General features: G+C 45.3%; 1 protein-coding gene across 2 annotated transcripts; it reads right to left on the reverse strand.

The window, feature by feature from the left end:
- Positions 1-7,580: 7,580 nt before the first annotated feature.
- On the reverse strand, positions 7,581-32,014 carry LOC140459028 (uncharacterized). 2 transcript variants are annotated; one of them, XM_072553744.1, is made up of 8 exons: positions 31,463-32,014; positions 30,997-31,308; positions 24,506-24,820; positions 22,595-22,909; positions 15,653-15,781; positions 13,470-13,598; positions 9,519-9,551; positions 7,581-7,767 (listed from the first exon to the last, which is right to left on the reverse strand). In XM_072553744.1, exons 1-7 carry the CDS (start codon positions 31,512-31,514, stop codon positions 9,529-9,531), a joined length of 1,275 nt encoding a protein of 424 aa, XP_072409845.1. In that variant the 5' UTR covers positions 31,515-32,014; the 3' UTR covers positions 7,581-7,767; positions 9,519-9,528. The 2 variants fall into 2 exon arrangements, with proteins under 2 accessions (XP_072409845.1, XP_072409844.1); XM_072553743.1 differs by having other exon boundaries at positions 9,503-9,551; positions 31,463-32,013.
- Positions 32,015-72,089: the final 40,075 nt, after the last annotated feature.

The following is a 72,089-nucleotide window of genomic DNA, read 5'->3' on the forward strand; positions in this document are numbered from 1 at the left end:
CATGTGCGCAGAGACATGAGTTCATGTCTTCTCTTGAACAGCAGTTTCTCAATGAACTATATAGTCATGGTACAGGGAGGAGCGTTCAGATAAGGAAACATACATATCAGCTGGGTGCCTGTTACAATCAATGAGTATCAATAGCAGAGACCAAGACCTTTAAGGTCGATGGAGTTGTGGATAGTGACGAAGGATGTTGTAGGCTCCAGAGAGACATAGATAAGCTGCAGAGCTGGGCTGAGAGGTGGCAAATGGAGTTTAATGTGGATAAGTGTGAGGTGATTCACTTTGGTCGGAGTAACCGGAATGCAAAGTACTGGGTTAATGGTAAGATTCTTGGTAGTGTAGATGAGCAGAGAGATCTCGGTGTCCAGGTACACAGATCCTTGAAAGTTGCCACCCAGGTTGACAGGGTTGTTAAGAAGGCATACATTGTTTTAGCTTTTATTAATAGAGGGATCGAGTTCCGGAACCATGAGGTTATGCTACAGCTGTACAAACCTTTGGTGTGGCCACACTTGGAGTATTGTGTACAGTTCTGGTCACAGCATTATAAGAAGGATGTGGAAGCTTTGGAAAGGGTGCAGAGGAGATTTACTAGGATGTTGCCTGGTATGGAGGGAAGGTCTTACGAGGAAAGGCTGAGGGACTTGAGGCTGTTTTCGTTGGAGAGAAGAAGGCTGAGAGGTGACTTAATAGAGACACATAAAATAATCAGAGGGTTAGATTGGGTGGACAGGGAGAGCCTTTTTCCAAGTATGGTGACAGCGAGCACAAGGGGGCATAGCTTTAAATTGAGGGGTGATAGATATAGGACAGATGTCAGAGGTAGTTTCTTTACTCAGAGATTGGTAAGGATATTGAATGCTTTGCCTGCAATGGTAGTAGATTCGCCAACTTTAAGTACATTTAAGTCGTCATTGGACAAGCATATGGACGTACATTGAATAGTGTAGGTTAGATAGGCTTCAGATTGACAATAGACAATAGACAATAGGTGCAGGAGTAGGCCATTCAGCCCTTCGAGCCTGCACCGCCATTCAATATGATCATGGCTGATCATTCCTAATCAGTATCCTCTTCCTGCCTTATCTCCATAACCCTTGATTCCACTATCTTTGAGAGCTCTATTCAACTCTTTCTTAAACGAATCCAGAGACTGGGCCTCCACTGCCCTCTGGGGCAGAGCATTCCACACAGCCACCACTCTCTGGGTGAAGAAGTTTCTCCTCATCTCTGTCCTAAATGGTCTACCCCGTATTTTTAAGCTGTGTCCTCTGGTTCAGCACTCACCCATCAGCGGAAACATGTTTCCTGCTGCCAGAGTGTCCAATCCTTTCATAATCTTACTGGTGTGACAGGTCGGCGCAACATCGAGGGCTGAAGGGTCTGTACTGCGCTGTAATGTTCTATGTACTGTTCTACAATGAATGCTCTTAACATTGTTAACTGGATTCATACAGTGGATAGTTTTCCCATTGTTAGCTGACCTTGCATACTGAATGCTTCCAATATTGCTAAACAGCTATACATAGTGACTGCTTTTCCACCTTGTTAACCCATTACCCTTGCCTCCAGCATCCTATTGTTAACCGTAAGTTCTTATCTGATCTGAGTCATGCTCAGCTGAACCCCTTGCTTCACAAAACTCAGAACTTAACTCTTTCCCTGCCTGCTTATACCCGATACACAATCTCACACCCAATCCTCTATCCTATATTTACCACTGACTAATGCACCTGCACACTATGGGACAATTTAGCATGGCCAATCCACCCTAACCTACACATCCCTGGACATTATGGGACAATATGGGACAATTTCCCATGACCAATCCACCCGAACATGCATTTCCCTGGACACTATGGGACAATTTTGCATGGCCAATCCACCCTAACCTGCACATCCCTGGGCACTATGGGACAATTTAGCATGGCCAATCCACCTTAACCTGCACATCCCTGGGCACTATGGGACAATTTTGCATGGCCAATCCACCCTAACCTGCACATCCCTGGACACTATGGGACAATTTTGCATGGCCAATCCACCCTAACCTACACAACTTTGGATTGTGGGAAAAAAACAGGGCATCCAGATGAAACCCACAGAGACACTGGGAGGATGTGCAAAATCTACACTGACAGTTGCCCAAGGCAGGAATTGAGCCCAGATCCCTGGTGATGTGAGGCAGCAGTGCTAACCACTGAGCCACTACCCAATCACTCACCTGGTCAGTGGGGGATTGAACACATGACCTTAGTGTGAGTGGCACCATGCTCTAGCCATCTGAGCTAGCCAACCTACATACTTTGAGAAGCAGGGAAGGGGAGATAGAGAGAGAAAATACAATAAACCCCTGCTCCTGTTCTCTTCTCAAAGTTGTACCATTGAGCTTGTATTATCTCACCATGTTTCTTCTGCCATGTTTCGCTGCAATCCCGATGCCAGCTATAAGTCCATGGGGCCAACTTGTCAATGCCCCTCAGTGTCATCCTCCCATTTTACCTTTCTCCCTCGCTTAGTATCATCTGCAAATTTAGAGATCCTGCCCTCAACACCCATCTCCAATTCATTGATATCAGTCAGGGTCCCAATACCAATCCCTGCAGAGCCCCAATTTCAACTCATTTTTAATTTGGGAAGCGCATTAGAGAACATCTCCAGGACACCCGCACCAACCAACCCCACTGCCCCGTGGCTGAACATTTCAACTCCCCCCCCCCCTCACTCTGCCGAAGAAATGCAGGTCCTGGGCCTCCTCCATCACCACTCCCTCACCACCCGACGCCTGGAGGAAGAACGCCTCATCTTCTATCCCGGGACCCTCCAACCCCATGGCATCAATGTGGACTTCACCAGTTTCCTCTTTTCCCCTCCCCGCTACCTTACCCCAGTTCCAAACTTCCAGCTCAGCACCGCCCTCATGACCTGTCCCATCTTTCAATCTTCCTTCCCACCTATCAGCTTCACCCTCCTCTCCGATCTATCGCCTTCATCCCCACCTCCATCCACCTATTGCACTCTCAACTACCTTCCCCCCAGTCCCAACCCCTCCCATTTATCTCTCCACCCTGCAGGCTCCCAGCCTCATTCCTGATGAAGGGCTTCTGCCCAAAAACATCGATTTTTCCTGTCCCTCGGATGCTGCCTGACGTGCTGTGATTTTCCAGCACCACTCTAATCTTGACTCTGACCTCCAGCGTCTGCCTAGTCCAGTTTGGGAAGTGCCCCTCTTTACATTCTTTCTAGCTTTTAGCCAAGTTTCCACCCGTGCTCCTGATGAAGGCCTTAAGCCCGAAACGTCGACTCTCCTGCTCCTCGGATGCTGCCTGACCGGCTGTGCTTTTCCAGCGCCATTTTCGACTCTTTGACTCACTTTCATCCATGCTGCCAAGGACCCATCAATCCCAAACATTTCTAAGTTTGCGAACCAACCAGCCCATCTGGCTCCATATCAAACGCTTTCCAAAAGTCCAAGTTACAGGGCATACAGCAGGTGGTAAAGAAGGCAAATGTTATGTCAGCTTTCATTGCGAGAGGTTTCGAGTACAGGAGCAGGGATGTGTTGTTACAGTTATACAGAGTCCTGGTGAGGCCACACTGAGATTGTCATGTGCAGTTTTAGTCTCCTGTTCTGAGGAAGGACGCTCTTGCTCTCGAGAAAGTGAACGAAGGTTTACCAGGCTGATTCCGGGGATGGCGGTGGAGAAGAGATTGACTAAGTTAGGATTGTTTTTGCTGGAGGTCAGACCCATGGAGGGGACTTATACAATTTGAAATAGGCAACACGGTGGCTCAGTCGTTAGCACTGCTGCCTCACAAGAACAGGAACCTGGATTCGATTCTAGCCTCATGACAGTCTGTGTGGAGCTTGCCTGTTGTGTGTGTGGGTTTCCTCCGGGTGCTCTGGTTTCCTCCTGAAGATGTGTAGGTTAAGGTGGATTGGCCATGGTAAATTGTCCCATAGTGTTCAGGGATGTGTCGGTTTGGTGCATTAGTCAGGGGTAAATGTAGAGTAATAGGGTAGGGGAGTGGGTCACTCTTCGGAAGGTTGATGTGGACCTATTGGGACAAATGGCCTGTTTTCACACTTGTAGGGGTTCTATGAAACAGGGGATAGATGCAGGGAGGATGTTCCTGATGGTGGGTAGCATCAAGAAACAGAGGGTCATGGTCTGAGGATTCAGGGTGGAACATTTAGGATGGAGATGAGGAGTCATTTCTTCAACCAAAGACAGGAGTTCATTACCATAGGAAATAGTTTATGCCAAAACATTGAGTGTATTCAAGAGGCAGCTCAATATAGCACTTGGGATCAAAGGTTATGGGGAGAAAGCAGGATTGGGCAATTGAGTTGGACGATCAGCCGTGATCGTGATGAAGGGCTGAATGGCCTCTCCCTGCTCCTATTTTCAATGTTTCTGTGGTCATTCACTGCCTGCTACACTTCTTCAAGCAAATTTCAATGGGGAGTGAGGCACCCGACTTTGATGACCAGCGGGTAAGGTTGACTACTCAACTCATGGAGTCCCTACAACGTGGAAGCAAGTCATTCGGCCCATCGAGTCCACACCACCCTATCCCTGTAACCCTGCATTCCCCATGGCCAATCCACCTGGCCTGCACACCTTTGGATTGCAGTAGGAAACCCACAGCAGACATGGGGAGAATTGTGCAAACTCCACACAGTCACCCAAGGCTGGAATCGAACCTGGGTCCCTGGCACTGGGGGTAAGCGGTGCTAACCACAGTGCCCCCCCTAATCCAGTTCCTGGATTATTTCCTGAAGTTGATACAGAAGGGTTCGTTGAGATGGTTTGAGATGGCAGGAGAATTTGACCCTGTTGAACACTCCTCCTGTGATAGGTGGGAAATCAGGGACACGTCCAGGCTCCATGCAGGAATTGTGTTTGCCTGCAGTTCCCTAATTTGCTGCATGGAGCTACGATGGACTCACTGTGGAGCATCTAGGAACCTGGGAATGTCACAGATACCACAATGACTGAGCTGGGTCACACCACCAGTCAGGGCTAAACAGTTAGCGAAGAGTTGAGTAAGCACCAGGAAGACGGATAAGTGAGGGCAGGCCATCTGTTTTGACCATTCTCCTCTCACAAGAGGCGAATGCTGGAAATACAAAGCTGAAGGAGAAATAGCTGGGAAAACATAGCAATTCCGACAGCATCCATAGGGCGAAAGCCCAGCCAGCACATGGGGCCCATTTTAAAGAAGTGACACTGGACCCAAAATGTCAACTCCAGCACCAATCCCCCCCACCTCCAACACCCCACACAGATGCTGCCACACCCACTGAGGTTTCCGGCCAGTTTCTGTTTTGGATAGTATCGGAGGTAATGGCCACTCAGGGAAAAGCAGCAATAGTCACCTGGTCAATGGCACTCATGACTGGCACAGTTAGTACACCCATGACTGGCACTGTGGTGCGCCAGGGAGGGGTGAAGTGTAGGTGAGTAGTACTAGTAGTGGACTCTACACTCAGAATCATCACTGAACCCCGACAGTGTGGAAACAGGCCCTTTGGTCCAACAAGTCCACACCGACCCTCCGAAGAGTGACCCACCCAGACTCAACCCCCTCTCCTATTGCCCATACATTTATCTCTAACTATTGCATCTAACCCGCATGTCCCTGAACACGACTGTCAATTTAGCATGGCCAATCCACCCTAACCTGCACATCCCTGGGCACTATGGGACAATTTAGCATGGCCAATCCACCCTAACCTGCACATCCCTGAACACGACTGTCAATTTAGCAAGGCCAGTCCACCCTAACCTGCACATTCCTGGGCACTATGGGACAATTTAGCATGGCCAATCCACCCTAACCTGCACACCCCTGGACACTATGGGACAATTTAGCATGGCCAATCCACCCTAACCTGCACATCCCTGGGCACTATGGGACAATTTAGCATGGCCAATCCACCCTAACCTGCACATCCCTGGGCACTATGGGACAATTTAGCATGGCCAATCCACCCTAGCCTGCACATCCCTGGACACTATGGGACAATTTAGTATGGCCAATCCACCTTAACCTGCACATCCCTGGGCACTCTGGGACACTTTAGCAAGGCCAATCCACCCTAACCTGCACATCTTTGGCGAGTGGGAGGAAACCGGAGCACCCAGAGGAAACCCACGCAGACATGGGGAGAATGTGCAAACTCCTGAGGTTGGAATCAATCCCAGGTCTCTGGCGCTGTGAGGCAGCAGTGCTAACCACTGTCCATCCCAAGGTGGGGGCTCACAGAGGCAAGTGAGACTCCAGGATAGTGTGTTGCCTCCCTGGTGCCAGGGTGAAGCATGTCTCTCAGCCGGAGCAGGATATTCTGAATTGGGAGGGTGCGCAGCCAAATTAGTTGCTCATAAAGTCATAGGCAGAAAGCGAAATGAGGTCCTACAAAGGGAGTTCAAGGAGTTAGGTAGGAACGCAGGATCTCTGCAGTTATAAAGAAGAACAAAGACCAGTACAGTACAGGAACAGGCCCTTTGACTCTCTAAGCCTGTGCTGACACGTTTTGGCCCTCCAAATGAAAACTGCCTTCACTGACAGGATCCCGATCCCTCTATTTCCTTCACATTGATGTAGTCATCCAGGAGCCTCTTGAGTGCTGATTCCAACACCTCCAACACTCACTACCCTTTGTCTGCAAAACTTGCCTCACACATCTCTTTTAAACATCCCCCCCCCCCACCTCAAACCCGTGTCCCCTAGTAATTGACCCCTCCGCCCTGGGAAAAAGCCACACAGTTTCCACATGACATCCACAACCTTATAAACTTCTATCAGGTCACCCCTCAACCTCCTGCGTTCCGGTGAAAATGAACCCAGTCTACCATAGCTAAAATCCCCATAACCAGGCAATGTCCTGTTAAACATGGTGGCACAGTGGTTAGCACTGCTGCCTCACAGCGCGAGAGACCTGGGTTCAATTCCTGCCTCAGGCAACTGTCTGTGTGGAGTTTGCACAGCCTCCCCGTGTCTGCGTGGGTTTCCTCATACAGTCCAAAGATGTGCAGGTTAGGTGAATTGGCCATGCTAAATTGCCCAAAGTGCTCAGAGATGTGTAGGTTAAGTGCACTCGTCAGAGGTAAATGGGGAATTGGTTCGGGGTGGGATACTCCTTGGAGGGTCAGTGTGGACTTGTTGAGCTGAAGGGCCCGTTTCCACACTGTAGGGATTCTATGAACCTCTATGCTGGCCCAACGAACGGTGCCACGCCCTGGGAATAAATCAGGAGAAAGAGAGGACTGGAGATCAGAGTCAAGATTGTGGTGCTGGAAAAGCACAGCCAGTCAGGCAGCATCCAAAGAACAGGAGAGTCGACCTTTCAGGTATAAGCCCTCGATCAGGAATCAAGACTGATGAAGGGCTTATGCCCGAAACGTTGATTCTCCTGCTCCTCAGACGCTGCATGACCGGCTGCACTTTTCGCATCGCCTTTGACGCCGGGAATGAATTGTGAATTTAGATGAAAAGAACCCGGAAAATCTCGTTTGCACCAACTCTTTTCCGAACAGACATTCCAGCGTAATTAACAGGTCGCGGCTGTAACTCCATGAAACTTTAATGAGCAAGTGGACCCCACAAGTTTGTAATAAAGTGAAATCTGAATTATGCTTTAAGACATCCTCTGGGAGGGAGTTAATATTGTTCATTTTCCATCTGTTTCCCTGTGGTTCCTGGCTTGTTTGGGCTGCACAGCATTATTGGTATTGGACTGCACAGCATTGGTATCTGAAAACACAATGGAAACAAATTGGAGTGATGCTTGGTATGAAATGTAATGTATTGTCGTTACACCAACCCGATAGTTACAGTGCACTGCAAGCACTCAAATAAAGAAAACTTTAAAAAACATACACGTTATCTCATGCACTGGTATAAAATAGAGAGAGGCTGGATCGGCTCGGGCTATTTTCCCTGGAGTGTCGGAGGTTCAGGGGTGACCTTCTCGAGGTTTATAAAATCACGAGGAGCATGGATAATGTGAATAGCCAAGGTCTTTTTCCCAGGATAGGGGAGTCCAAAAATAGATGGCATAGGTTTAAGGTGCGAGGAGAAAGATTTAAAAAGGACCTGAGGGGTGACTATTTCACGCAGAGGGTGGCACGTGTATGGAATGAGCTGCCAGAGGAAGTGGTGGAGGTTGGTACAATTATAACATTTAAAAGCATCTGGATGGGTTTATGAATGGGAAGGGTTTAAGAGGGATATGGGCCAAATGCTGGCAAATGGGACTAGATTAATTTCGGATATCTGGTTGGCATGGACGAGGTGGAGTGAAGTGTCTAATGCCATGCTGTACAACTCTTATGATACGAAGATGCACTGTAGAAGTCCACTAAGGCTCCTATTGGAGCACCTTCCAAACACATGACGACTTCCATCTTGAAGGACAAAGGGCAGCCGATACATGGGAAGACCACTGTCTCCAAGTTCCCCTCCAAGCCCCTGACCATCCTTATCACAATTCCTTCAGAGTCACTAGTTCAAATCCTATGGGCCAATGGGCTGTGAAGTGGCATATGGAGTTTAATTCAAATAAATGTGAGGTGCTGCATTTTGGGAAAGCAAGTCTTAGCAGGACTTAGACATTTAATGGTAAGGTCCTAGGGAGTGTTGCTGAACAAAGAGACCTTGGAGTGCAGGTTCATAGCTCCTTGAAAGTGGAGTTACAGATAGGTTAGTGAAGAAGGCATTTGGTAATCTTTCCTTTATAGGTCAGAGTATTGAGTACAGGAGTTGGGAGATCATTTTGCGGCTGTACAGGGCATTGGTTAGGCCACTTTTGGAATATTGTGTGCAATTCTGGTCTCCTTCCTATTGGAAGGATGTTCTGAAACTTGAAAGGGTTCAGAAAAGACTTACAAGGATGTTGCCAGGGTTGGAGAATTTGAGCTATAGGGAGAGGTTGAATAGGCTGGGGCTGTTTTCGCTGGAGCGTCAGAGGCTGAGGGGTGACCTTGTAGAGGTTTATAAAATCATGAGGGGCATGGATATGGTAAATATCTTTTCCCTGGTGTGTGGGAGTCTAGCACTAGAGACCATAGGTTTAGGGTGAGAGGGGAAAGATATAAAAGAGACCTAAGGGGCAACATTTTCATGCAAAGGGTGGTCCGTGTACGGAATGGGCTGCCAGAGGATGTGGTGGAGGCTGGTTCAATTACAACATTTAAAAGGCATCTGGATGGTTATGTAAATAGGAAGGGTTTCGAGGGATATGGGCCAAGTGTTGGCAAATGGGAATAGATTAAATTGGGATATCTGGTTGGCATGGACGAGTTGGACTGAAGGGTCTGTTTCTGTGTTGTACATCTCTATGACTCCATGAGGGACAAGTAAATTGGAAACTTTTTAAACGTTTGTGATAACTTAAGGAATCAAAGGACTCGATTTCCAGTGTATTACCCCAGCAAGTTATCATTACTTAAAGACTTGTCTTACCTCTTGATATACTGCAAAAACTCACCTATTAACTGTCTCACCTGGATAGGGTTACTCAGCAACAAAGTCCAGAACTGCAACAAGACAGAGGAGAACATAATCAATTGACTTAATCAATTTGATGAGGCTTAAGCATCCTTAAATGATCTATACTGAGTAATGTACATCCGCTCCAAAACAAATGCTTGCATGTTTACCATCTCAAAAATATTACTGTCTATTGCTTTGTTACATGACTGTGTCACTTATAAATTTCAATGTCCATGTGTCGATGTAAACTATAGGGTAGTGAAGAAGGCGTGTGGTATGCTTGCCTTTATTGGTCAGTGCATTGAGTACAGGAGTTGAGAGGTCATGGTGCGGCTGTACAGGACATTGGTTAGGCCACTTTTGGAATCCTGCATTCAATTCTGGTCTCCTTCCTATCGGAAGGATCTTGTGAAACTTGAATGGTTCAGAAAGGAATTACAAGTATGTTGCCAGGGTTGGAGGGTTTGAGCTATCGGGCGAGGCTAAATAGGGTGGGGCTAAATAGGGTGGGGCTGTTTCCCTGAGTGTAGGAAGCTGAGATGTGATCTTACAGAAGTTTATAAAATCATGACGGGCATGGACAGGGTGAATGGACAAGGTCTTTTCCCTGGGCCGTGGGAGTCCAGATCTAGAGGGCACAGGCTTAGGGTGAGATGGGAAAGATGAGAAAGATAAGAAAGGGACCTAAGAGGCACCATAATCGCGCAAAGGGTGGTGCATGTATGGAATGAGCTGCCAGAGGAAGTGGTGGAGGCATTTAATAGGCATATGGATGGGTACATGAATAGGAAGGGTTCAGAAGGATATGGGCCAAGTGCTGGCAAATGGGACGGGATGAGTTTAGGATATCTGGTCGGCATGGGTGAGTTGGACCGAAGGGTCTGTTTTCAAGCTGCACATCTCTATGACTCGATGTGCTGACACCCTTAGATAGGGACAGGAAGTTGCTTCATGTCCACATGCCAGTTTCCTCATTCTATGGCACTCAGAATAACATATACTCTAAACTCTCTGTGTCCGACTTGGCTTCCTCTCCTGACATATACTGGACTGGACCGGCAAAGAGTGTTCAGTCTTTCGTGCTTTGAGTTCTCATAAAAGTGCTGGAAAGTGGGACTACTGGAGATAAAAAGCAGTTTCTGTCAGCGATGAGCTGAAGGGCTTCTTCTGGATTGTATGAGTCTACGATTATTAATGGAGTTACTACCTTCTGAGGATGAAGTTGCCATATACCTGCCACTCTTTATGTGAAGGTGTGTTTCTCCAGACCCGGAGGTTTGGGGTAACTCTGACATGAGGGTTACACCCTTCCAACTAATCTCTCTCACCAGCACTAAATCTGGTGGCTCAGTGGGTTCAGTACATTAGTCAGGGTTCGATCCCAGCCTTGGGCGACTGTCTGTGTGGAGTTTGCATGTTCTCCCCGTGTCTGCATGGATATCATCTGGGTGCTCCAGTTTCCTCCCACAGTCCACAAATCTGCAGGTTAGGGTGAATTGGCCATGCTAAATTGTCCCATAGTGTCCAGGGATGTGCAGGTGAGGGTGGATTGGCCATGCTAAATTGTCCCATAGTGCCCAGGGATGTGCAGGTTAGGGTGGATTGGCCATGCTAAATTGTCCCATAGTGTCCAGGGATGTGCAGGTTAGGGTGGATTGGCCGTGCTAAATTGTCCCATAGTGTCCAGGGATGTGCAGGTTAGGGTGGATTGGCCGTGCTAAATTGTCCCATAGTGTCCAGGGATGTGCAGGTTAGGGTGGATTGGCTGTGCTAAATTGTCCCATAGTGTCCAGGGATTTGCAGGTTAGGGTGGATTGGCTGTGCTAAATTGTCCCATAGTGTCCAGGGATTTGCAGGTTAGGGTGAATTGGCCATGCTAAATTGTCCCATAGTGTCCAGGGATGTGCAGGTTCGGGTGGATTGGCTGTGCTAAATTGTCCCAGAGTGCCCAGGGATGTGCAGGTTAGGGTGGATTGGCCATGCTACATTGTCCCATAGTGTTCAGGCTTGTGTGAGTTCAGTGCTTAGTCAGGAGTAAATGTGGAGTAGTAGGGGAATTGGTCTGGGTGGGATACTCTTTGGAGGTTTGGTGTGGACTTGGGCCAAAATGCCTGTTTTCATGCTGTAGGGATTTAATGAAATCTGTGTCTATCCACTGTCTTATCTCCTATGAAATGTTCTCCTGCATTTTTTTGAACAGCTTCTATCAATTCCATGCAGATTGCACTGATTGGTGGGCTAGGGACTTCAGGCCATACTGAGCAATCTGATTGGTCTGTGAGTAGTAGGACCCTGGATGTACAAAGCAGCAGAGGGACTGTGGTATACTTGTACGTTAAGATAGCAGGACAGTTGGATTCAAATGGCTAAGTCGGCACATGTGATATTTGCCTTCATTAGACGAGGCTTACAGTTTACGAGCAGGGAGCTGTATAAAACATCAGTTAGGTCTCAGCTAGAGTACTGCATGCAATTCTAGAATCCACATTATAGGAGCAAATGGGATAGCATGGGGGGGGTGATGCAGAGGGAGATTTACCAGGGGATTGCCTGGGCTGGAGGGTTTCAGTGATGAAGAAAGATTGGACAGAATGGGGTTGTTTTCCTCAGAGCTGAGGAGACTGAGGAGGAGGTGCAGAACATGGTTGAGATTCTGGATGTAGGTTTGCTCACTGAGCTGGAAGGTTCATTTTCAGATGTTTCGCCACCATACTAGGTAACATCGTCGGTGAGCCTCCAGATGAAGAACTAGTGGCATGGCCCGCTTTCTATTTATGTGTTTTCCTTGGGTTGGTGGTGTCATTTCCTGTGGTGACGTTGTTTCCGGTGGTGATGTTATTTCCTGTTCTTTTTCTCAGGAAGTGATATTGAGATATATAAAATGATGTGGAGCTTAGACAGGAACAAACGTTTCACCTTGTTGGAAGGATCAGTGACCGGGGACATAGATTAAAGGTAAGGGGTAGGAGGTTTAGAGGGGGATGTGAGGACAAGACCTTTCACCTGGAGGGTGGTGGGGAATGTGGGATCACTGCCTGTCAGGGTGGGAAAGACGGAGACCCTCATTACGCTGAAGAAGTTTCGAGATGTGCACTTGTGGTACCAAGGCTTTCGGCCAAGCCGATTTCTCTGTTTGATAGAATCAAAAGCAGAAGTTGCTGGAAAAGCTCAGCAGATCTGGCAGCATCTGTGAAGAGAAATCCGAGTTAACGTTTCAGGGTCCGGTGACGCCTCCTCAGAGCTGACGTTGGCTCGGAAAATGTGGGTATTTATGCAGAGGATAGAATGGGGGCTGGAGGGACGGTGTAAGGAGTAAATGATGAGTGGGGATAAAGCCCAAGGAGCGAAAAGAACATTTGGACTGACCAAGGAGTGGACAGCCATTTAGCTAGCAGGGTGGAGAGCTGTTAATGGAGACTGTTAGTGGCTATCAATGGGTTATGTGTTCCCGCCTATGTGCTCCACCTTTCCCTCCGACCTATCACTGTCAGCTCCCACCTGCATCTACCTATCGCCTTCCCAGCTATCTTCCCCCCTGCCCCACCCTCCGACCTTTCCCTGAGACCCCTTACACACACACACACACCTCCCCCCTCCCCCTCCACCACGTTCCTGATGAAGGGCTTATGCCCGAAATGTCAACTCTCCTGCTCCTCGGATGCTGCTTGACCTGTTGTGCCTTCTCCAGCACCAACCCGTGACTCTCCAGCATCTGCCTTCCCCACTTTCTCCCCGTGGCAGCGGGCTGTGTGGTAACAAGGCCTGGTGGGTGCAGAGGCTGGGGTAAGGACACTGGAGAGTTCAAGCCTTAAAGCTGAAATTGCGTCCAAATGGGCTGCGGGGACCCCAAGTGGAAAACAAGGTGCTGTTCTTCGAGCTTAGACTGAGCTTTGCTGGACCACTCTCGGTGTGTTGTAAACCTCAATGATTCTGTGAAAGTGATGTTGAATCAAGCAACTTACCTGGCCGGGTACGGGGGGTGCACCAATACTTGTTTATGATGACAGAAAAGGCAATTATAAAGCAGAAGGTCAGGATCATGACTAAGGTCAGGGCAGCCCGATATCCTTTACAGAAGATAGTCAGGAGATCTGGAAGATGGAAATCAAACACTCAAATGGTGGTCAGCTCAGTGAAAGACACGCTTGCCGGAAATTTACTGGTACTCGAGTGCAAGAAATTGTCCTTGATTGAGAGTTGCAGACCGGTATGTTCTAAAATCCAACAGGACTACTAACCAAGCAATGCATTAAAAGTCTAAGGGTAATTGCTGCAGAGGTACAATGGGAAACACCACTGTTTTAACGCTCCCAATTTTTCCAGCACACTGCAAAAACTTAGTTTCATGGTACCCCCTCACTTTTCTCAACTGGATCTTTTGCTCATAAACATCACATCTACTCACATTTACAGACTTATTGGAGGAGTTTGCAGCATAATTCAGGCTTTAATAAACGCATTAGCACGCTAACAAGTATCTGATAGAATATTTTTTAAGATTGGACTGGTGAGGGAGTGGGAAGGGTGTGAATAGTCTCAGAATAAAGTGGCACAAACTTAAGACTGTGATGAGGAAGAAATTCTTCTCTCAGTGGGTTGTGAGTCTTTGGAACCCCTTATCACAGATTCATAGATTCCCTACCGTGTGGAAACAGGCCCTTCAGCTCAACAAGTCCACACTGATCCTCCGAAGAGTAACCCACCCAGACCCATTCTCCATCTACTCTACATTTACCCAGAATAATGCACCTAACCTGCACATCCCTGAACACTATGGGCAATTTAGCACAGCCAATTCACCCTAACCTGCACATCCCTGATCACTATGGGCAATTTAGCATAGCCAATCCACCCTAACCTACACATCCCTGATCACTATGGGCAATTTAGCATAGCCAATCCACCCTAACCTACACATCCCTGGGCACTATGGGACAATTTAGTATGGCCAATCCACCCTAACCTGCACATCCCTGAACACTATGGGACAATTTAGCATGGCCAATCCACCCTAACCTACACATCCCTGGGCACTATGGGACAATTTAGTATGGCCAATCCACCCTAACCTGCACATCCCTGAACACTATGGGACAATTTAGCATGGCCAATCCACCCTAACCTGCACATCCCTGATCACTATGGGCAATTTAGCATAGCCAATCCACCCTAACCTACACATCCCTGAACACTATGGGACAATTTAGTATGGCCAATCCACCCTAACCTGCACATCCCTGGACACTATGGGACAATTTAGCATGGCCAATCCACTCTAACCTGCACATCCCTGAACACTATGGGACAACTTAACATGGCCAATCCACCCTAACCTGCACATACCTGGAGATAAGGCAGGAAGAGGATACTGATTAGGAATGATCATATTGAATGGCGGTGCAGGCTAGAAGGGCTGAATGGCCTATTCCTGCACCTATTGTCTATTGTCTATTATCTTTGGATTGTCGGAGGAAATCGGAGCACCTGGAGGAAACCCATGCAGACACGGGGAGAATGTGCAAACTCCACACAGACAGTTGCCCCGAGGCAGGAATTGAACCTGGGTCCCTGGTGCGAACCCACTGAGCCACCGTGCCACTCCCAGGCAGAGTCCCTGTGTATGTTTCAGGCTGGGGTGGAGGGATTCTTGATCAGTCGGGGAATCAAGGCTCACCGAGAAAGGACAGGGAGGTGCAGCTGAGGAACGTGGGATCAACCATGATCCTTTTCTTCTCGTCGTAAGATTCAACAACATACTCTTGGCAATGGATTTTATTACCATTGTACAAAATCTCACGGAGCACATGAGCAGTTCACAGGGGCACACCAGTTTGTGCTATAGCACACCAGTTGAAAACCACTGGTTTATTATGATCTTTCAACCTTTGGGGCGGAAGAAGAACATGTCTACCTGATGGAGCGGGCCTGAGGGGCTGAATGGCGTACTGCTGTCCCTGTTTTTTATGGCCTTACAGCTTTAAAAGCTGAGGGGTGTCAAAGGGGACAGGGAGAGATCAGGAGTACGGCACAGAGATGGAGGATCAATCCCACTCCTGTCGAGTGATGGCAGAGGCTTGATCGGCTGAATGGCCTACTCCTGTTCCTATTTTGTACACTTGGATGAGATGCAGGGTTTGACACTTACCGTGAATTTCGCCCATCGCTCTGTGCTGCTTCACATAGATGTGCTTACCAATGAAGAAAATGCAAACTGAAACCAGAAGAACCGCAATGACCAGGCCAACGTTGTAGATTGCGCAATTTATAGAGAAGTCTGTCAGGAACAGAATTCGTGGATCAGGTCAGCAAAACGATGAGAGTCTTCAACCCAACTTGCTTGACAAGGCAAATCTTGGCATACTGCTCCTCTCCCCCCCCACCATTCTACACTGTTTGGTGCACAAGACATTGGTAAGGCCAATTGTAGATGACCTGCTGCTGTTCAAGTTGCCCTATTGTATAAAGCACGTTATCAAACTGGAAAGAGTGCAGGAAAGTTTTACCGGGCTGTTAGCTGGACTGAAAGGTTCAAGTTGTAGGGGGAGGTTGGATAGACTGAGACTTCTTTTCCCTGGAGCGCAGGAATCAGAAAGGTGACAAGTATGTCAGTTAACTCGCTGAGCTGGAAGGTTTGTTTTCAGACGTTTCGTCACCACACTACAGGAGTCCACAACCACCTGACGGAAGAGCGTCGCTCCGAAAGCTAGTGTGCTTTCAATTAAACCTATTGGACTATAACCTGGTGTTGTGTGATTTTTAATATTGATGAGGTGGATAGCCAACAGATTTTCCCCATGGGCAGGACAGTCGACAACTAAAGGGAATAGGTGAGAGTGGAGAGACACAAAAGGGTCCAGAGGGGCAATCTTTTCACACAGAGGGTGGTGAATGTCTGGAATGGGTTTCCAAATGCAGTGGTGGAGGTGAGTACAATTTTGTCATTTAAGAAACGTTTCGACATGGATGGGATACGTATGGAGGGATATGGACCAAATATGGGATGAGCTTAATTGTGAAAGCTGGGCGGCATGGACAAGTTGGGCCGAATGGCCTGTTTCCATGCTGTAAACCTCGATGACTGACCATTCCGTCAACACAGGTGGGACTTTGCAGGACATAAAGCAGTTATACCAATTCATACATTACAACAGTGCACTGATTAAAACATGTTGAAATTGTACAAGACATTGGTTCGGCATTTAGAATACTATGTACAGTTCTGGTCGCCACATTACCAAAAGGATGTGGACGCTTTGGAGGGTGCAGAGAAGATTTACGAGGATGTTGCCTGGTATGGAAGGTGCTAGCTATGAAAAGAGGTTGAGTAGGTTGGGTTTATTTTCACTAGAAAAAAGGAGATTGAGGGGGGAACCTGATTGAGGTTTACAAAATCATGAAGGGTATAGACAGGGTGGATAGAGACAAGCTTTTTCCCAGGGTGAAGGATTCAATAACGAGAGGTGGAAAGTTTAAGGGGGAGACACGGGGCAAGGGCTTCACACAGAAGGTGGTGGGTGTTTGGAACACGTTGCCAGCAGAGGTGGTAGAGGCAGGCACGGTAGATTCATTTAAGATGCGTCTGCATAGATGCAGGAGTAGGAGAGGGATACAAATTAGATTATTTACAGTGTGGAAACAGGCCCTTTGGGCCAACAAGCCCACACCAACCCGCCACCCACCCGGACCCATTCCCCTACATATACCCCATCACCTAACACTACAGACAATTTAACATGGCCAATTCACCTAACCTGCATATTTTTTGGACTGTGGGAGGAAACCAGAGCACTCAGACGAAACCCATGCAGACACAGGGAGAACATGCAAACTACACACAGTCAGTCGTCTGAGGCGGGAATTGAACCCAGGTCTCTGGCGCTGTGAGGCAGTAGTGTTAACCACTGTGCCATCATGCCACCCACTTTAGGAATTGGGCCAACAGGTTTAGACAGTAGATTTGAATTGGCACAGGCTTGGAGGGCCGAAGGGCCTGTTCCTGGGCTGTAAATTTTCTTTGTTTTTCTTTGTTCTATTCCAGAACAAGCTGAAGCTGTGAAAAGGATGTCGAACTATAAACACCTTATGCCTCAAATTGGGTGGGCAGTGGAGGGGGGGGGAGGTATTGCAATATTACAGGTTAGCAGATCTATCTCCACTATCGATGAAACAAGGGAACGTGAATTGACTTCTACTTCCAGTGCGAAAATTAGGAATGTTGCTTGTTGCAAGTGGAATGCAATATAAAAGTTGGGGAAAGGGCAGGTCAGTAGGTATGAGGTGAGACGGATCAGTCTTAATCTTATGGAACGCAGGCTGGAAGGGCTAAATGGCCTCCTCCTGTAGCTGTTCCTTATCCTCTCAGGGAGGCTTTACTGTAGTTGTACAGTGCGTTTTGCAGCCTTATCAGTAATATTGTGCACAGTTTAGGTCTCCTAATTATATAGTTGTGTTGGAAATAGTTCCAGGCGGAGGGGGGTACTGCAGATGCTGGAGATTAGAGTCAAGATTAGAGTGGTGCTGGAAAAACGCAGCAGGTCAGGTAGCATCTACGGAGCAGGAAAACCGACGTTTCGGGCATTCCCGATGAAGGTCTTTTGACCGAAACATCGACTTTCCTGCTCCCTGGATGCCGCCTGACCTGCTGTGCTTTTCCAGCACCACTCTAATCTGGAAATAGTTCCACTCAACTGATTCCTGGGATGAGGAAGAAATATAGAGACACACGAAAACATGAGACATAGATAAGCTGCAGAGCTGGGCTGAGAGGTGGCAAATGGAGTTTAATGTGGACAAGTGTGAGGTGATTCACTTTGGTGGGAGTAACCGGAATGCAAAGTACTGGGCTAATGGTAAGATTCTTGGGAGTGTAGATGAGCAGAGAGATCTCGGTGTCCATGTATACAGATCCTTGAAAGTTGCCACCCAGGTTGACAGGGTTGTTAAGAAGGCATACAGTGTTTTAGCTTTTATTAATAGAGGGATCGAGTTCCGGAACCATGAGGTTATGCTACAGCTGTACAAAGCTCTGGTGCAGCCGCACTTGGAGTATTGTGTACAGTTCTGGTCACAGCATTATAAGAAGGATGTGGAAAGGGTGCAGAGGAGATTTACTAGGATGTTGCCTGGTATGGAGGGAAGGTCTTACGAGGAAAGGCTGAGGGACTTGAGGCTGTTTTCGTTGGAGAGAAGAAGGCTGAGAGGTGACTTAATAGAGACATATAAGATAATTAGAGGGTTCGATAGGGTGGACAGGGAGAGCCTTTTTCCAAGTATGGTGACAGCGAGCACGAGGGGGCATAGCTTTAAATTGAGGGGTGATAGATATAAGACAGATGTCAGAGGTAGTTTCTTTAAGGGTATTGAATGCTTTGCCTGCAACGGTAGTAGATTCACCAACTTTAAGTACATTTAAGTCATCATTGGACAAGCATATGGACATACATGGAATAGTGTAGGTTAGATGGGCTTCAGATTGGTATGACAGGTCGGCGCAACATCGAGGGCCGAAGGGCCTGTACTGCGCTGTAATGTTCTATGTTCTAAAACCCTTCGGTCCAACTTATCCATGCTGACCGAGTTGCCCCAACTAAACTCAGACTACTTTCCTGCATTTGACCCATATCCCGCAAAACGTTTCCTATCCCCCGTAACTTTTATGTACAAAAAAATGTCTTTTAAATGTTGCAACTGTAGCTGCATGTATCACTTTCTCTGGCAGCTTCTTCCGCATACAAACCATCCACTGTGTACAAAAGTTGTCCCTTTGGTTCCTTTTAAATCTTTCTCCTCTCACCTTAAAAATACACGCCCTAGTTTTGAATTACTTCAGCCTAGGCAAAAGACCTTTGTATTCACCTTATCTATAAAAGTGCACCCTCAACCTCTCGTGCTCCAGCGAAAAAAAGCCCAGCCTATCCAACCTCTCCTTATAGCTCAAATTCTCCAGTCCTGGTAAGGTCCTTGTCATGCTTTTTTCTGATCAGCCATGACGTCATTGAACATAGGCTCAAAGAGATGAATGGCCTCCTATTCCTTATGGTCTTAGGGAGGCTTTATTGCAGTTGTCCAGGGCATTTTGGGGTCTTATCAGTAATAATATGCACAGTTTAGGTCTCCTTGTTTGAGAAATTATCTAGTAATGTTAAACTCCATTTGCCACCTCTCAGCCCAGCTCTGCAGCTTATCTATGTCTCATGTTTTCCCTTGAACGAGGGAACAGAAGTAAATAAATAAGAGGTTTCCCTTTTAAGATGGAATACAAAGAGTTTTTGTTTCATCTCTTCGAGGGTTGTGAGTCTGTGGAAATAGCTTCGCTGGAAAGGAGTAGACGCTTGGTCATTGAATCTACTCAAGGCTGAGTTTGATTTTTGACAGAGGAGGAAACTCAAGGTTGATGGAGGGAGGCAAGGATCTAAATTTAAGACCAGAACCAGATCTGTTTTGATCTATTAGAATGACAAATTGTTACCGACCACAGTCGAGAGTGTGTTGCTGGAAAAGCACAGCAGGTCAGGCAGCATTCGAGGAGCAGGAGAGTCGACGTTTCGGGCAAAAGCCCTTCATCAGGAATGAGGCTTGTGGGCCGGGGGTGGGGAGGGGGCGAGGTGCTGAGAGAGGAAGGGGGGTGGGGCTGGGGAGGAAGGTAGCTGACAGCGCGATAGGTGGATGGAGGTGGGGGTAAAAGTGATAGGTCAGAGGGGAGGGTGGAGCGGATAGGTGGGAAGGAAGATGGACAGGTGGGACAGGACATGAGGGGGGTGCTGAGCTGGAAGGTTGGATCTGGGATAAGGCGAGGGAAGAGGAAAATGAGGAAACTGGTGAGATCCACATTGATGCCGTGGGGTTGGAGGGTCCCGAGGTGGAAGATAAGGCGTTATTCCTCCAGGGTGGTTAGGGAGTGGTGATGGGGGAGGCCCAGGACCTGCATGAACCTGGTGGAGTGGGAGGGGGAGTTGAAATGTTATGGACCAGATCAGACCCCCTGAAAATATTTTAACGTAGCCTCGACCCTAAATTTTACTTCTTTTTTGAACTCAAAGGTGAAGTGCCTCTTTCAGATGCAAATTAACGGGTCAAACCATTCGGTGTTAAGCAAAACACAATTTATTTAAATCGCTGTAGTTAAAGTCCAATCAAAGAAAGAGGAATTTCGGATAACAGCTGTGCTGGAAGGCCTAGCACAATAACAGATACCGTAACAGATATTACTAATTAACTTCCAATATAGTAACATTCCATAAACATTACCTTTGGCAAAAAAAAAGGTAAGTTCAGTCACGGATTCTCACATCCAGGAGGCGAAAAACATCAAGAGGGAATTCAGAGAGAGTTGGAGCCAGGAGGGCATTCGCTGAAGTTTCCAACTCTGTTGACATCGCAGTAGCTTCTGATGTTAGTGAGGAACTAAAATCTAGAAACCCCAATCTGTGACAGTTGGCCACACCCATTCAGGCTGTGAAATAAAAAACCCAAGGCCTCCCAAGCTGATTATGCAAGTGCTCTTATCTAACCAGTTCTGCACCTCTGCTTTACAACCTCTCCTCAAAAAAGAAACAGGACAAAATAACCTCAAAAAAGTGACAGCACTGGTGCAAACGCAAGTTCAGAAGGCCAACTCCTATGTCCCAAATTTATACCCTCTCCCCATTTTCTTTTGATTGAGTTCAGTGGCACAGAAAAGCCAGCTGCTTTAAGTTTGGAATAATTTTCTGTTCGACAAAGGAAGTCCTCTACATTTAAACTCAGACTATACAGACCTACACTGAGTCATACAGCAGACCCTTCCTTTCAATTTGTCCATGCCAATTAAGTTTCCCAAACTGAACTAGCCCCATTTGCCTGCGTTTGGTCTATTTCCCTCTAAACCTATCCTATTAACATACCCGCCAAAATACCTATTGAGTGTTGTAACTGTACCTGCATCCACCAGTTCGCCTGTAGTTCATTCCACATATGAACCACCTTCTAGAACATAGAACATTACAGCACAGTACAGGCCCTTCGGCCCTCGATGTTGCGCCAACCTGTGAAATCAATCTGAAGCCCATCTAACCTATGCTATTCCATTCATATACCTATCCAACGATCATTTAAATGCCAGTAAAGTTGGCAAGTCTACTACTGTTGCAGGCACTGCGTTCCATGCCCCTACTATTCTCTGAGTAAAGAAACTACCTCTGACATCTGTCCTATACCTCAGTGTGAAACAACTGCCCCTCAGATCCCTTTTAAATCTTTCTCCTCTCACCTTTAACTATGACCCCTAGTTGTGCAAATCCCCACTCTTGGCAGTTCAACAGTGCAAAGAAAACAGTCATCATTCCCAGACCCATTGCAAATTCTTTCACACTAATCTAACCAAACTAGGAACAGGAACCTCAGCAGAGGGACAAGATGTTCTAGATAATTCAATTAGCAATCAAATAGGCAAAATAAGATTAGATACCCTACAGTGTGGAAACAGGCCCTTCGGCCCTAAGAGTCCACACTGACCTTCTGAAGAGAAGCCCACCCAGACCCATTGTCCATATTTACCCCTGACAGGGCGGCACAGTGGCTCAGTGGTTAGCAGTGCTGCCTCACAGCACCAGTGTCCCAGGTACGATTCCAGCCTCGGGGTGATTGTCTGTGTGGAGTTTGCACATTCTCCCCGAGTCTGCGTGGGTTTCCTCCTACAGTCCAAAGATGTGCAGGTCAGGGAGGATTGGCCATGCTAAACGGTTCATAGTGTTCGATACATTAGTCAGAGGGTAATGGGTCTGGGTGGGTTACTCTTCTGACGGTCACTGTGGACTGGTTAGGCCGAAGGGCCTGTTTCCACACTGTAGGGAATCTAATACACCTAACACTAGGAGCAGTTTAGCTCAGCCAATTCACTGAACCTGCACATCTTAGGACTGTGGGAGGCAACCCACACAGACATTGGGAGAATATGTAAACTCTACACAGACAGTCACCCGAGGTGGGAACCAAACCCAGGTCCTTGGTGCTATGAGGCAACAGTGCTAACCACTGAGCCACCATGCTGCCCTAAGTGCAAGTTTTCAACAAGTAACTCTTTAATCCAACAATTGTAGCAGGTACTCACTGAATACTTGAAGGGTGATACTAGCTGATGCTGAGATACCGGTGGGGGACTCCAGAGTGATCGTAAACTCTGTGAAGCTGTAAGGATGCACAGACAGTAGAAGGAGGGATGCATTTGGTAAGAGTTCTATCCAGAAGAACTCGTGCTGTGTTGTATTCTGAATGGTGCCGTACCACTGGAAAAGCGTTTCCTCATTGGCAACCCAGCTTCCATTCTTCACTTCCCCGGATATATGAACAGACAGGATGACACGGGCTCCAGACTCTGCTTTGATGCTGCTGAGCTCTGGGGAGACGCTGAGAGGCTGTGGTTGTGCTGGGGGACAGGACAATAGGTCAGTAAACTACATTAAGCTTATTGTAACTGATCACTCCTAGAGAGGGCCAACTTGCTCTTTCTACATGAGGCTGCGAGAGACGTATTTAAGTCTAATGACCAACATAACTGTCCTCTTTATTAATAATCTTTTTTAGTCATTCCCACAGGATGTGGGGGGTCGCTGGCTGGGCCCAACATTTATTGTCCATCCCTAGTTGCCCCTTGAGAGGTTGGTGGTGAGCTGCCTTCTTGGACTGCTGCAGTCTACCTGCTGTAAGTTGACCCACAATGCCATCAAGGAGGGAATTCTGGGATTTTGACTCAGTGGCAGTGAAGGAACGGCGACATATTTCCGAGTCAGGATGGGGAGTGGCTTGGAGGGGAACTTGTAGGTGGTTGTGTTTGCGTGTATCTGTTGCCCTTGTCTTTCTAGACGGAAGTGGTCATGGGATTGGAAGACACTTTCTGAGGATCTTTGGTGAGTTTCTGTAGTGCATCTTGTCGATGGTACACACTGCTGCTACTGAGCGTCGGTGGCAGAGGGAGCGGGTGTTTGTGGCTATGGTGCCAATCAAGCGGGGGTTGCTTTGTCCTGGGTGGTGTCAAGCTTCTCTAGTGTTGTCGGAGCTGTCCCCATCAGGGAAGGTAAGGAGTATTCCATCACACTCCTGACTTGCAGATGGCGGACAGGTTTTGCGGAGTCAGGAGTTGCAGTATTCCGAGCCTCTGACCTGCTCCTGTAGCCGCTGTGTTAATGTGGTGAGTCTAGTGGAATTTCTGGTTAATGGTAACCCCTAGGTATGCACATCCCAAAGGCTGCTGCTGTTCACCACTAACCCTTCCAGGGTAGTGAAGGATGGGGAGCAAAAGCTGTCTGAGCGAAGAATAACCACATCTCATGTGCAATAGAATAGAAACATTTGTTGTGATATGCCCCACCAACACTTGACACATAAAGTCATAGAGATGTACAGCATGGAAACAGACCCTTCGGTCCAACCTGTCCATGCCGACCAGATATCCCAACCCAATCTAGTCCCACCTGCCAGCACCCAGCCCGTATCCCTCCAAACCCTGCCTAGTCATATACCCACCCAATTGCCTCTTAAATGTTGCAATTGTACCAGCCTCCACCACTTCCTCTGGCAGCTCATTCCATACACGTACCACCCTCTGCGTGAAAAAGTTTCCCCTTAGGTCTCTTTTATATCTTTCCCCTCTCCCCCTAAACCTATGCCCTCTAGTTCTGGACTCCCCGACCCCAGGGAAAAGACTTTGTCTATTTACCCTAACAGCCAGAAGTACTCAACCTGTAACAAAAACAGAAATTGCTGGAGAAACTCAGGAGATCTGGTAGGTTCTGTGGGAGACAATTAATGTCTCAGGTCCACTAACCCTTCTTCAGAATGCTGCCAGACCTCCTGAGTTTCTCCAGCAATTTCTGGCCTTTGTTTCGCATGACCAGCATCCAAAGTTCTTTGTTTCATTTCGGTAGTTGACTATTCTGGGCAATGATGGGCAACATTAAATAGGCAACCCAATTATTTTGCTGGCCCTTTGCTTTCTTTAATTTGGGAAACAGCAGCAACTTACTGACGACATTCAGTTCGATTTTGGCTGTCCTCTTGTCGCCGGCCGCTGTACTCATGGTCACATCGTATTCTCCAGTGTCCGATACCCTAACCGATTTCAGTTTCAGTGAAGTCTTGGAGGAGATTGCGGCCCGCCCACTGTAATCGGGGCTGATCTCGGGGAATGTGTCACTCCACCAGGCGACAGCGTTCCCTCCAAACGTCCAGCTCCCGTGCTTCACCTCTTGTGAAGGGCTCGCTGACAGAATGACTGTGTCCCCAGCAATGGCATTAATCTTGCTGCCTTCAACGCTGATGGTAAAAGGAGCAGGCTTTGCTAGGCGAAAGCAAACAAAAAATATCTGTGATATTTTCCATTGATAGAACTGATAATCGTCCAGATTCTGCAGTTGTAATGACAGTGAATCTGTCAGCTTCTACCCTCATTACAACAGTCATGGATAATCAAGCATATAAATGCTTCTTTACTCAACCATGCTATTTGTTGGATGGCCAGCCAGTGATGCTAACAGTATGGGTTCAATTCCCACACTGGCTGAGGTTAGCACTCTCCTTCTCCTTCACAGTAGGAGACAGAGAGTGGTGGTGGAGGGTAGTTTCTCAGACTGGAGTCTTGTCACCAGCAGTGTTCCGCAGGGATAATTTCTGGGTCCTCTTCTGTTTGTCGTTTATATGAATGAACTGGATACATGTACAAAAGGCATGGTTAGTAAGGTTGCAGGCGATACTAAAATTGGTGGCATAGTAGAGAGCAAAGAAAGTTTTCTAAGATTACAAAGGGATCTTGATCAAATGGATCAATGGGTTGAAAAATGGTAAGTGGGACTAGATTGGATACCTCACTGGCATGGACCAGTTGGACCGAAGGATCTGTTTCCATGCTGTACATCTCTATGACTCTATGGCAGAGTTCCAACTGGATAAATGCAAGGAATGGCATTTTGGAAAAACAAACAAGGGCAGGGCTTATACAATTAATGGTAGGGCCTTGGGTAGTGTTGTAGAAAAGAGGGACCTTGGGGTTCAGGTGTGTAACTCTTTGAAGTTTGCATCACATATAAGCAGAGTAGTTAAAAAGGCATTTAATACGCTTGCCTTCGTTGCTGTAGGAGTTGATGTGGAATAGGACGTTGGTGATGCCTCTTTTGGGCTACTGTGCCCAGTTCTGGTCACCTAGTTATTGGAATGATATTATTAAGCTGAAGAGGGTTCAAAGGAGATTTACGAGGACGGTGTTGGATATGGAAGGCTTGCGTTATTAAGAAATGCTGGCTAGGCTGGGGCTGTTTTCACTGGAGCGCAGAAGACTGAGAGGTGACCTTAAAGTAGTTTGCAAAATGATGAGAGGAATAGAGAGGGTTAATTATAGAATCCCTACAGTGTGGAAACAGGCCATTGGGCCCAACAAGTCCATGCCAACCCTCTAAAGAGTAACCAACCGAGACTCATTCGCCTACATTTACCCTTGACTAATGCACCAAACCTACAAACCCTGAATGCTATGGGACAATTTAGCATGGCCAATTCACCCTAACCTGTACATTTTTGGACTGTGGGAGGAAACCCACGCAGACACAGGGAGAACATGCAAATTCCACACAGCCAGTTGCCTGAGGCTGGAATCAAATCCAGGTCCCTGGTGCTAGGAGACCGCAGTGCTTACCCCGGAGCCACCGGGCCACCCTGTTAATGTCCCGTGTGACAATGGGAGGTGTCTTTTCCCTAAGAGGGGGGATTTCAAGACTAGAGGGCACATTTTTAACGAGAGCCTGGACATTGGAAAAAGACATGGGCAAAATATTTTACACAGAGGGTGGTTCACATGTGTAATGAACTGCCTGAGGAAGTGTTGGATGCAGGTACAATTACAATGTTTAAAAGATACTTGTTCTAAGTACATGACTAGGAAAGGTTTGGACCAGGAGCAGGCAGGTTGGACTAGTTTAGTTTGGGACTATGGTCGGCATGGGGTAGTTTGACCGAAAGGTCTGTTTCTGTGACTCTATGACTCTCCCCTTATCTGAGGCTTGGCGACCTTCAGGTTAAATCACAACCAGTTGTCTCTCTCTCTCTCTTTCTCTCTCCCCCTGGTGAGCAAACAGCCTAATGATCTGGTTGGACTGTTGACATTTTACATTATTTGTTTATGAAGGCATCACATTGAGCAGGGCTGGAGCGGGGAGATAATCAATTTAACTGGAGTGGTGCCTAAAAGTTGCTGCTCTTGCAATACAAACGTTGTGTGTGACGAAACGTCACGGGGCCAGAACTATGTGCTGAGGGATGCAGTAAATCTTAGGCTCACCATGGTGGCAACAAAATTGCTGCATTGAACCTTACAGAGTCCGCCAAATGGCTGGAAAATATCTTGAACCTCTCAGGCTCTATCAGCTATGAAGGAACGTTCCTTGTAGACATTAGGAGTATTGGAACACTACCGTGGCATTGCAAAGTCTCACAGGCTCTTTGGAGGAAAGTTGAATTTATTTACGATCTCCGTCCTGCTCATTGTGGCAAGTTTTGGAATGTACTGGAACAAATTTCTCCAAAAAATGATTTTTTTTGAGGGAAAATAAAGTGACTGTGAATGGACAGTTTTGGTCACCTTGTTTAAGAAATTATGTTATTTAGATATCAGATCAGCCATGATTGTATTGAATAGCAGAGCAGGCTTGAAGGGCTGAATGGACTATTCCTGTTCCTATTTCTTATAAGATTACTTACAGTGTGGAATCAGGCTCTTTGGCCCAACAAGTCCACACTGACCTTTTGAAGAGCAACCCACCCAGACCCATTCCCCTACACCTAACACTACAGGCAATTTAGCATAGCCAAATTTTTGGACTGTGGGAGGAAACCCACCCAGATACAGGGAGAATGTGAAAACACCACACAGACAGTCACCTGAGGCAGGAATTGAACCAGGGTTTCTGGCGCTGTGAGGCAGCAGTGCTAACCACTGAGCTACTGTGCCGCCCACAAAACGATTAGTTGGTTTATTCTTTTCTTTCATGGGTGTTGCTGGCAAGGCAAGCATTTGTTGAACTGAGTAGCTATTTCAGACGGCAGTTCAGAATCAGCCATATTGCTGTGGGTATGGAGTTACATGTCAGTCAACCAGGTAAAGAAGGCAAATTGCCTTTACAAAAGGAATCGGTCAATCAAATGGGTCACTATTGCTGATGACAAGGCTTATAATCCAGTTTTATTCACTGAATTTCAGTTCCACCAACTAATATCGTGAGATTTGAACCCCATATTTCAAACCTTGACCACTGGATTACTAGTCCACTGACAATGCTATTATGCCAGCATCTCCCTCTCTGGATAGAATTCAAATCTCTTAACTTAAAGGGTTTGGCTGAATCACAGAGTCTCAGTTATACCTTTGACTCAGAATAAAAGTCTGGCAGATCAGCTGGTCAACCACCTGATGATGGAGCAGCACTTGGAAAGCTAGTGCTTCCAATTAAACCTGTTGGACTATAGCCTGGTGTTGTGTGATTTTTAACTTTGTACATCCCAGTCCAACACCGGTGTCTCCAAATCAGATTGGAACAGGTTCATTTAAGTAATTCTCTGTGTGGAGGTATTATCTCACAAGCAAAGGGCAGCATAGTGGTTCAGTAATTAGCACTGTTGCCTCACAGCACTAGGGACCAGGTTTGATTCCAGCCTTGGGCAACTGTCTGTGTGGAGTTTGCACGTTCTCCCCGTGTCTGCACGGATTTCCTCCGGGTGCTCCAGTTTTCTCCCTCAGTCCAAAGATGTACGGGTCAGGTGGATTGGCCATGGGAAATGTAAGGTCCAGGGTGGAATGCTCTTTAGAGGGTCAGTGTGGACTCAATGGGCTGAATGGCCTGCTTATGCATTGTAGGGGTTCCATGATGTAGAAGACAAACAGATGGGGACTCTGTGCAGTGTATTTTAGAAGAATGAGAGGTGATCTCATTGAAAGATGTCAGATTCTTCAGAAGCTTTCCTGGGTAAATGAGGTGTCCCTTCATGGGAGAGTCTAGGACCAGAATGTAGAGTCTCAGAATAAAGGGGTGGCCAATTTAAGAATGAGATGAGTAGGAATTTCCTTTCCCTCAGGGTTGTGAGTCTTTGGAACTCCTTGCAGCAGGGAGCTGTGGGGGCAGAGTCCTTCGATATATTTGAGGCTGAGATAGATTTTTGATCAGTCGTGGAATCAGTGGTTGTGGGGAACGAGCAGGGAAGTGGCCGTGAGAAATGTCAGATCAGCCACTTTCGTATTGAATGGCAGAGCAGGCTTGAAGGGCTGAATGGACTATTTTTGTTGCTATTTCTTATGGTCTTAGCTTGTACAGGTGCAGTGGCTCAGTGGTTAGCATTACTGCCTCACAGCACCAGGGACCCAGGTTTGATTCCTGCCTTGGGTGACTGTCTGTGTGGAGTCTGCACGTTCTCCCCCTGTCTGTGTGGGCTTGCTCCGGTTTCCTCCCACAATGTGCAGGTTCGGGTGGACTGGCCATGCTAAATCGTGGAAGGTGCATTAGTCAGGGGTAAACATAGGGGGATGGGTTACTCTCTGGAGGGTTGGGGTGGACTTGTTTGGCTGAAGGGCCTGTTTCCACACTGTAGGGAATCTAATCTAGAGTTTGGCTGAATCACAAAGTCTGAATTATACCTTTGACACAGAATTACAAGTATCGTACCCGGCCAAGACGAACAGAAAGAAGCGAAAAGCGGCAATAACTCGAGAAACAGCAGAGAGAGAAAAATCAAACTCAATGTTTCGGGTCCAGTGACCTGTATTCTGAAGCGTTAAGACTGCTTTCTCTCTTCACAAATGCTGTCAGACCTGCTGAGTTTCTCTAGCAATTGCTGTCTTTCATCTCAGAGCTTAAGCACCTACAGTTCTTTGTTTTTATAAACCTAAATGTAGGGTGGTACGATGGCTTAGCAGTTAGCACTGCTGCCTCACAGCACCAGGGTCCCAGGTTCGATTCCAGCCTCAGGTCTCACCACCTCAGGTGACTGTCTATGTAGAATGTGCACATCCTCCCTGTGTCTGTGTGGGCTTCCTTTCATAGATGTGCAGGCCAGGTGAATTGGTCTTGCTAAATTGTCCATAGTGTTATTCAGAGGTAAATGGGCCTGGGTGGGTTACTTGTCAGTGTGAACGTGTTGGGCCAAAGGGCCTGTTCCCATACTGTCGGGAATTGAATCAAATCTAAACATTTTATATAAATAAATAAAACACCGAATGAGCCTCATCACATGCCCAATTCAAGTTATGGAGTCATAGACTCTTCCAGCACAGAAACAGATCCCTCAGTCCATTGCCATGGCGACCATAATCCTAAACTCAACTCGACCCATCTGCCTGCACTTGGCATGGAATTCTCCAAATATTTCCTCTTCCTATACTTATCTAAATGTCATGATTTGGAGATGCTGGTGTTGGACTGGGATGGACAAAGTTAAAAATCACACAACACCAGGTTATAGTCCAACAGGTTTATTTGGAAGCACTAGCTCTCGGAGCGCTGCTCCTTCATCAGGTGGTTGTCTAGATGTCTTTTAAACATTCTAACTGGACCCGCATCCACCACTTCCTCTGGAATTTCATTCCACACACGGACCACCCTTTGTGGAAACACATTGCCTCCCGTGTCTTTTTTAAAAACTTTCTCCTCTCACCTTTAAAATACGCCCATGGTCTTGAAATCCCCCACACTAGGGAAAAGACATTCACCTTATACATGCCCCTCATGATTTTATAAACTTCAAGGTCACCTCTCACCTTCCTGTAACAGGGTGATCAGGACTGGACACTGTTCCAGCAGACACCTCTCCAACATCCTGTACATCTTCAAAATAATGTCCCAACTCCAATACTCTTGTGAGCAATGAAGGCAAGTATGCTAAAGGCCTTCTTAACCACCCTATCTCGATCTGATGCAAACTTGAAAGCATTATGTACCTGAACTCCTAGGTCTCTCTATTCCACAACACTCCCCAGTGCCCTACTTTTAATCGTATAAGTTTTGTCTTTGTTTATCTTAACAAAATGTGGTACATTTATCCGAATTAAACTCCATTTGCCATTCATCTGCCTATTCACCCAATTGATTAAGATGTTCTTGTAATCTTAGATGACCTTCTTCACTGTCCACTACGCCAGTAGTCTTGGTGTCATCCATAAACTTACTAAATATGCTTTCTATAGGCTCACCTAAATCATTTCTATAAATGACAAACAAAAGTGGACTCAGCGCTGATCCCTGTGGAACACCCTGCTCACAAGCCTCCAGTCTGAAAACAACCCTCCATCACCACCCTGTCTCTTACCATAAAGCCAATTTTGTGACTAATTGGCAAGCTCACCCTGAATCCCATGCGATCGAACTTTGCTAATTAGTCTATCGTGCAAAACCTTGTCAAACCGAAGTCCAAGTGAACAACGTCTACCGCTCTGCCCATGTTGATCTGCTCATTGTCGATTACAAGAGACAAGGAACTTACGGAACACGTTCAAAGTGACCTTGGCTTTGCCTTCTTGTCCAGTCGGGGAGTCCATCGTCACCCAGTAATCCCCAGCGTCTTTGAGAGTTACTGAGAGGAGAAGGAGGGACGTGTTGTCCAAAAGCAGCACGTTGCGTTTGGTGTAGGCGACGTTGAGGTCAGGGGGCTCGACGGTCCACAAGACAATGGACTCGCCGCCAAACTTCCAGAAACCACTCGAGACGGGGGAGGAGGGTCTCACCGGGAGGGTGACTCGATCACCCACGGTGGCGTTGACCTCTGGCTTGTACACAAAGATACTGAAAGGCTCAGCTGTGGGAACAATTCCAAGGCATCTGCGTTAGAAAGGAACCCAGAGAGGAGCACAACACACAGGGGCTGCCTTTTACTTTTACCCTCAGAATGCCCCCAAAACTTCCAGTTGCCTGCTCTGACCCGGCCTGCCGTTACCCAAAGAGATTCTCACCGTATGATATGACGAAGCACACCACGGAGATGATGAATCCAGCGCTCTCCATTTTGGCAGAAGTGTCTCTGATCCAGTGTTTTCACTGGAGTCCTGTTCCCAGGAGCATCACATGAGCGGTTTGTGAAGACAAGTGACTGGCTGCTCTGTTTGCTGGTCATACACTTGTCAACAAGCTCCAAGTGCAATCATTGTCAGTTCCCATTGTTCTGTGGTTTCCCCTCCACTTGCAACTCCTTCTGTCTGGACCGGAGACGACGATCATTTCATCCTGATTGCTTACTTCAGATGAAAGCGATCTTGGCCTGGGGAGAAGGAATATTCTATTCGCGTTCCAGCTCTCACAACTCGACGCCACTGCAAATAACGTTGCCTTGTCAACCTCCCAGCTGAGAAAGACGGTTACCAAATACTCAATCTTATATTCTATGTTTCTAGCCCCTAGTCACAAAGTCGAATGCATTTTCCTCTTCATTAATTGCTGTTTTTAATCTGCCCAGCCACTTTCAATAACAGAAATCGAATTCCCCCTCTTCCATCTGGGAATCTCCACTACAAACTTCTCCCCAAGTCTGAAAGAAAAACAACCAGTTGTTCGTTTCCTGCCTCTCAGCCAAGTTTTCCCTCGAGTTAAAAAACAGCTGATTGCTGCTTTTTAGGTCACGTCTCTGTTTAAGCAACTATTTCAACCGAAACTCAACAGAGTTCCGAGGTCGGTGACTGTTCTGTGCGCTGTTCTCCCATTTCCCCAGAAAGCATTTACTGCTCAGCACAGGACATTGATTCCTTTTCCCCTGCTCAGTCTCCCCATTTAAAAAGCAGGGTGGAGATGTAGGGGTGAGCCAGGGACACTGTGTGGCCCCTGAGCATTCCCTGCCTACTTTGGGAAGACATTGACTTTGGTTTCAGTCCTACTCAAGGCCATTCTCTGACTTGTTTCCTCTTATCCCCCACCCCGGACACTGATGGCTCCTGCTGTTGCTTTGGTTCCAAACTGGAAAATGGGAGGCAGAGGTTTAGGCAGGGAATTTGGAGGATCTGCTCAGGCAGACCGCGAAAGAACCATAGATCAGAAATTCACCTGGATTCGGCACACAAGCGCGGTGGCTACAAGAGCAGGTCAGATGCTAGGAACACTGCAGCAAGTAACTCACCTCCTGACCCCTCAAAGCCTGTCCACCATCTACAAGGCACAATTCAGAAATGTGTTGGAATACTCAATAGACAATAGACAATAGATAATAGATGCAGGAGTAGGCCATTCAGCCCTTCGAGCCTGCACCGCCATTCAATATGATCATGGCTGATCATTCCCAATCAGTATCCTGTTCCAGCCTTATCTCCATAACCCTTGACTCCACTATCTTTAAGAGCTCTATCCAATTCTTTCTTAAATGAATCCAGAGACTGGGCCTCCACTGCCCTCTGGGGCAGAGCATTCCACACAGCCACCACTCTCTGGGTGAAGTAGTTTCTCCTCATCTCTGTCCTAAATGGTCTACCCCGTATTTTTAAGTTGTGTCCTCTGGTTCGGCACTCCCCCATCAGCGGAAATATGTTTCCTCCTGCCAGAGTGTCCAATCCTTTCATAATCCTATACGTTTCAATCAGATCCCCTCTCAGTCTTCTAAACTCAAGGATATACAAGCCCAGTCGCTTCAGTCTTTCCGTCTCCCCACTTACCTGGATGGGAGCAGCCCCAACAACACTCAAGAAGTTTGACACCATCCAGAACAAAGCAGTCCACTTGATTGGCACCACATCCACAAACATTCACTCCCTCTACCATCAAAATTCAGTAACAGCAGTGTGTACCATCTACAAGATGCACTGCAGAAATTCCCCAAACGTTCTTAGACAGCACCTTCCAAACCCAGGAGCACTTCCATCCAGAAGGGCAAGGGCAACAGATACATGGGAACACCACCCCCTGTAAGTTCCACTCACTATCCTGACTTGGAAATATATCACCATTCTTTCACTGTCGCTGGGACAAAATTCTGGAATTCCCTCACCACGGGCATTGTGGGTCAACCTCAGCAGATGGACTGCAGCAGCTCAGGAAGGCAGCTCACTACCACCTTCTCAAGGGGCAACTAGGGATGGGCAATAATTGGTGGACCCAGGCAGCAATGCCCATATCTTACAGATGAATTAAAAAGAAGCTGACAGCTTGACTACCTTTGTGTAATGATTGTAATGAGGTCAGTCGGGGGACTTCATAGAATATGAGTTCCCTGATTGAAGCTATGAATCTGGTCCAGTCGGGGAACCATGGTTGATATAAAAAAGGTTACGAATCAGGGATACTTTCACTCTGGTAACTGACTCTATATGAGGCAGTACTATCATCAAGGACTGCTCATGTGTAAATAAAGGGTGCTGTGGTGATGGAATATCACCCACTGTAGAGTTACTGCACTGAGAAGGCATCATTTTTTAAAATCATTTTCACTCACACAATGTGAGTGTCACTGGAGAGGCGTTTATTAAAAGAAGGCAGTTAGGGGTCACATGTCAGCAATTCTAGGTAAGGACAACACAGTTCCTTCCCTACGGGGACATTAGTGAAGCCGATGGGATTTTCCAATCATCATCATCTGATTCTTACTTCCTGATCTTTTTTTCCTCCCCCGATTGAATTCAAATCCCACCATCTGCCATAGTGGGACTTGAACACCAGAACTTCAACTGGGTCTCTAGATTCATAGGAGGAGAAAGTGAGGAGCGCAGATGCTGGAGTATCAGAGCTGAAAATGTGTTGCTGGAAAAGCGCAGCAGGTCAGGCAGCATCCAAGGAGCGGGAGAATCGACGTTTCGGGCATGAGCCCTTCTTCAGGAATCTTAAGGATTCATAGCCCAACAATACGACCGCTAGGACACTGGCTCCTCTCCGCAAGATGCATGTCTTACAGATATCACAGTCACGTGTTTTTTGAGCTGTGTGGGGAAGGTCGGAGAATGGGCTCCCCCAGAACCCGGAACTTAATGATGACCGTCTTGAGGAAGTTCAAGTGGAGGAATTTCTGCTTATTACGGCATCAATAAACTCACTGAACCCTGTGATTATATCAACAAATAGGACACCTGCTTGAGTAATACCTAGAGGCAGCAGCAACCGATTTAACTTGAGTTGTGCACCTCTAACATTAATCTCTTAGACACAGCCTAAAGCAAAATGTGCGAACAATGGGAGGACTGGTGATTGCAGACACGGACATGCACATAAATATTTGCACGTTTGGGCTACGTATTACTCTTTTTCAAGAAGCAGATGTTTCTAAGTTAAGTGCTACCCTGAGACTGATTAATGTGTACGCCCCAGTGGGTAAGAGTGAACGGTTGGCCGTCCTGCAGCAGCTTCCACTGTTGCTGGCTACGTCCAGGCCGGTCATTCTGACCGGAGACTTCAACTATATCATTGATGCAGATGGACGATCCTGCGGGGGGGACAGTAAACTGGACGCTACATCCAGAGCCCTGATGGACTCGGTAAAAGATGCCAAGCTGCGTGACGTCTTCAGGCACCCCTGCAGACGGAGCGCAGCGTAGATACACCTGGTCACGGGCAGACGGGTCTATCCGCTCAAGGATAGATTACCTGTTTGTGTCCCGAACGCTCTCGGTCAGATCCACTGACGTCAAGCTGGTGTTCTTCTCTGACCACTGCCTCCTGCTGGCTGACTGTCACCTACAGGACGAACAGCGGGCTGGTAAGGGAACGTGGAAACTGAACACAAAGCTGTTGACCCTGGGAAACATTGAGGAGCTCAAGAGGGACTACGCAGGTTGGAGAACTGAAAAGGCCCTCTTTGAGTCCCCAGCGGACTGGTGGGAAACAGTAAAAGGGAACATCAAGAGGCTCTTCATCCTCAAAGGTGTTCAGGAGGCAAGAGAGAGGCGGGGAAAACTGTCCCAGCTCCAGGAAAGTATGCAGAACCTGCTCCTGCTGCAGACGATGGGGGTCAATGTCATGGAGGATCTCAAGGAGGTGAAGGGCCAGCAAGCCTCGCTCTTTGCCTCCAAGATAATCTTCCGGTCCAGGGTCCGCTCGGTGGATCAGGACGAGACGTGCTCACGTTTCTTCTTCCAGAAGGTGCACAAAGAGAGCTCCGTGCTCAGCAGCTTGAAGAAAGAAGATGGCTCGGTAACGTCATCTCAGGCTGACGTCATGAGGATCAGTAAATCCTTCTATGCCAGCCTGTATGACGTGAAGCTGACCGACAGAGCGGCCTCCCAGTCGTTCCTGTCCTCTATCACGGAGGTCTTAGACGACGGAACACAGAGAGGCTGGACCAGCCGCTATCTCTGGATGAGCTGACCAAGGCCCTCGAGTCCTTCGAAAAGAATAAAACTCCCAGAAGTGACAGCTTACCGGTCGAGCTCTATTCTGCTCTGTGGGACTTGATTGGCCAGGACCTGCTGGAGGTGTATGTCAGTATGCTTCGGGCAGGTACCATGAGTGAATCCATGAGGAAAGGCATCATCACCCTCGTCTACAATCGGAAGGGGGAGAGGGAGGAACTCAAAAATTGGAGACCAATCTCACTGTTGAATGCGGATTACAAAATTCTGTCAAAGGTAATTGCCAACCAGGTCAGGTCTGCTCTGGGGTCGGTGATTCACCCTGACCAAACCTGTGCTGTGCCGGGCAGGAAGATCGCTGAGAGTCTCGCACTCCTCAGGGATACGATCGCCTACGTGCTGGACAGAGGGTTGGACAACTGCCTGATCAGCCTGGACCAGGAGAAAGCCTTTGACAGGATATCACACACGTATATGAGAGATGTTCTGAACAAAATGGGCTTTGGGGAGGGAATCTGCAATTGGGTCAGACTGCTCTACACCAACATTGTCAGTGCAGTCTCAATCAATGGGTGGGAATCAGATAGCTTCCCAGTCTGATCTGGAGTCAGGCAGGGCTGCTCTCTCTCTCCTGCCTTGTTTGTGTGCTGCATAGAGCCATTTGCCGAGTCCATCAGGAAGGATGCGAGCCTGAGAGGGGTGACTATTCCTGGCAGCGGGGGCCTGCAGGTTAAGGCCTCCCTGTACATGGATGATGTTGCTGTTTTCTGCTCGGATCACTGTCCGTGCGTAGACTCATGTGCATCTGTGACCAGTTCGAACGCGCCTCGGGGGCCAAGGTAAACCGAGGCAAGAGCGAGGCCGTGCTCTTCGGGAACTGGGCCGACCAATCCTCGATCCCCTTCACCGTCAGGACTGACCACCTGAAGGTGCTGGGTATTTGGTTCGGGGGGGCTGGGGTGTGCACCAAGTCTTGGGGGGAGTGTATCAGCAAAGTGAGGCAGAAACTGGGCAGATAGAAGCTACGGTCGCTCTCCATCGCAGAAAAAAACCTGGTTATCAGGTGTGAGGCACTGTCATTGCTATTATACGTGGCACAGGTCTGGCCAATTCCCAGAACCTGTGCCGCTGCAGTCACCCGGGCCATCTTCCAGTTTATATGGAGGTCAAAGATGGACCGGGTCCGAAGGGACTCACTGTACAAAGATCTGGGCAACGGGGGAAAAAACACGCCCAATGCCACCCTCACCCTGATGGCCACCTTTGTGTGTGGCTGCATCAAGCTGTGCGTGGATCCCCGGTACGCAAACACCAAGTGTCACTACGTACTGAGGTTCTACCTGTCCCTGGTGTTGCAAAGGATGGGCCTGGCCTCACTGCCGCGGAACGCTCCGAGTAGTTGGACCGTTCCGTATCACCTGTCCTTCATGGAGAAGTTTATGAAGAAAAACACCTTTGACCCCTAGTCCATCAGGAAGTGGTCAGCACACAGCGTCCTTGAGACCCTTCGGGAAAAGGAGAGGGCGGATCCTATCGAGTGGTTCCCTGAGCAGACTGTCAAAGCCATTTGGCAGAATGCCTCATCGCCAGAACTTTCCAACAAGCACCAAGACGTGGCTTGGCTGGTGGTGAGAAGGGCTCTGCCTGGGAGATCCTTCATGCACATCTGGACTCTCTGCCGCACCGCACGCTGCCCTCGAAGCAGCTGTGGGGGGGACGAGACTGTCACACACCTCCTTCTGGAATGTGCTTATGCAGAGGAAGTCTGGAGAGGAATGCAGTGGTGCTTGTCGAGGTTCGTCCCGAGCAGCGCCGTGACGTGGGACTGCGTGCTCTACGGCCTGTTCCCCGGGACGCACACTGAGACGAACATTAACTGTGCCTGGAGGATCATCAACTCGATGAAGGACACTCTCTGCGTGGTCCGAAACCTGTTGATCTTCCAGCTGAAGGAGTTGACCCCGACTGAGTGTTGCAGACTGGCAAATTCCAAGGTCCAAGACTACGTGTTGAGGGACGCGCTGAAGCTTGGGGCAGCTGCCGCCAAGGCGCGGTGGGGAAAGACCACTGTGTAACATCTGCCTGCCTAAAGAAGAACAGGGGACCCACGCAGTCATTTGGGCTCTGCTGACACCTCAGCTAAAAATGTAATCGTACAGACCTGTAAATAGGAATGATTACTCTGTTTTCGGTATGCAAACAAATGGAATATTTACATATGTATGGCATGTCCAACTGTACAGATCATTAAAGTATTTTATGAATAAAGTATATTTTTGAAATTTAAAAAAAAAATTCTAACGAGAGACTTAAACAATCGAGGTATTTTTCAATGTGTAATGTGAGTCACATCACACTGTAAACATTTGCTATAAATTCTGTGTTTTACAATTGTGTACTCCACAATCACCTGATGAAGGAGCAGCGCTCCGAAAGCTAGTGCTTCCAAATAAACCTGTTGGACTATAACCTGGTGTTGTGTGTTTTTTTTTAACTTTGTACACCCCAGTCCAACACCAGCATCTCCAAATCAGGGTAAAGTGGGAGACTGTGGAAGGCAGAGAGCAGTGGGATCTTGCTGTGCTTTTGGTGTCACTGCTGTATTTTGTTTCAAGTCGATTCTTAGTTCCCTCTCAGTCTGTTTCCCCGCCACCCCACCCTGAGGGGGGGATTAGATCCAGGAGCTGAAACTCGGGACGGTGCAGAGACAGAGGGAATCAAATCATTTCTGCCCCGAGGAATCGTCAGACCAGAGCTGGAACCAGAGAGAGAGAGAGAGAGAGAGAGAGGGGGAGTGAGACAGCGAGGGAGAGAGAGAGAGAGAGAGAGAGAGAGAGAGTGAATAATCAGAAACTGTCCCGCCTCCTTGTCGTTCATTTACACACACACCCATCCACACACACACCCATCCACACACACACCCACAGACACACACACACACACACACACACACACCCACAGACACACACACACACACACACACACACACACACACACACACAGACACACATCAGGGAAAGGAATTGCGGAGTTCAGGCCGTCTCTGGGCCGAGTTCGGGGCTGGGCAAAGGGGCAAAAAGATGGAGAGGGAGCTGCTGCACAGTCTGATCCCGCAGATGTTACAGCCTCCCTCTCTCACTCCAGCTCCCATCTCTACCTCTGTGTTCCCAATTCTCTCTCTCTATCTCATATTATTCCTTTAATCCCCATCCTTCTCAACTCCACCCTGTTCACATTTCTCTGTACATTCCCTTCCTATAGCTCTCTGGACCCTCCCTCGTTCCCAGGAACTGTTGAAGTGTTCACTCTCCACCTCCCCCCACCCCCACCTCTCCCTGTCAGCCCTGTGGGATCTTGCTGTTCCTGCCTGAGGATCATTCTGTTTAATACCATCACCCCCTCCCCATCTCTCATTAGCTGTCTGTTGTCTCTCTCTCTCTCTGTGGCTGCTCTTTCCTCATTCTCTCCCTCGATTTCTCTCTCTCCCTGGTTTTTTCTCCGTCTCTGTCTCTCTTTGGTTGTCTGTCTCTCCTTGGGATTTCTCTCCCTCTTTCTCTCCCTGACTTTACTTTCTCTCCCTCCCTCCCTGTGTCTGCCCTTTTCTCTCTCTCATCCTCTGTCCTCATGTCTTTCCCCTGGGTTTTTGTTCTCTCTCTCTCTGTCCTGTTCTCTCCCTGGGTTTTACACTCTCTCTTGTCTTCCCTCTGTTTCTCTCCCGGGGAGTTTCATTCCGTGGGATCCTTCTCTGTCCCTGCTGGCTCTGCGTCGGTGTTTCTCTCTCTCTCTCTCTCTTTCCCTAGTTTCACACTGTGCTTCTCCCTCTCAATCTCTCTCTCCCAGCAACTCTGTCCTCTGTCTCTCTCTCTGTCTCCCTGGGATCTTTCTCTGTCCTTGGCTCGCTCTCTCTGTCTGTGCCCCTCCCTCTGTTCTCTGTCCCTCACCTCACTTGCTTTCTCTCCCTCTACCTCCCTATCTGTCCGTCCCTCCCTCCCCCTGTCTCGCTGTTCCTGCCCCTTGAGTTAGATTTGGACTCAGCACCACTTGGTGCTATACATGCTGTTCACACCATGGGATCTTGCTGTTCTCTGCGTCTCCCATTGTTGTCCAAATGGTGGGTGGGGGTGGGGGAGATAAAGCTCCTTTCTCACTGAGCAGGGTGGCTGGGGGAAGCCTGGGATCTTGCTGTGCATGAAGAGACACAGTCAAAAGGCCAGTCAGTCAGTGCACATCCTCCCTCTGACCCCACCCCCTTCAGCCCAGGGGCTAGGACTAAGTGAGGGGGGAGAGGGGGAGGGGGAATTGTACATGATGAAGACCCAGAGGGGGTTTTTATAGTCAGTAGGGGTGGAAGGGGAGTGTTGTTACAGGGGCAGTTTGAGGGAGGGGCAATTAGACTGGGTCAAGGGTTTGAGGGGGGGACAAAATGTTTGGGGGAAAGTGCAAGAGTTGGGTTGGGGGAGGGGCGAAAAGTCTAGGGACAGGCAGAAATGCAGGGGCAGGAAAACGGGGATGGGGTCTGTATTGGGTGGAGGGGTGGAAGTTGCTGAGTTGATTCAGGTTCCAAAACCTCGGGAAGGCAGAAAAAAAAGACTTGGGGGAGAAAATGAGTGAAATGATATTCCGCTCACCCGTTTCCCCACCCCCCCCAGCATTTTTGACTCTGCCCTCAGTTCTGGGCACAATTGGCAGAGGACTGGGATCTTGCTGTGCGCCAATGGTATTGGGGGTTGCACTCACAGGCCAGTCAGCCCACTTAGACTCATTTACCCAAAGCCCAGGGGTTGGGGGCTCAGCGGGGGTGGGGAGGGGAAGGGGGTATAGAGGACATGGAGGGAGGGGAAGAGGCAAAAATGCAGGGGGTGACAAATGGGGAGGGGGTTCTATAATTAGTGCAGGGGCACAACTTGGGTAAAGGGGGCAGAAAACCAGGGAGGGGGGGTTACAACTGTGTTCCCACACCCCCATTTTTGATCCTCCCACCACCCCCCCCCCAACTCTGGGAGCCCTGATCAGGAGGGGTAAGAATGTGAGTTTGGAGGAGGGGAGTAATTTGGGGAGGGGGGGGAAGGGAAAGGATTGTGAGATGCTCATTTCACACATTTCAGGGTGGGGGTGTCAGAAAAACCAGGGGGAGGGGGAATTTGATATGGGGAGGGCTGGTGAGGAGAGTTTGGGAGGGCGGGATGTCGAAGGGTGTAAAGGTACATAGGTGGGGGTAGGAGGGGGCAATAAGCGAGGGAGAGAGAGAAAGCAAGAGGTAGAGAGAAAGAGAGAGAGAGAGAGACAGCGAGGGAGAGAGAGACAGCGAGAAGGAGAGAGAAAGAGGGAGAGAGAGAGAGAGAGGGAGACAGCGAAGAGAGAGAGACAGTGACAGAGTGACAGCGAGGGAGAGCGAGAGAGCGAGAGGGAGAGAGAAAGAGGGGGGAGAGAGAGAGACAGCGGAGAGAGAGAGAGAGAGACAGCGAGGGAGAGAGAGTGACAGTGAGGGAGAGAAAGACAGTGAGGGAGAGAGAAAGAGGGGGAGAGAGAGAGAGAGACAGCGGAGAGAGACACACAGACAGAGAGAGAGAATGACAGGGAGGGAGAGAGAGACAGTGAGAGGGAGAGAGAAAGAGGGGGAAAGAGAGAGACAGCGGAGAGAGAGAGACAGCGAGAGAGAGAGTGTGACAGTGGAGGAGAGAGAGACAACGAGGGACACAGACAGACAGAGAGACAGACAGATTGAGACAGAAACAGAGAGTTTGGTTCTGGGAAACACACATACAGTCGGAAAATCTGGACAGATCCTCAGCAAATATGCCCCTCTCTTCCCAGCCCACTGTGTGTCAGGGGAACGACAGTCAGGCTCTTAGACGCTAGTGTGGGACCAATGTTGAATATTTTCAAACTGCACTGACACAACTAACAAGGCTTCAGACTAAAAGAGGTGAACAACCGAGGAATGGCAACTCTTTGCTGCCCGAGAATTAACATTTCAGTGGGCAACAAGATCCAACAAGGTTCCTGTGCTGGGAATTAACATCTCAATGACACAGAGCCCTCCCCAAGGAGCAGACTGACAGACGTTGCAATTTGAAAGAGATTGCAGGGGTGGAGTCCACGAACCCCTCACTGAGAATGGTTTGGAGATGGACGCACACCGAGACGAACATCAACTGTGCTTGGAGGATCATCAACTCGGTGAAGGACGCTCTCTGGGCGGTCCGAAACCTGTTGATCTTCCAGCTGAAGGAGTTGACCCTGACTGAGTGTTGCAGACTGGCACATTCCAAGGTCCAGGACTACGTGTTGAGGGACACACTGAAGCTTGGGGCAGCTGCCGCCAAGGCGCGGTGGGGAAAGACCACTGTGTAACATCTGCCTGCCTAAAGAAGAACAGGGGGCCCGCGCAGTCATTTGGGCTCTGCTGACACCTCAGCTAAAAATGTAATCGTACAGACCTGTAAATAGGAATGATTACTCTGTTTTCGGTATGTAAACAAATGGAATGTTTACATATGTATGACATGTCCCGTTGTACAGATCATTAAAGTATTTGTTCATATATTTTGTTGTTGAATGTGAAGTGTGTTGTGAGGCACAGGTCCAGTAGTTTGAGAATGCCGTCTTTGTTGATAGGTTCCCCGTCCTGTTGTCTGTTCTGTATGTCCAGCAGGTTGGCTATTGTCTCTCTGGCTAGGGTTTTGTCAATAGAGGTAAACAGTGCCGTTACATCGAATGAGACTATAGTTTCTCCCTTATCTATGTGTATATTTCTGATGATGTCCAAGAATTCCTGTGTTGACTGTATAGAGTGTCTGGATCCGCTGGTCAGGTGTTTTAGATTCTGCTGTAGCCCTTTAGCCAGTTTGTGTGATGGTGTCCCTGGTAGTGATACTTTGGGTCTGAGTGGGATGTCTGGTTTGTGCACTTTGGGTAGTCCATAGAATCTGGGGGTGTTGTTGCTTTCAGGTTTCATTCCCTGTAGGTCAAACCTGGTTATCTATCTGTTTTTTTTCTAGGTTCCTCAGTGTGTTGTTTATCCTGTTGGTGAGCTGTGGGGTGGGATCAAACTCCCTCTTTTGGTAGGTGTTGGTATCTGCAAGTAGTTGTTGCGCTTTTTGGATGTACTCTGCTTTGTCCAGGATGACCGTCATTCTGCCTTTGTCTGCTGTCCTAAACTACGAAAGCAACCACCCCATCACACACAAACGAAGTTGCATCACCACCCTCTGTCTTCTACCTTTGAGCCAGTTCTGTATCCAAATGGCTAGTTCTCTCTGTATTCCATGAGATCTAACCTTGCTAACCAGCCTCCCATGGGGAACCTTGTTGAACGCTTTACTGAAGTCCATATAGATCATATCTACTGCTCTGCCCTCATCAATTTTCTTTGTTACTTCTTCAAAAAACTCAATCAAGTTTGTGAGATATGATTTCCCATGTTGACTATCCCGAATCAGTCCTTGCCTTTCCAAATACATGTACATCCTGTCCCTCAGGATTCACTCCAACAACTTGCTCACCACCGAAGTCAGGCTCATTGGTCTATAGCTCCCTGGGCTTGCCCTTACCTCTCTTCTCAAACAACGGCACCATGTTAGCAAACCTCCAGTTTTTCGAAACCTCACCTGTGACTATCGATGATACAAATTTCTCAGCAAGAGGCCCAGCAATCACTTCTCTAGCTTCCCACAGAGTTCTAGGGTACGCCTGATCAGGTTCTGGGGATTTATCCACTTTTATGCATTTCACGACAGCCAGCATTTCCTATTCTTTAATATGGACATTTTTCAAGATGTCACCATCCATTTCCCTGCATTCTATGTCTTCCATGTCCTTTTCCACAGTAAACACTGATGCAAAATGCTTATTTTGTGTCTCCACCATCTCCCTACAAATGTTGCCTTGCTGATCTTTGAGGGGCCCTATTGTCTCCTTAGTTACCCTTTTGTCCTTAATGTATTTGTAAAAGCCCTTTGGATTCTCCTTAATTCTATCTCGTGTCCCCTTTTTGCCCTCCTGATTTCCCTCTTAAGTGTACTCCTACTGCCTTTATACTCTTCTAAGGATTCACTCGATCTTCCTGTCCAAGCCTGACATATGGTTCCTTCTTTTTCTTTACCAACGCCACAATCTCTTTCGTCATTCAGCATTAGTCATCCAGTCATTCAGTTATTCAACTCCAATTTCAAATACCAGGAGGCGCAGGGTTAAGGTGAGAGGGGGAAAGTTTAAAGCAGATGTGCGAGGAAAGTTTTATTCCACAGAGGGTGGGAGGTGTCTGGAACGCATTGCCAGGGGAGATGGGAGAAGGAGATACAGTCACAGTGTTTAAGGGGCATTTAGAGAGACACGTGAACAGGCAGGGAATAGAGGGATACGGACCATGTGCAGGCAGAGGGGATGAGTTTAGAATGGCATCATGGTCAGCACAGACACGGTGGGCTGAAGGGCCTGTTCTTGTGCTACACTGCCCTACATTCTCTATGTGCCCCACTATTATTTCCCCAGCCTCATTCTCGAGGGATTTGAAACTGATTCAATGGCGATAAATCTGCAGAGAGATGGAGCAGGATCAAAGGGTTAAATGACCCATTCCTGTTCCTGCAGTTACACAGAAACAGTGACTCGCATTCAAATGCCGAAATATGGAAGTTGTTTCGAAATAGATTATTCAGTAAAGAGAGAGCTCTGCCTGTGTTCACCTCCTGCTCACATTTCAGGCATTCTTTCTCCCATTGGGAGCTCTGAAGTGCTGTAAGTCGTATTGAATGTTGCACAATTGCAATTCGTTTCATTGCTACCGCCTCTAGGTATGAGCTGTCCAAATCGGAGGTAAAATGACAGGTTGCAATAATAAGTGTGAGGCTGAGAGAAACAGCAATTCCTGCAAATGCCTGAAACTTGTAGACAGAGCAGGTTTTCAAGAGTCAGAGTCACAGAGGTGTGCAGCACGGAAACAGACCCTTCGCTCAAACTCGTCCATGCTGACCAGATATCCCAACCTCATCTGGTCCCATTTGCCACCACTTGGTCCTTATCCCTCCAAATCCTTCCTATTCATATACCCTTCCAGATGCCTTTTAAATGTTGTCATTGTACCAGCCTCCACCTTTCCTCTGGCAGCTCATTCCATGTACGTACTACTCTCTGTATGGAAAAGTTGCCCCTTAGGTTCCTTATATAGCTTACCCCTCTCACCATAAATCTATGCCCTCTAGGTCTGGACTCCCCCCACCCTATGAAAAAGACTTTGTCTATTTATGCTATCCATGCCACTCATGATTTTATAAACTTCTGTGAGGTCACCCCTCAGCCTCCAATGCTCCAGGGAAAACAGCCCCAGTCTATTCATCCTCTCCCTGAAGCTCAGATCCTCCAACCCTGGCAACATCCTTGTAAGTCTTTTCTGAACCCTTTCAAGTTTCACAACATCCTTCGGACAGCAAGGCGACCAGAAGTGCCCGCAATATTCCAAAAGAGGCCGAACCAATGTCCTGTACAGCTGCAACATGACATCCCAAATCGTGTACTCAGTGCACTGACCAATAAAGGAAAGCGTACCAAACGCTTTCTTCACTAGTGTAACGACCTGTGATTTTACTTTGAAGGAACAATGAACCTACACTCCAAGGTCACTTTGTTCAGCAACATTCCCTAGGACCTTACCATTAAGTCTATTAAGTCCTGCTCTGATTTGTTTCTCCAAAATGCAGCACCAAACATTTACCTAAATTAAACTGCATTTGCCACTCCTCAGCCCATTGGCCCACTGATCAAGATCCCATTGTACTCTGAGGTTGAAGATCTACGTCCCCTCTTGGTTCGAGATCGGTGAAAAGAGTCAATGAATACGGTCTGTTCAAAAAGCAAGGGTCATTACTTTATTGAATTAAGGTACCTTGACGCAATTCTATCCAGCAACACAGAGGTTAAAGCTTCTGTGTTCTGTGGTGAAGTTGTGCAATTACATTTGAAAATTACCATTATTTATATGTTTTTAAAGAGGTAGTACAGCCTAATTACAAGAAAGACCAATACAATAAGGCGACATGATTTACAACAAGTTTATCCATTGATATTTCCTGGAAAAGGATTCTTAATTAGAAGAAAAGCCAACTAACTGTAATACTGTGAAATGATTGACAACATGTTAATCCAATGGTATTCCTCGGAAAAGAAATCTTATTAACGTAAATTGTCATGCCATGAATTAGAGCTGAAAATGTGTTGCTGGAAAAGCGCAGCAGGTCAGGCAGCATTCAAGGAACAGGAGAATCGACGATTCGGGCATGAGCCCTTCTTCAGGAATGAGGGAAGTATGTCCAGCAGGCTAAGATAAAAGGTAGGCAGGAGGGACTTGGGGGAGGGGCGTTGGAAATGCGATAGGTGGAAGGAGGTCAAGGTGAAGGTGATAGGCCGGAGTGGGGGTGGGGGCGGAGAGGTCTTCCTCCCTCTACAAGGATAGCTCTCTTCCTCCCTCTACAAGGATTTCAGTGAGTCCCTCTCTCACTGCACACCCCAGGTCATCTCCCCTGCCCAGAGCTCTCTTCCTATGCCATGAATTAGTTCAAGGTTAGTTCAAATGATCAATTAATGTGTCAGTATTCATTTTATGAAAATTCTATTGTCCTCTTAACTTTGAATTTCAGCTTAGTTCTGCAAATCAGCAGTCCAGGTTCACAGGGTACAATCACTATTCTCAGCCATTTTATAGTTTTCTTTTTAAATTGAAACATCATTTGGTGGTTAATAAAAATCTACATATACCTGTTGCCTAAATTCAAATTTTAGTTCCTCATTCCCCTCTTTGGTCATTCTATGACCACACCATAAATGCATGGATCAAATTATTCCAACTCAATGGCAGCAAAAGACTGTTGTACTTCCTCTTCATCCGAAGGGGAACCAAGGGCAGGCAACAGTGTTTCCTCATCTTCATCTAAGTGGAGAAGAAGCATTTTCTGGGTGGAACCAATACTGTCAATAGAAGTAAATATTTTAGCAATAATATTTAACTATAGCAATACCAACAAAAAGATCAATTAAAACAATAGCACCATACATAGCCATATTAATTAGCCAGTTGTACCATGAGCCAAAACTCCAATCTCCCCATCCCGCACCTTCATTCATTTGGTTGACAAAAGTGCGAACATTATCAATATGTTCAGTAATGTTTTCGATAAGATCAGTGACCACCCCCCCCCTCCCCCCGCTCCCCCCCCCCACACACACACACACAAAATGCATTTTTCTTTAACTATAGAGCAACTCCATCTTCCTTTGCAAGTATGTAATCGGTTTTGTCGGGCAAATATACGCAATTTTGAAAGCATGTCTCTAATTTCTATTTAGTCAGCACTCATCTCATTTCCCAAAATTGTGAGTCCGTAAATGAAATAATTACGATTTTGATGCCTAATAATTCCTGAAGACCCCCCCTAATGAAAGAACACTAAGAGCTGCATATGCCAATGAGTGAGTTTTGTTTCTTGATATAGCCTTTGGATTCTTCCATTCTGCACAGAAGGCAGGAGAAACTGAACATTTAAAAGGGGAATTATGATTTCGTTGCCAGGTAATTGGACAGGGAACAGGATTTGGAAGGAGTGTTCCGACAGCTACGGCACGAGGAGTACTTGCTTCATTTAGGACAAGGTAGTTCGATGCTTTATTATAATTGAAAAAAACAATCCTGGTTTAGTACAGATAATAGTGGGACCTTCCCAGTAAGATGCAGGCCTATCTTTGTAAATTCCTGGGGTATGTGGATAATCCATGGTTATATAATTTGGGCCTGGGTGCTGAGGGTGAAAATCATCTAATCGAATAAGGTGATCCTGATAAGAAACATGGTCCACATCCTAAAATGGTTCTACCCATCCAACAATTGGGAAAATATTAGTGCCGTTCGGGGTATCATAATAAAGGTGGGTGTTATTACCCTCTCCACATAGAGTTTGAATTCCACTCGTAATAAGGATACATTTTTCGTTAAGGCATACACGTGAGATGCAAGGTCCTTCAGAAAAGCAGTGGTGACTAATACATTTAATCATAGCACAGGGAAAAAAAAAATTAGCACCCCCATTCCTTACCCTTGCAGCAATTTGGACAGGATATTGCATATTTATTGCAGGAAGTCAATAAACAAGTAGCAGGTGGGGATGGGTAATAACTAAAAAGATATTACGTGCTGTAAATACCTTAGCACTATTCCATACCCCCATGTTCGGGTTTGAAAGGATAAAAGGGGTCATGGAGTCTCTTGCTGAAATAAGGGCATAACAAATTACTTCATCCACTCCAAAAATTTTATTATGGGTTTCAAGAAATATCCCCCCCTTTGTCTCTTTTACTACGTGATCTATCTGAAAGGGGACAAGGCTTACCAGGAATGCCCATAGTACAAATGTAATCAAACTGGCACACAACACCTTTACAGGGTAAAGACCATTTAGACTTGTTCTGTTAATGAACTGTTAATCTTTTTGATGCAGTTGACCACCGCAAAAGTCATTCTTGGCAACATTCAGTCTTTCGGCACACAAAGACATCTTCCTGGCATAGTTGGTACACAGTCTCTGTTTGCGCAGGTAAACTGTCCCTTCTTGTGCACCAATGCTGGCAATGACAAGTCCACACAGCAGGTCAAGTCGATCTTTATCATCTCCCCCCTTGCAAGGTTGGAGATCGCAAAGTGTCCATTGTAAGAAAGTATAAACCATTTCTTCCTTGTATATAAGTATATAATTGATTAAAATAGGCATCAGCGAAAAAAAACCACCAACTAATCTAGTAGGGGTCACCCATCTTCTGGTTTGAGAATCACGGGAGCACCTAATTGGAGGCCATAATTTGTGCTCTTCAGCCCTAAGAGCAATTTTGAAATAAATAATTCTCAAATTAATCAAACTCAAATAGCCACTGGAGTAAATAGATTGCCCAAACTGGCAAAAAGCTTGTTCATTTTAAACTATAAACTAGAGATTCCCTTCCTACCCATTGTTTTCTTATTTTATATGGAAAAGCCCAGGCATGGGTGAATTAAGCAAACCTATTTTTATAAATCCAGCTTTGCTGGGATGTATTACTCTTCGAAATTTTCCAACAAAAGACATCAGTATTGTCTAAAATTTAGATTAGTTCTGCAATATATTGTATTCTCTCTTTTTAAAAACTAAATCATTAACCTTGTGCCCAATTAAATGGCCTGTTCTACAGCTTTAGTTAACAGTAATTAGAATTAAATGTAGAAATCTGATGATGATTCTGAGCAGAAAAGTTGGTCGGAGGACAATGCTGTCCCCAAGTTATGGTAACATGACACAAATCTTTCAAACCACACTGATTTTTTTTTTAATATTGAGCCCACCGTAGAAGATAGATATTGGTACAGTCTTAAAATTATAAATCATCACTGTTCAGTATTAAATACCTAAGTGAAGATAATAGCTCAGACAGACACTCCTTCTTAGATCGAACAGTCCAATCCAGAAATAAATCAAATCAACCACCTGGTATTCTTATAACGTCCATATACAAAGCAAAAATATTTAGGCTGAGGTCGATGTATGAAATCAACAACTTGATAATTCAGTCAGTAGTATATTGTAGTATAAAGTACCTGTAATTATTTCAGAAATGGAAATTTTCAAATTACTTCCAAATTTCAAAACAATATTGAAAACAATCCAAACACTAAACCCATATGATTACAACCAGTGTGCAGTAGAGAAATCAACCTCGACATTGTGAATTGGCACTGAACAGACAGTATCATTCCCCTGTGATGTTTGAACCCTACCCAAGTCTGGTATACCCATCCTTATACTGTGTCTAACTGGGTTTTGCTTGGGACCCAATGGGATCAGAAGATTGGGGTGTAAGGCTGCCTGCTTGGCAGCTGCATATACTTGTCTATTACGTTAGAAACAGTATCAGTTTCATCTACATGAGCCAAACATCTAGATAATCTTTAAATTGATTGAGCAAAATAGCATTACTATAACATTGCTCCCTTGGGGGTTAAAAATCTCCAATGTTCCCACATGGCTCCAAAATCGTGGATCATATTAACAGCAGAATGAAGAGTCAGTGTATATTAGTAGATTTTCCTTTTGATCGGATGAAAGCATGTTGATTTCCAACGTCAGCTCCGAGATAACATTAAAGACACATTACTCCCCATTGGCCACATTTCAACAGTTAAAGCAAGGATCAGGCATTTGTCCCTGGGGTTTTTGATGTCTTGTTGCCAGTCTCAAAAGTGAAATGCTGGGGTCTACCTGTTCCCATTTTCAGGATCCCCCCCCCCCCTCAAGAGGAGGTTTTCCCGCAGTGGCCGTTGGGAAGGTACATGAGGTAGGTTCCGCTCTCCCAGTGGGTACCTTGGTTCCAATCAACCCTATCAGAGTTGGCATACAGCATTTGGGACCGTGAGGACGCTGAATATCACTTGTTTTACCTGTAACTTGCATCATGGTTCAGTCTGGTTCTGACCATCCCAATAGAAAACCACTGCTCACCTCATTTGAGACTGGAACTTCCTGGACTGGTTTGTACAGTTGGTCTGGATCATGTCAGTGACTCCAGGTAGAAATCACTGCAAAAGCATAGGGTTAAATCAAGGTAATTGAGCTTCTTGATTATTGTTCAATTGTTTGTCACTTCCATCAGACAGATACGCGTATCTTTCTGTCTTGGAACACAAGCTATTTGTATTCAGGCGACTCCTAGAATTTTACTGCATTTACATCCGTCTCACACTTAAGAAATATTGAGCAAATTTGGCCGGTTTGTACTTGCAGTTAGAGGCATGCTTCATTAACATCACTCTAGTCCCCAGGATGGAACCCGGTTTAGGATGGCGTAAGTCACTCATCCCCATGATATCGACTATGAAGACTGGATAGTTCATTTTCAAAAGAAGGAAAAGTTTCAACAAGTGGATGGTTTAAACTAAGGCTGGGGATTAGATTCCCTACAGTGTGGAAACAGACCCAACAAGTCCACACCAATCCTATGAAGAATAACCCACCTAGACCCACTTCCCACTGACTAATGCACCTAACATTATGGGCAATTTAGCAGGACCAATTCACCTGACCTGCACATCTTTGGACTGCGGGAAGAAACCGGGGCACCCGGAAGAAACCCACCTCGACACGGAGAGAATGTGCAAACTCCACACGGACAGTCATCCAAGGCTGGCATTAAGCCCTGGACCCTGGCACTGTGAGGCAGCAATGCTAACCACTGAGCCACCGGGCTTAGCAGGTATACAGGAACAAAATCCCAATTCTCAAAAAGGGTCGGTATGGCAGACATAGGTTCTACTCGGAATCCCGAGCCTAAGTTTTTTTTAATTTTACAGTATTGTTGCTTTAACCTTGTTTATATATTCCTCAATCTTAGTGGCCTTACATTGTTTTCTCATGTTATTTCTATTGTTTTATATACATATATACACCCATTCAAAGTCACCTCCCCAGTCATATGCAGAATTTGGGAGCTTCATCTGCCATATATATATCTATCCCTATCCCCCAGTCATATGCAGAATTTCTTCAACTGGCCAGTAATGTAGCTTTCCGTTCTTTAATTAACCATGAATTAATGCAGTCATGTCTTTAATTAACCAAGAATAAAAATGGCAGGTCACTGACAATGTGTGAAGGAATCCTGCCAATTAATTTCAATTCGGGCTAATACAATTGATTTATTATAAATATTAATAATATAAATAATAATATATAATAAAAAATATTTATAATAATAAATAAAATAATCATTATCTGCAATTCAGGGTGGAAACCCAACAAGTGACTAAAACATTTAAAAACTGTACTTTGCTGCTTTATCCTTCTTATTGCATCATTCTCTTCCCTTCTGGAGTTGATCGCCTTGCCTCTATCCTCATTTAACCAATTTATCAATTTATGCCTGTAACTTTAAAGCCTGTTCCTAACTATACATTTTGGAATCTTGATTGTCCTAATCTGAAAGCTAGTTTTGGGATTTGAATTTTCAGCTAATCAAAAATTGCAAGAGGAGAATAACGAAAGAGGTGATTTGTCTCATTCACTCGTCCTGGTCACTGTATCACAGCTGTGACATATGGAGCTTGCCAACTCCATGGCAATGGGGCAGTGATGCTACAAAAGAAAGAGATTGATATACCATCCTGTTCCTCAATATGCTTGGCTGTCCCTATTTTCCAAAGGTTGGAATGCTGGGTGACAGCAATGCCTGTTTAAGTCGGGACACTTAATGACACGGATATAATTCAGTTTGAATTTTGGAGAGAGCACTGAGTGGAGTAGTACCAAGCATGCTTTATACATTACTGATGGGGATCCAGCTGAAGAAGATTATGGAAAAATAAGGTTTCAATTATTTTTTGTGGACATTGGAGGATCAGCAAAGCTTAGTTCTCATTATCTTGTTTTGAGATCAGATCTCCTCTGTGGTAAGATATCACTGGTCATTATTTTTACAATGTATACCTGAGTAGCATACAACATTTTATTTTCTTACATAATTTATAAATATATATTTATATATTATATATAAATTGGAAATTCATTTATTCAATATTTAATAATTAAAATGTAAAATGCATACAGTCCCCAACTTTGAAATTCACTATAATGACTCAGTTTTAGTCCCTTAATTTAAATCCAAAATTAGGTTTCTTAAGTAGTCCTGACCAGTCATTGCTCAATTACAATGCTATAGGTCGTGAAATAACCAGAGCTGCCTTCAAAGGATTTGCCTATTCAAGTTAAAAAAAACTTCTAATGTATGAATAATGGCTCAATCCAAGGCCACAGATATTAACCATAGGATTTTTTTTGATGATTTATTACAATCTAATGGTGAACTGAAACTTCAACTGTCGTTGTGGGAGGGGACTTTCTGAATAAAGCTACGGCTGGTACATCATAATCACTGATGAAACACATCAGTCTTAAAACGAGTCTGAAACTCAAAAAAGGTTATAATGTTGTCTTCCTCCGTATTGAAATCAAATAAGGTTGGCTTTCATGTAAGGATAAAAGAGATTAGTAAGGCAAGGCAATCATGACCTGTAAAAAGAACAGGAGTTAATATTTTATTTCATAATCACTGAAGAATCCGCAACCTTAAAAGAAATCATGTTAAATTTCCAAAATGCAAATCAGATTCAAAACGGTCCCAGGTCTCAAGCTCCAGGGAACAAAGCACAAACATTTGATCACCAACAAACAAATGTGATCCAAACCGAATCACAAAGTATTAAATTTTCTACTAGCTGTACAGCTCTTTCTCTCTCTCTTTCTCTCTCTCTCTCTCTGTCTCTCTCTCTCTCTCTCACACACACACACACACCATGTCTCAGTTTTTAGCTTGGGAGTTTAGTCTGTTAAATCCTGGCTGTGGCACATTGTTACTTAACCAAGTGTACAAGAACTATGACCACTTGCCAGCCTTATCTTTTAACACATCAAGAAAGAACAACAGCCACTCTGCATATTCCATAAACAAAGAACAATCACCAAAAAACGAAAAAAGCAGCAAAAAGCAACAAAGCAAAACAAGCCAAGCTGAACAATACAACAGGTACAACAGACACCAAAACTAATGAGTCGCCAACTATTGAACCTTTGACTGGGGAAAAGGAATTATTTTGTGAAAAACTGGTGATTTATCCTCTGCCTCTTGCTTGTGGTAGGGGATGACTGTAATCAGGAGGTTTACCCCAAGTGTCATCGGAGCTTTGAGGGTTAATTCTCATGAAAACCTCCTTGGTTCCCCCATGGGGCCTTTCTCGGGCAATGAAAGGTCGAAAGAAGGGGACTGCCTCAAGTTCGGCAGGTTGGAGTCCGGCAGTCACGAGCCCAGTGATATAGGTTGTTATGATTAAAATAGGCCGGGGACTGACACCTGGGGGGAGTCCCTCTGCTATACCTACGATTGCAGCCTTGAATGGGTGCAGATCCACTACTATGACACCTGGATAGTTGTTGAGGTCCTCCTCTTGAATTACAAATTGTGATTTTACACAGGTTGGAGGTCTGTCTTCACTCTGCTGATTCCAATAGGCCCTAATACAACAATGGAGTTGATTAGCGGTGGCTCTAACCCAGTCTAGATTGTTTGTTTTGACTGCTGTGACTACGGAAGGCGGCAGGCACTTTAATAGCAAAGATGGGCGGTGCAGTGGCATAGTGGTTAGCACAGCGCCAGAGACCTGGGTTCAATTCCCACCTCAGGCAACTGTCTGTATGGAGTTTGCACATTCTCCCCGTGTCTGCGTGGGTTTTCTCCGGGTGCTCCGGTTTCCTCCCACAGTCCAAAGATGTGCAGGTTAGGTGAATTGGCCATGCTAAATTGCCCGTAGAGTTAGGTGAAGGGGTAAATGTAGGGGAATGGGTCTGGGTGGGTTGCTCTTCGGAGGGTCGGTGTGGACTTGTCGGGCCGAAGGGACTGTTTCCACACTGTAAGTAATCTAATCTCATCTAATCTGAGCATTAATAGCATTTAAATTTCAAGCCCAATCGCTGGAATAGGACTCATTCTCTAAAATGTTCCAAAAAATCCTCAGCAGACTCCTTATTTTTGGGGCAAAGTTCAAGGATACAAGCAAAGTCAATCGGCTTTGCCAGTACAACAGATGCAGCAGTGAGAATATTATCTTGTCGCTGTTGTTCCTGGACTACAGCATTAGCGAAAGCAGTAAAGTTATTGAGAATTAAGTGAAACATCTGTACATTCCAAAGACTGATCAACCTGTAAGGAAGAGTTTGTAATGGGAGTTGCAAAAAAAAAGAACACCACTCATCTAAATCCGAATTATCGTGGTCTTCCTCATTAAAACTAAAGCCAACCATCGAACTGTGCAGTTCTGTTTGTTTACCAGTCACTTGTGACTTTTCCTTTTCCTTCTGTTGTTGTTTTGTTCAAGCACATTCACTTTTAAGAACTTCAACAGATTTCATAGCACCATTTGCAGTTAATTCAATCCCCAATTTAGTGGCAGTATCCTACCACAAACGCAAAACTGGTTCTTTGTGCGTCTCATCACAAAACTGTCGCCATCATCCAATTAACTCTTTCGTCCCCGCTCCCATGTTACATCGCCAAATCAATTGCTGAGCGGTTTAACCAATTGAACAGCATTAGGGCCACCTAAGGGCCGTTCTTCATCACCCAATGTTTTGTTTAGACCTCCAGACAGTTTTCTAAAGGCCTCAGACTTTTCGGGAAATTTTTCACATAATTTCACCAACGTTGATGATGGATCATCTGTTCTGTCTATATAATTACCCATATTAAAATTACTTCAGTTTTATAGCAACTAATTTTTTCGAAAAAAATTATTACTCACTGATCAGACTTCCACAAACCCTAATCAATTTCACAAACCTCTTTTTAAAAAAACTTTTAATATAAAAGTTTTAATATAAAATACTGTGATATTTTTTCTTTAAAAAGGTCAACTTAAGTATTGTTTCTTAATTATTAATTTATTGTTATTATTCATTAACTTATTAGTATGTATTATATTTTATGATATTAAAAAAATCACCTATTCTTAAAAACTGGGGGCCTCTTGCCTCTCTGATAGCTTTAAATATCCAAGATTTGGAGATGCCGGTGTTGGACTGGGGTGTACAAAGTTAAAAATCACCCAACACCAGGTTATAGTCCAACAGGTTTAATTGGAAGCACACTAGCTTTCGGAGCGACGCTCCTTCATCAGGTGGTTGTGGAGGGCTGGATTGTAACACAGAATTTATAGCAAAAATTTGCATTGTGATGTAACTGAAATTATACATTGAAAAATTGATTGGCTGTTAAGCCTTTCATCTGTTAGAATACAGTGATAGTTTCACTTCTTTCATGTGTAAATCACAAAACCCTTTTTTTAAAAGTTGCATTCTCGGGTTAGCTGTTAACAATGGTGATAGCTGGACAATATGTTGAAGGTGTTAGCCCCCTGTGTTCTCTGTCTTTGACCTGATGTTTAGATTGATTCTAATCTAAAAAGTGAGAGAACAGAGTTTTACATAAATTCATGCAGTTTTTGAGCTCAGAGTTCTACATGAATGTATGCAGTTTTTGAGCAAAGTGCAATGTAACTCTGCAAGTACAAATTCACTACACAAAATATATGTGTGCATGTGGGTCTTTGCCTGTCTGTGTGTGTGTGTGTGTGTGTGTCTGTCTGGGGTGGGGGTTGTGAGTGTGAGAAATGTGTGTGTGTGTGTATAGTGAGTGCAGAGTGTCTGTAATTCACCCAGTTATTGTGTCTGGAATTGTCATCACTGCTCCAGCAGTTGCAGCTTTGATTGCAGCCTATTTGTTATTTCAGCTGCTGCTGTTTGGTGTGTTGCCTCTGAGGTGATCTACAACATGAAATGTTGGCTCATGGTTTGGTCTATCTGTTACAGAGCAGAGGCTGACACCCCTCTGATAATAAAACTGAAACACACAGAAAAGATCACCTCGTAATCTAATAAAAATAAGGGTGAAAGGTGATATAACATACACCTCACCCCCAATCTGTTCCCATAGAATCCATAGAATCCCTACAGTGTGGAAACTGGCCCTTCGGCCCATCAAGTCCACACCGACCCTCCGAAGAGGAAGCCACCCAGATCCATTCCCTTACTACTCTACACTGATCTGCACTTGAGTCTAGATTAGCGTGGTGCTGGAAAAGCACAGTCGGTCAGGTAGCATCCGAGGAGCAAGACAATTGATGTTTCAGGCAAAAGCCCTTCATCAGGAATGGTCCTCACCCTTAACAGTTATATCTTCAACATGGATATCCAATCCCTCTACACTTCCATCTGCCATGACCAGGGCCTCCAACCCCTCCGTTTCTACCTCTCCCGATGTCCCCAACAGTACCCTTCCACCGACACTCTCATTTGTTTGACTGAACTGGTCCTCACCCTTAACAACTAATCTGCACATCCCTGGGCACGATGGGACAATTGAGCATGGCCAATCCACCATAACCTGTACATCCCTGGTCACTATGGGACAATTTAGCACGGCCAATCCACCATAACCTGTAATCCCTGTGCACTATGGGACAATTGAGCATGGCCAATCCACCCTAACCTGCACATCCCTGGACATTATGAGACAATTTGGCATGGCCAATCCACCCTAACCTACACATCCCTGGTCACTATGGGACAATTTCGCATGGCCAATCCACCCTAACCTGTACATCCCTGGGCACTATGGGACAATTTAGCATGGCCAATCCACCCTAACCTACACATCCCTGGGCACTATGGGACAATTTGGCATGGCCAATCCACCCTAACCTGCACATCCCAGGGCACTATGGGACAATTTAGCACGGCCAATCCACCATAACCTGTACATCCCTGGGCACTATGGGACAATTGAGCATGGCCAATCCACCCTAACCTGCACATCCCTGGACATTATGAGACAATTTGGCATGGCCAATCCACCCTAACCTGCTCATCCCTGGTCACTATGGGACAATTTCGCATGACCAATCCACCCTAACCTGCACATCCCTGGGCACTATGGGACAATTTCGCATGGCCAATCCACCCTAACCTGCACATCCCTGGTCACTATGGGACAATTGAGCATGGCCAATCCACCCTAACCTACACATCCCTGGACATTATGAGACAATTTAGCACGGCCAATCCACCCTAACCTACACATCCCTGGACATTATGAGACAATTTAGCATGGCCAATCCACCCTAACCTGCACATCCCTGGTCACTATGGGACAATTGAGCATGGCCAATCCACCCTAACCTGCACATCCCTGGTCACTATGGGACAATTGACCACAGCCAATCCACCCTAACCTGCACATCCCTGGACACTATGGGACAATTGAGCATGGCCAATCCACCCTAACCTACACATCCCTGGTCACTATGGGACAATTGAGCATGGCCAATCCACCCTAACCTGCACATCCCTGGTCACTATGGGACAATTGAGCACAGCCAATCCACCCTAACCTGCACATCCCTGGACACTATGGGACAATTGAGCATGGCCAATCCACCCTAACCTACACATCCCTGGTCACTATGGGACAATTGAGCATGGCCAATCCACCCTAACCTGCACATCCCTGGGCACTATGGGACAATTTAACATGGAGAAAGTGAGGACTGAAGATGCTGGAGTGTCTGTGACAGTGTTGTCCTGAGCTGGGGTCGGGCTAATTGCAGGGAATGTAGGGTAGCGGTGCTACCAATTTTCAAAACAATTGCGCGACTTCACTGCGGAGCACAGAAGCTTCAATCTCTGAATTGCGTCAAGGTACCTCAATTCAAGTATCTCATGACTCTTGCTGTTTGGACGGACTGCACTTGTCGATTCTTTTGACCAACCTCGAACCAAGTGGCCCCTCTCGAGGGGTCGCAGGTCTTCATTTTGGTGCCATGACACGTTTCGGCTCGGACAGATTGTGAACAGCGGTGAAAGAGTTAAATGTCCTTCACTATTGAGCGTTGAGGAATTCCGCGGGCCAGACCTGAGTATTTTACGAGCGTTTGGTTTTCCTCTCATTCAAGTGGTGTCTGGCGTGACCCCTCACCCCCACCCGAAAGGTTCGCTCTTAGCAAGGGTTGGGTCTGGGGGAGCTTTTCCAATGTTTACAAAAAAAGGTTGGGGGGGGAGAGATTAATTGAAGTTGAGGGTGCTTTGGTACTTAGAGACAGTAGTCAAAATTGCTGAACTCTGAGGGGAGGGTTCAAATCTGAATTCCCAAGCTTTGTTAATGTCTGGGATTTTTTTTTTTAAAAAAAGTCTTCTGTCTCCCGAGCTTCGTTGATTTCTGAAGGAAAACAAAATTGATCTCCCGAGATTTGTTAATTTTCGGGTTTTTAAGAGAAACTCCGATCGCTCGAAATTCGTTAATTTTCAGTTTTTTAAAAAAAACTCCGATCGCTTGATCTTCGTTAATCTTCGGATTTGAAAAAAAACTCCGATCGCTCGAACTTCGTTAATTTGCGGTTTTTAAATAAACTTGGATATTTAAAGTTAAAAATCACCCAACACCAGGTTATAGTCCAACAGGTTTAATTGGAAGCACTAGCTTTCGGAGCGACGCTCCTTCATCAGGTGGTTGTGGAGGGCTGGATTGTAACACAGAATTTATAGCAAAAATTTGCAGTGCGATGTAACTAAAATTATACATTGAAGAATTGATTGTCTGTTAAACCTTTCATCTGTTAGAATACAGTGATAGTTTCACTTCTTTTGTGTGTAAATCACAAAACCCTTTTTTTATAAAGTTGCATTCTAGGGTTAGCTGTTAACAATGGTGATAGCTGGACAATATGTTGAAGGTGTTAGCCCCCTGTGTTCTCTGTCTTTGACCTGATGTTTAGATTGATTCTAATCTAAAAAATGAGATAACGGAATTTTACATAAATTCATGCAGTTTTTGAGCTCAGAGTTCTACATGAATGTATGCAGTTTTTGAGCAAAGTGCAATGTAACTCTGCAAGTACAAATTCATCACACAAAATATATGTGTGCATGTGGGTCTTTGCCTGTCTGTGTGTGTGTGTGTGTCTGTCTGGGTTGGGGGTTGTGAGTGTGAGAAAATGTATGTGTGTGTGTGTGTGAGACCTGCAACACATTATCAATGAGGATGAGCACCTCACCAAGACCTTCCCCACACCTCCACTACTTGCCTTTAAACAACCGCCAAACCTCAAACAGATCATTGTTCGTAGCAAACTGCCCGGCTCTCAGGACAACTCCATACGATCCTGTCACGGTGGACGCTGCAAGACGTGTCAGATTGTGGACATAGATACCACTATTACGCGTGGGAACACCTCCCACCTTGTACATGGCAGGTACTCATGTGACTCAGCCAACGTTGTCTATCTTATACGTTGCAGGCAAGGATGCCCGGAGGCATGGTACATTGGGGAAACGGAGCAAAGGCTACAACAACGGAAGAATGGGCACCGCACAACAATCAACAGACAGGAGGGTTCCCTCCCAGTTGGGGAACACTTTAGTGGTCCAGGACATTCAGATTCGGACCTTCAGGTGACCATCCTCCAAGATGGACTTTGGGACAGGCAGCAGAGGAAAGTGTCCGAGCAGAGGCTGATAGCTATGTTTGGTACCCATAGGGAGGATCTCAACCAGGACCTTGGGTTCATGACACATTACAGGTGATCACCATTGCACTGTACACACACACACACACACACACACACACACACTCTCACATACACATGGACACAGGTACACACAGACGCGCATACAGACACCCACACACACCCTTATAGACACACACACTCCCACACATGCACCCCCTCACAGACTTAAGACACTCTGCACTCACTATACACACACACACACATTTCTCACACTCACAACCCCCACCCCAGACAGACACACACACACACACACAGAGACAGGCAAAGACCCACATGCACACGTATATTTTGTGTAGTGAATTTGTACTTGTAGAGTTACATTGCACTTTGCTCAAAAACTGCATACATTCATGTAGAACTCTGAGCTCAAAAACTGCATGAATTTATGTAAAACTCTGTTATCTCACTTTTTAGATTAGAATCAATCTAAACATCAGGTCATAGACAGAGAACACAGGGGGCTAACACCTTCAACATATTGTCCAGCTATCACCATTGTTAACAGCTAACCCGAGAATGCAACTTTTAAAAAAAGGGTTTTGTGATTTACACATGAAAGAAGTGAAACTATCACTGTATTCTAACAGATGAAAGGCTTAACAGACAATCAATTTTTCAATGTATAATTTCAGTTACATCACAATGCAAATTTTTGCTATAAATTCTGTGTTACAATCCAGCCCTCCACAACCACCTGATGAAGGAGCGTCGCTCCGAAAGCTCGTGCTTCCAATTAAACCTGTTGGATTATAACCTGGTGTTGTGTGATTTTTAACTTTGTACACCCCAGTCCAACACCGGCATCTCCAAATCTTGGATATTTAAAGCTATCAGAGAGGCAAGAGGCCCCCAGTTTTTAAGAATAGGTTATTTTTTTATATCATAAAATATAATACATACTAATAAGTTAATGAATAATAACAATAAATTAATCATTAAAAAACAATACTTAAGTTGATCTTTTTAAAGAAAAAATATCACAGTATTTTATATTAAAACTTTTATATTAAAAGTTTTTTTAAAAAGAGGTTTGTGAAATTGATTAGGGTTTGTGGAAGTCTGATCAGTGACTAACAATTTTTTTTTAAATTAGTTGCTATAAAAATAAAGTAATTTAAAAATGGGTAATTACATAGACAGAACAGATGATCCATCATCAACGTTGGTGAAATTATGTGAAAAATTTCCCGAAAAGTCTGAGGCCTTTAGAAAACTGTCTGGAGGTCGAAACAAAACATTGGGTGATGAAGAACGGCCCTTAGGTGGCCCTAATGCTGTTCAATTGGTTAAACCGCTCAGCAATTGATTTGGCGATGTAACATGGGAGCGGGGACGAAAGAGTTAATTGGATGATGGCGACAGTTTTGTGATGAGAGGCACAAAGAATCAGTTTTGCGTTTGTGGTAAGATACTGCCACTAAATTGGGGATTGAATTAACTGCAAATGGTGCTATGAAATCTGTTGAAGTTATTAAAAGTGAATGTGCTTGAACAAAACGACAACAGAAGGAAAAGGAAAAGTCGCAAGTGACTGGTAAACAAACAGAACTGCACAGTTCGATGGTTGGCTTTAGTTTTAATGAGGAAGACCACGATAATTCGGATTTAGATGAGTGGTGTTCTTTTTTTTTGCAACTCCCATTACAAACTCTTCCTTACAGGTTGATCAGTCTTTGGAATGTACAGATGTTTCACTTAATTCTCAATAACTTTACTGCTTTCGCTAATGCTGTAGTCCAGGAACAACAGCGACAAGATAATATTCTCACTGCTGCATCTGTTGTACTGGCAAAGCCGATTGACTTTGCTTGTATCCTTGAACTTTGCCCCAAAAATAAGGAGTCTGCTGAGGATTTTTTGGAACATTTTAGAGAATGAGTCCTATTCCAGCGATTGGGCTTGAAATTTAAATGCTATTAATGCTCAGATTAGATGAGATTAGATTACTTACAGTGTGGAAACAGTCCCTTCGGCCCGACAAGTCCACACCGACCCTCCGAAGAGCAACCCACCCAGACCCATTCCCCTACATTTACCCCTTCACCTAACTCTACGGGCAATTTAGCATGGCCAATTCACCTAACCTGCACATCTTTGGACTGTGGGAGGAAACCGGAGCACCCGGAGAAAACCCACGCAGACACGGGGAGAATGTGCAAACTCCATACAGACAGTTGCCTGAGGTGGGAATTGAACCCAGGTCTCTGGCGCTGTGCTAACCACTATGCCAACGCACCGCCCATCTATGCTATTAAACTGCCTGCCGCCTTCCGTAGTCACAGCAGTCAAAACAAACAATCTAGACTGGGTTAGAGCCACCCCTAATCAACTCCATTGTTGTATTAGGGCCTATTGGAATCAGCAGAGTGAAGACAGACCTCCAACCTGTGTAAAATCACAATTTGTAGTTCAAGAGGAGGCACCTCAACAACTATCCAGGTGTCATAGTAGTGGATCTGCACCCATTCAAGGCTGCAATCGTAGGTATGGCAGAGGGACTCCCCCCAGGTGTCAGTCCCCGGCCTATTTTAATCATAACAACCTATATCACTGGGCTCGTGACTGCCGGACTCCAACCTGCCGAACTTGAGGCAGTCCCCTTCTTTCGACCTTTCATTGCCCGAGAAAGGCCCCATGGGGGAACCAAGGAGGTTTTCATGAGAATTAACCCTTAAAGCTCCGATGACACTTGGGGTAAACCTCCTGATTACAGTCATCCCCTACCACAAGCAAGAGGCAGAGGATAAATCACCAGTTTTTCACAAAATAATTCCTTTTCCCCAGTCAAAGGTTCAATAGTTGGCGACTCATTAGTTTTGGTGTCTGTTGTACCTGTTGTATTGTTCAGCTTGGCTTGTCTTGCTTTGTTGCTTTTTGCTGCTTTTTTCGTTTTTTGGTGATTGTTCTTTGTTTATGGAATATGCAGAGTGGTTGTTGTTCTTTCTTGATGTGTTAAAAGATAAGGCTGGCAAGTGGTAATAGTTCTTGTACACTTGGTTAAGCAACAATGTGCCACAGCCAGGATTTAACAGACTAAACTCCCAAGCTAAAAACTGAAACATAGTGTGTGTGTGTGTGTGTGTGTGTGTGTGAGAGAGAGAGAGAGACAGATAGAGAGAGAGAGAGAGAGAGAGAGAAAGAGCTGTACAGCTAGTAGAAAATTTAATACTTTGTGATTCGGTTTGGATCACATTTGTTTGTTGGTGATCAAATGTTTGTGCTTTGTTCCCTGGAGCTTGAGACCTTGGACCGTTTTGAATCTGATTTGCATTTTGGAAATTTAACATGATTTCTTTTAAGGTTGTGGATTCTTCAGTGATTATGAAATAAAATATTAACTCCTGTTCTTTTTACAGGTCATGATTGCCTTGCCTTACTAATCTCTTTTATCCTTACGTGAAAGTCAACCTTATTTGATTTCAATACGGAGGAAGACAACATTATAACCTTTTTTGAGTTTCAGACTCGTTTTAAGACTGATGTGTTTCATTAGTGATTATGATGTACCAGCCGTAGCTTTATTCAGAAAGTCCCCTCCCACAACGACAGTTGAAGTTTCAGTTCACCATTAGATTGTAATAAATCATCAAAAAAAATCCTATGGTTAATATCTGTGGCCTTGGATTCAGCCATTATTCATACATTAGAAGTTTTTTTTAACTTGAATAGGCAAATCCTTTGAAGGCAGCTCTGGTTATTTCACGACCTATAGCATTGTAATTGAGCAATGACTGGTCAGGACTACTTAAGAAACCTAATTTTGGATTTAAATTAAGGGACTAAAACTGGGTCATTATAGTGGATTTCAAAGTTGGGAACTGTATGCATTTTACATTTTAATTATTAAATATTGAATAAATGAATTTCCAATTTATATATAATATATAAATATATATTTATAAATTATGTAAGAAAATAAAATGTTGTATGCTACTCAGGTATATATTGTAAAAATAATGACCATTGATATATTACCACAGAGGAGATCTGATCTCAAAACAAGATATTGAGAACTAAGCTTTGTTGATCCTCCAATGTCCGCAAAAAATAATTGAAACCTTATTTTTCCATTATCTTCTTCAGCTGGATCCCCATCAGTAATGTATAAAGCATGCTTGGTATTACTCCACTCAGTGCTCTCTCCAAAATTCAAACTGAATTATATCCGTGTCATTAAGTGTCCCGACTTAAACAGGCATTGCTGTCACCCAGCATTCCAACCTTTGGAAAATAGGGACAGCCAAGCATATTGAGGAACAGGATGGTATATCAGCCTCTTTCTTTTGTAGCATCACTGCCCCATTGCCATGGAGTTGGCAAGCTCCATATGTCACAGCCTTGTGATACAGTGACCAGGACGAGTGAATGAGACAAATCACCTATTTAGTTATTCTCCTCTTGCAATTTTTGATTAGCTGAAAATTCAAATCCCAAAACTAGCTTTCAGATTAGGACAATCAAGATTCCAAAATGTATAGTTAGGAACAGGCTTTAAAGTTACAGGCATAAATTGATAAATTGGTTAAATGAGGATAGAGGCAAGGCGATCAACTCCAGAAGGGAAGAGAATGATGCAATAAGAAGGATAAAGCAGCAAAGTACAGTTTTTAAATGTTTTAGTCACTTGTTGGGTTTCCACCCTGAATTGCAGATAATGATTATTTTATTTATTATTATAAATATTTTTTATTATATTATTATTTATATTATTAATATTTATAACAAATCAATTGTATTAGCCCGAATCGAAATTAATTGGCAGGATTCCTTCACACATTGTCAGTGACCTGCCATTTTGATTCTTGGTTAATTAAAGACATGACTGCATTAATTCATGGTGAATTAAAGAACGGAAAGCTACATTACTGGCCAGTTGAAGAAATTCTGCATATGACTGGGGTATAGGGATAGATATATATATGGCAGATGAAGCTCCCAAATTCTGCATATGACTGGGGAGGTGACTGTGAATGGGTGTATATATGTGTATAAAAAAGTAGAAATAACATGAGAAAACAATGTAAGGCCACTAAGATTGAGGAATATATAAACAAGGTTAAAGCAACAATACTGTAAAATTAAAAAAAACTTAGGCTCGGGATTCCGAGTAGAACCTATGTCTGCCATACCGACCCTTTTTGAGAATTGGGATTTTGTTCCTGTATACCTGCTAAGCCCGGTGGCTCAGTGGTTAGCATTGCTGCCTCACAGTGCCAGGGTCCAGGGCTTAATGCCAGCCTTGGATGACTGTCCGTGTGGAGTATGCACATTCTCTCCGTGTCTCGGTGGGTTTCTTCCGGGTGCCCCGGTTTCTTCCTGCAGACCAAAGATGTGCAGGTCAGGTGAATTGGTCCTGCTAAATTGCCCATAATGTTAGGTGCATTAGTCAGTGGGAAGTGGGTCTAGGTGGGTTATTCTTCATAGGATTGGTGTGGACTTGTTGGGTCTGTTTCCACACTGTAGGGAATCTAATCCCCAGCCTTAGTTTAAACCATCCACTTGTTGAAACTTTTCCTTCTTTTGAAAATGAACTATCCAGTCTTCATAGTCGATATCATGGGGATGAGTGACTTACGCCATCCTAAACCGGGTTCCATCCCGGGGACTAGAATGTTGTTCATGAAGCATGCCTCTAACTGCAAGTACAAACCGGCCAAATTTGCTCAATATTTCTTAAGTGTGATACGGATGTAAATGCAGTAAAATTCTAGGAGTAGCCTGAATACAAATAGCTTGTGTTCCAAGACAGAAAGATACGCGTATCTGTCTGATGGAAGTGACAAACAATTGAACAATAATCAAGAAGCTCAATTACCTTGATTTAACCCTATGCTTTTGCAGTGATTTCTACCTGGAGTCACTGACATGATCCAGACCAACTGTACAAACCAGTCCAGGAAGTTCCAGTCTCAAATGAGGTGAGCGGTGGTTTTCTATTGGGATGGTCAGAACCAGACTGAACCATGATGCAAGTTACAGGTAAAACAAGTGATATTCAGCGTCCTCGCGGTCCCAAATGCCGTATGCCAACCCTGATAGGGTTGATTGGAACCAAGATACCCACTGGGAGAGCGGAACCTACCTCATGTACCTTCCCAACGGCCACTGCGGGAAAACCTCCTCTTGAGGCGGGGGGGGGGGGGGATCCTGAAAATGGGAACAGGTAGACCCCAGCATTTCACTTTTGAGACTGGCAACAAGACATCAAAAACCCCAGGGACAAATGCCTGATCCTTGCTTTAACTGTTGAAATGTGGCCAATGGGGAGTAATGTGTCTTTAATGTTATCTCGGAGCTGACGTTGGAAATCAACATGCTTTCATCCGATCAAAAGGAAAATCTACTAATATACACTGACTCTTCATTCTGCTGTTAATATGATCCACGATTTTGGAGCCATGTGGGAACATTGGAGATTTTTAACCCCCAAGGGAGCAATGTTACAGTAGTGCTATTTTGTTCAATCAATTTAAAGATTATCTAGATGTTTGGCTCATGTAGATGAAACTGATACTGTTTCTAACGTAATAGGCAAGTATATGCAGCTGCCAAGCAGGCAGCCTTACACCCCAAACTTCTGATCCCATTGGGTCCCAAGCAAAACCCAGTTAGACACAGTATAAGGATGGGTATAACAGACTTGGGTAGGGTTCAAACATCACAGGGGAATGATACTGTCTGTTCAGTGCCAATTCACAATGTCGAGGTTGATTTCTCTACTGCACACTGGTTGTAATCATATGGGTTTAGTGTTTGGATTGTTTTCAATATTGTTTTGAAATTTGGAAGTAATTTGAAATTTTCCATTTCTGAAATAATTACAGGTACTTTATACTACAATATACTACTGACTGAATTATCAAGTTGTTGATTTCATACATCGACCTCAGCCGAAATATTTTTGCTTTGTATATGGACGTTATAAGAATACCAGGTGGTTGATTTGATTTATTTTTGGATTGGGCTGTTGAATCTAAGAGGGAGTGTCTGGCTGAGCTATTATCTTCACTTAGGTATTTTATACTGAACAGTGATGATTTATCATTTTAAGACTGTACCAATATCTATCTTCTACGGTGGGCTCAATATTAAAAAAAAATCAGTGTGGTTTGAAAGCTTTGTGTCATGTTACCATAACTTGGGGACAGCATTGTCCTCCGACCAACTTTTCTGCTCAGAATCATCATCACATTTCTACATTTAATTCTAATTACTGTTAACTAAAGCTGTAGAACAGGCCATTTAATTGGGCACAAGGTTAATGATTTAGTTTTTAAAAAGAGAGAATACAATATATTGCAGAACTAATCTAAATTTTAGACAATATTGATGTCTTTTGTTGGAAAATTTCAAAGAGTAATACATCCCAGCAAAGCTGGATTTATAAAAATAGGTTTGCTTAATTCACCCATGCCTGGGCTTTTCCTTATAAAATAAGAAAACAATGGGTAGGAAGGGAATCTCTAGTTTATAGTTTAAAATGAACAAGCTTTTTGCCAGTATGGTCAATCTATTTACTCCAGTGGCTATTTGAGTTTGATTAATTTGAGAATTATTTATTTCAAAATTGCTCTTAGGGCTGAAGAGCACAAATTATGGCCTCCAATTAGGTGCTCCCATGATTCTCAAACCAGAAGATGGGTGACACCTACTAGATTAGATGGTGTTTTTTTTTCGCTGCTGCCTATTTTAATCAATTATATGCATATTGTATATACTTATATACAAGGAAGAAATGGTTTATACTTTCTTACAATGGACACTTTGCGATCTCCAACCTTGCAAGGGTGGAGATGATAAAGATCGACTTGACCTGCTGTGTGGACTTGTCATTGCCAGCATTGGTGCACAAGAAGGGACAGTTTACCTGCGCAAACAGAGACTGTGTACCAACTATGCCAGGAAGATGTCTTTGTGTGCCGAAAGACTGAATGTTGCCAAGAATGACTTTTGCGGTGGTCAACTGCATCAAAAAGATTAACAGTTCATTTACAGAACACGTCTAAATGGTCATTACCCTGTAAAGGTGTTGTGTGCCAGTTTGATTACATTTGTACTATGGGCATTCCTGGTAAGCCTTGTCCCCTTTCAGATAGATCACGTAGTAAAAGAGACAAAGGGGGGGATATTTCTTGAAACCCATAATAAAACTTTTGGAGTGGATGAAGTAATTTGTTATGCCCTTATTTCAGCAAGAGACTCCATGACCCCTTTTATCCTTTCAAACCCTAACATGGGGGGTATGGAATAGTGCTAAGGTATTTACAGCACGTAATATCTTTTTAGTTATTACCTATCCCCACCTGCTACTTGTTTATTGACTTCCTGCAATAAATCTGCAATATCCTGTCCAAATTGCTGCAAGGGGAAGGAATGGGGGTGCGCTTATGTAAAAGTGCCTACATTTTTTTTTGCCTGTGCTATGATTAAATGTATTAGTCACCACTGCTTTTCTGAAGGACCTTGCATCTCACGTGTATGCCTTAACGAAAAATGTATCCTTATTACGAGTGGAATTCAAACTCTATGTGGAGAGGGTAATAACACCCACCTTTATTATGATACCCCGAACGGCACTAATATTTTCCCAATTGTTGGATGGGTAGAACCATTTTAGGATGTGGACCATGTTTCTTATCAGGATCACCTTATTCGATTAGATGATTTTCACCCTCAGCACCCAGGCCCAAATTATATAACCATGGATTATCCACATACCCCAGGAATTTACAAAGATAGGCCTGCATCTTACTGGGAAGGTCCCACTATTATCTGTACTAAACCAGGATTGTTTTTTTCAATTATAATAAAGCATCGAACTACCTTGTCCTAAATGAAGCAAGTACTCCTCGTGCCGTAGCTGTCGGAACACTCCTTCCAAATCCTGTTCCCTGTCCAATTACCTGGCAACGAAATCATAATTCCCCTTTTAAATGTTCAGTTTCTCCTGCCTTCTGTGCAGAATGGAAGAATCCAAAGGCTATATCAAGAAACAAAACTCACTCATTGGCATATGCAGCTCTTAGTGTTCTTTCATTAGGGGGGGTCTTCAGGAATTATTAGTCATCAAAATCGTAATTATTTCATTTACGGACTCACAATTTTGGGAAATGAGATGAGTGCTGACTAAATAGAAATTAGAGACATGCTTTCAAAATTGCGTATATTTGCCCGACAAAACCGATTACATACTTGCGAAGGAAGATGGAGTTGCTCTATAGTTAAAGAAAAATGCATTATGTATGTGTGTGTGTGGGGGGGGGGGGGGGAGGTGGGGGGTCACTGATCTTATCGAAAACATTACTGAACATATTGATAATGTTCGCACTTTTGTCAACCAAATGAATGAAGGTGTGGGATGGGGAGATTGGAGTTTTGGCTCATGGTACAACTGGCTAATTAATATGGCTATGTATGGTGCTATTGTTTTAATTGATCTTTTTGTTGGTATTGCTATAGTTAAATATTATTGCTAAAATATTTACTTCTATTGACAGTATTGGTTCCACCCAGAAAATGCTTCTTCTCCACTTAGATGAAGATGAGGAAACACTGTTGCCTGCCCTTGGTTCCCCTTCGGATGAAGAGGAAGTACAACAGTCTTTTGCACACATCGAGTTGGAATAATTTGATCCATGCATTTATGGTGTGGTCATAGAATGACCAAAAAGGGGAATGAGGATCTAAAATTTGAATTTAGGCAACAGGTATATGTAGATTTTTATTAACCACCAAATGATGTTTCAATTTAAAAAGAAAACTATAAAATGGCTGAGAATAGTGATTGTACCCTGTGAACCTGGACTGCTGATTTGCAGAATTAAGCTGAAATTCAAAGTTAAGAGGACAATAGAATTTTCATAAAATGAATACTGACACATTAATTGATCATTTGAACTAACCTTGAACTAATTCATGGCATAGGAAGAGAGCTCTGGGCAGGGGAGATGACCTGGGGTGTGCAGTGAGAGAGGGACTCACTGAAATCCTTGTAGAGGGAGGAAGACCTCTCCGCCCCCACCCCCACTCCGGCCTATCACCTTCACCTTGACCTCCTTCCACCTATCGCATTTCCAACGCCCCTCCCCCAAGTCCCTCCTCCCTACCTTTTATCTTAGCCTGCTGGACATACTTCCCTCATTCCTGAAGAAGGGCTCATGCCCGAATCGTCGATTCTCCTGTTCCTTGGATGCTGCCTGACCTGCTGCGCTTTTCCAGCAACACATTTTCAGCTCTAATTCATGGCATGACAATTTACGTGAATAAGATTTCTTTTCCAAGGAATACCATTGGATTAACATGTTGTCAATCATGTCACAGTATTACAGTTGGTTGGCTTTTCTTCTAATTAAGAATCCTTTTCCGGGAAATATCAATGGATAAACTTGTTGTAAATCATGTCGCCTTATTGTATTGGTCTTTCTTGTAATTAGGCTGTACTACCTCTTTAAAAACATATAAATAATGGTAATTTTCAAATGTAATTGCACAACTTCACCACAGAACACAGAAGCTTTAACCTCTGTGTTGCTGGATAGAATTGCGTCAAAGTACCTTAATTCAATAAAGTAATGACCCTTGCTTTTTGAACAGACCGTATTCATTGACTCTTTTCGCCGATCTCAAACCAAGAGGGGACGTAGATCTTCAACCTCAGAGTACAATGGGATCTTGATCAGTGGGCCAATGGGCTGAGGAGTGGCAAATGCAGTTTAATTTAAGTAAATGTTTGGTGCTGCATTTTGGAGAAACAAATCAGAGCAGGACTTAATAGACTTAATGGTAAGGTCCTAGGGAATGTTGCTGAACAAAGTGACCTTGGAGTGTAGGTTCATTGTTCCTTCAAAGTAAAATCACAGGTCGTTACACTCGTGAAGAAAGCGTTTGGTACGCTTTCCTTTATTGGTCAGTGCACTGAGTACACGATTTGGGATGTCATGTTGCAGCTGTACAGGACATTGGTTCGGCCACTTTTGGAATATTGCGGGCACTTCCGGTCGTCTTCCTGTCCGAAGGATGTTGTGAAACTTGAAAGGGTTCAGAAAAGACTGACAAGGATGTTGCCAGGGTTGGAGGATCTGAGCTACAGGGAGAGGATGAATAGACTGGGGCTGTTTTCCCTCGAGCATTGGAGGCTGAGGGATGACCTCACAGAAGTTTATAAAATCATGAGTGGCATGGATAGCATAAATAGACAAAGTCTTTTTCATAGGGTGGGGGGAGTCCAGACCTAGAGGGCATAGATTTATGGTGAGAGGGGTAAGCTATATAAGGAACCTAAGGGGCAACTTTTCCATACAGAGAGTGGTACATACATGGAATGAGCTGCCAGAGGAAATGGTGGAGGCTGGTACAATGACAACATTTAAAAGGCATCTGGAAGGGTATATGAATAGGAAGGATTTGGAGGGATAAGGACCAAGTGGTGGCAAATGGGACCAGATGAGGTTGGGATATCTGGTCAGCATGGACGAGTTTGAGCGAAGGGTCTGTTTCCGTGCTGCACACCTCTGTGACTCTGACTCTTGAAAACCTGCTCTGTCGACAAATTTCAGGCATTTGCAGGAATTGCTGTTTCTCTCAGCCTCACACTTATTATTGCAACCTGTCATTTTACCTCCGATTTGGACAGCTAATACCTAGAGGCGGTAGCAATGAAACGAATTACAGTTGTGCAACATTTGATACAAGTGACAGCACTTCAGAGTTCCCAATGGGAGAAAGAATGCCTGAAATGTGAGCAGGAGGTGAACACAGGCAGAGCTCTCTCTTTATTGAATAATCTATTTCGAAACAACTTCCATATTTCGGCATTTGAATGCGAGTCACTGTTTCTGTGTAACTGCAGGAACAGGAATGGGTCATTTAACCCTTTGATCCTGCTCCATCTCTCTGCAGATTTATGGCCATTGAAACAGTTACAAAGCCCTCGAGAATGAGGCTGGGGAAATAATAGTGGGGAACATTGAGAATGTAGGACATTGTAGCACAAGAACAGGCCCTTCAGCCCACCGTGTCTGTGCTGACCATGATGCCATTCTAAACTCATCCCCTCTGCCTGCACATGGTCCGTATCCCTCTATTCCCTGCCTGTTCACGTGTCTCTCTAAATGCCCCTTAAACACTGTGACTGTATCTCCTTCTCCC

This window comes from Chiloscyllium punctatum, chromosome 34, assembly GCF_047496795.1.
Source record: "Chiloscyllium punctatum isolate Juve2018m chromosome 34, sChiPun1.3, whole genome shotgun sequence".
In the NCBI taxonomy this organism is placed as follows: Eukaryota; Metazoa; Chordata; class Chondrichthyes; order Orectolobiformes; family Hemiscylliidae; genus Chiloscyllium; species Chiloscyllium punctatum.

Excerpts from the sequence above, each read along its gene's own strand:
- LOC140459028 (XM_072553744.1), bottom strand. The coding sequence starts at position 31,514 with ATGGAGAGCGCTGGATTCATCATCTCCGTGGTGTGCTTCGTCATATCA. Across the intron at positions 31,309-31,462 it reads GTGCTTCGTCATATCATACG|CTGAGCCTTTCAGTATCTTT; the intron begins GTGAGAATCTCT and ends TTGTTCCCACAG. Across the intron at positions 22,910-24,505 it reads AATCGAACTGAATGTCGTCA|CACAACCACAGCCTCTCAGC; the intron begins GTAAGTTGCTGC and ends CCTGTCCCCCAG.